The sequence below is a fragment of the Meriones unguiculatus genome, assembly GCF_030254825.1.
Source record: "Meriones unguiculatus strain TT.TT164.6M chromosome 13 unlocalized genomic scaffold, Bangor_MerUng_6.1 Chr13, whole genome shotgun sequence".
Taxonomy (NCBI): Eukaryota; Metazoa; Chordata; class Mammalia; order Rodentia; family Muridae; genus Meriones; species Meriones unguiculatus.
The window spans coordinates 1,746,073-1,818,161 of record NW_026843580.1 but is presented as its reverse complement, the minus strand read 5'-3'; the positions used below and the strand labels follow the sequence as shown (position 1 = coordinate 1,818,161).

Below are 72,089 nucleotides of genomic sequence, written 5' to 3'. Positions count from 1 at the left end.
ATAGACTGAATAGTCCTGTATCCCCCCCAACAAATAGAAGTAGTCATCAAAAGTCTCCCTTCCAAAAAGAGCTCAGGGTCTGATGGTTTCAGTGCAGAATTCTAGCAGACCTTCAAAGAAAAGCTAACTCCAGTTCTCTTCAAACTATCCCACAAAATAGAAAAAGAAGGAATATTACCAAACTCATTCTGTGAAGCTACAGTCACATTGATACCTAAACTACACAAAGACCCACCAAAAAAGAGAACTTCAGTCCTATCTCTTTTATGAAATTAAAAGCAAAAATACTAAATAATATACTTGCAAACTGAATCCAAGAACACATAAAAGATATCATCCAGACTCCAAGATGGCGGCGAGTACAGCACACCGTTTCAGAGAGGCAGAAGACATGAATCTCCGTAATTGGTGAGTGGAGAGTCAATCAAAGCTAGAATTTGGACTGTGGGGCTTTCTAAAGGAGAGGGGCCACCACAGAAGTGTGGAGTGCCAGTAGATTTAGATCGGGCACGGACTTCTCCGGCAAGGAAATAGGGCACTTCCCTTGTCCGGGCCTCCCGCGGGGAAACCTGCACACAGCACCAGGCAGCTGAGCACAAAACTCACATCCAGGAGATCAAGGCAGCAGAGACAGTGCTCGAGGCCCCTTACAGCAGCAGTCTGCTGTAACCACCTGTTGAACACCCGACCCTCCTAGGACATGTCCCGCTCGGGGCCTGGGGCCTTCCGGTCCTGAGGATCGTCCCCTCCCCCATTCCGCTGATGTGATCCCAGGGCTTAGAACACAGCAGGAAGTGCAGCGGAGCTCACGCCCCAAGTGGCCAGAGTGCAATAACCCTAGAAACCTCCGCACAGGAGGAGCGCAGGCCCAATCACAGAGCTCCAACCACTGAGCCCTAACCACAGAGACTCAGATCCACAATACAATTCTTTCTGGATACCAAAGCTGCAAAGCTCAGTGCCTGGGAACCAAGACGGGCGGAGGCAGGGCTCCAGACCCCGCAGCAGCAGCAGAGAGCATTAACGGCCTGCAGAATGCCACCACTCAGAGGAGAACACATCCAACCTAGAGCCCTCTCACTGAGCTCTTGGCCCCGCGGAACACACTCCCCACTATCACCTCCACCTGGCTCTGCAGGAGTGCACGCACCGCCGAAACTCCACCCCCCAGAGTGCACGCCCAATACAGTGCTAGCCACAGAGACTCAGACCCACAGTACAACCCTTCCCAGACCCCAAGCCTGCCAATGGCAGCACAGACTACACAGGGTGGCCCAGCCAGTGACTGTATGGGCCACCCAACCCCTCAGTGGCAGAAAACCAGCTGAATAGACACCAAAGACCAGCAGACCTGTAAAATCAATACGCGCACGCATTCTTCAACAGCACTTGTGATCCCTAAGTGCCTGCAACAACTTCAGTGCCTGCAAAGCACACCTCTCACACACTGAAGGCCTCTTCATTCACCAACACCCTGTCCCTTAGGACACACCCACAAGCACATGCTCAAACACACGCTATCCCGCATTTGCCCTTCTGTGCCTGCGAACTTCCCTTCTACAGGTATAGCTGAATAACCAACGCACACACTGAAACCACTAGACTTCACTAGACCTTCATTCTCCTGAAGAATTCTCCAGATACCAGAGAAAAACCAGTCTGACCTGCAGAATCCAGGAACAGACAGTGAACACGACAGATAACCAAATGGCCAGAGGCCGGCGAAAGAACACAACCAACGCAAATCAAGATATCATGGCTTCACTGGCAACTTCCAAAATTATTGGACACTCCAACTCAGCATAAACAGAAAAAGAAAATGATTTTAAAGCTATGATTATCCAGTTATTTGAGGCACATAAAGAGGAAACCAAAAAATCTCTCAGAGAAATAGTCATAGAGATTCAAACAGTTAAAGAGGATACAAAAAAATCCCTTAACGATTTGGCCTCCCAAATAGAAACAAAGACAAACGAGGTGAACGAAGAAGCTCTTAAAGAAACACATGCAAATATAGCCAAACAATTGGAGGCAGAAGCAGAGGCACTAAGAGAGGAAACAAACAAAAAAAAATAGAGTCCATCTTGGAGACACAGGAATCCACACTCAAACAGATGAAGGAAATGTTGCAAGACATGAAAACAGAATTAGAATCAATAAAGAAAACACAAACTGAGAAAACCCTGGAACTGAAGAACTTAGAGAAAAGAGAAGGAATCTCAAAGGTAAGCATCACTAATAGAATTCAAGAGATGGAAGAGAGAATCTCAGGTGCTGAAGATACACTCACAGAAATTGATACATCTCTCAAAGCAAAAATAAAATCAGAAAAATCCCAAACACAAACCATCCAAGAAATCAAAGATGCCATGAAAAGGCAAAATATAAGAATAATAGGAATTGAAGAAGAAGAGGAGTCCAGGTTACAAGGTCCAGAAAATATTTTCAAGAAAATCATAGAAGAAAATTTTCCCAACCTAAAGAAAGAGATGTCCACAAACATACAAGAGGCCTACAGAACACCAAATAGACTAGACCAGAGAAGAAACTCCTCACGCCACATCATAGTCAAAACACTTAATCTACAGAACAAAGAAAAGATACTAAAAGCGGCAAGGGAAAAAGGCCAAGTAACATATAAAGGCAAACCTATCAGAATCACACCGGACTTCTCATCAGAAACTATGAAAGCCAGAAGAGCCTGGGGAGAGATCATGTGGGCCCTAAGGGACCACAGGTGTCAACCTAGACTACTTTACCCAGCAAAGCTTTCAATCAACATAGATAGAGAAAATAAAATATTCCACGACAAAACTAAATTTAAGCAATATTTGAACAGCAACCCAGCCCTACAGAAGATTCTAGAAGGAAAATTCCAATCCAATGAAAACAAATACACCCAAGAAAACATAGGTTAAAGATAATTTCCAACAAAAGTCAAAAGAAAACAAGCAATGATTCACAGTAACATCGCCAACTCCACAATAATAGGAAATAACATTCAATGGTCATTGTTATCTATCAACATCAATGGACTCAACTCTCCAATAAAAAGACACAGACTAACAGAATGGGTGCGGAAACATGAGCCAACATTCTACTGCATCCAAGAAACACACCTAAGCAACAAAGATAAACATTACCTCAGAGTAAAAGGCTGGAAAACAGTTTTTCAAGCAAATGGACCCAAAAAACAAGCAGGAGTGGCTATCCTAATATCTAATAAAATAGATTTTCAACCAAAACTAATCAAAAAAGACATAGAGGGGCACTACATTTTCATCAAAGGAAAAATTCACCAAGAAGACATCACAATTCTAAACATCTATGCCCCAAATACAAGAGCACCCACATTCATAAATGAAACATTATTAAAGCTTAAAACACATTGATGGCAATACCCTAATAGTGGGTGACTTCAACACCCCACTCTCACCAAGGGACAGATCAACTAGACAGAAACCAAATAGGGAAATAAAAACACTTAAAGAGTCCCTAAATCAAATGGACCTAATAGACGTCTACAGATCTTTCCACCCAAACTCAAAAGAGTATACATTCTTTTCAGCACCTCATGGAACCTTCTCCAAAATAGACCATATAGTTGGTCACAAAGCAAGCCTCAACAGGTATAAAAGGATTGCGATAATCCCTTGTATTCTATCGGACCACCATGGACTAAAGCTGGACATCAACAACAATGGAAACAACAAAAAGCCGACACGCACATGGAAACTGAACAACTTGTTACTCAATGACAGCTGGGTTAAGGAAGAAATAAAGAAATTAAAGACTTCTTAGAATTCAATGAAAATGAAGGCACAACATACCCAAATTTATGGGACACATTGAAAGCGGTGCTCAGAGGAAAATTTATAGCACTAAGTGCCTACAAGAAGAAATTTATAACATCACATACAAGTAACTTAATGGTCCAACTGAAAACCCTAGAAAAAAAAGAAGCAGATACACCCAAGAGGAGCAGAAGGCTGGAAATAATCAAACTCAGGGCTGAAATCAATCAATTAGAAACAAATAAAACTATTCAAAGAATCAATGAAACAAAAAGCTGGTTCTTTGAGAAAATCAACAAGATAGACAAACCCTTAGCCAAGCTAACTAAAAAGCAGAGAGAAACTATCCAAATCAACAAAATCAGAAATGAAAAGGGGGACATAACTACAGACACTGAAGAAATCCAAACAATCATTAGGTCATACTACAAAAGCTTATACGCCACAAAATTTGAAAATTTAAACGAAATGGACAATTATCTTGATAGATTCCATCTACCAACATTAAGTCAAGATCAGATAGAAAGACTGAATAGCCCTATATCCCCCAAAGAAATTGAAGAAGTCATTAACAGCCTCCCCTCCAAAAAAAGCCCTGGGCCAGATGGTTTCAGCGCAGAATTCTACCAGACCTTCAAAGAAGTGCTAATACCAATTCTCCTCAAACTATTCCACAAAATAGAAACAGAAGGAACATTACCAAACTCATTCTATGAAGCGACAGTTACCTTGATACCCAAACCACACAAAGACCCAACGAAAAAAGAGAAGTTCAGACCTATCTCTCTTATGAATATTGATGCAAAAATACTCAATAAAATACTTGCAAACCGAATCCAAGAACACATCAAAGATATCATCCACCATGACCAAGTAGGCTTCATCCCAGGCATGCAAGGGTGGTTCAACATACGGAAATCCATCAATGTAATCCACCACATAAACAAACTGAAGGAGAAAAACCACATGATCATCTCCTTGGACGCTGAAAAAGCATTTGACAAAGTCCAACACCCATTCATGTTTAAAGTATTGGAGAGATCAGGGATACAAGGCACATACTTAAACATAGTAAAGGCAATATATATCAAGCCTACAGCCAACATCAAACTCAATGGAGAGAAACTTAAATCAATCCCACTGAAATCAGGGACAAGACAAGGCTGCCCATTGTCCCCATATCTCTTCAACATAGTACTTGAAGTCTTAGCCACAGCAATAAGACAACTAAAGGAGATCAAGGGGATACAAATTGGAAAGGAAGAGGTCAAAGTGTCACTATTTGCAGATGATATGATAGTATACATGAGTGACCCCAAAAATTCAACCAGAGAACTTCTTCAGCTGATAAACACCTTCAGCAAAGTGGCTGGATACAAAATCAACTCAAAAAAATCAGAAGCCCTTCTGTATACCAAAGACAAAAGGGCCGAGAAAGAAATTAGGGAAACAACACCCTTCACAATGGCCAATAATAACATAAAGTACCTTGGGGTGACACTAACCAGGCAAGTGAAAGACCTGTTTGAGAAGAACTTCAAGTCTCTGAAGAAAGAAACTGAAGAAGATCTCAGAGGATGGAAAGATCTCCCATGCTCATGGATTGGTAAGATTAACATTGTGAAAATGGCCATCCTGCCAAAAGCAAGCTACAGATTCAATGCAATTCCCATCAAAATACCAACTCAATTCTTTTTAGACCTTGAAAAAAAGATTCTCAGCTTCATATGGAGAAACAAAAAAACCTAGAATCTCCAAAACAACCGTATACAACAACAGATCATCTGGAGGTATCTCCATTCCCGATCTCAAGCTGTACTACAGAGCAATAGTAATAAAAACTGCATGGTATTGGCATAGAAACAGAAAGGAGGATCAATGGAACCGAATTGAAGACCCAGAAATAAACCCAAGTACTTATGAATACTCAATTTTTGACAAAGCAGCCAAAACCATTCAATGGAAAAAAGATAGCATCTTCAACAGATGGTGCTGGTCTAATTGGATTTCTACATGCAGAAAAATGAAAATAGATCCACATTTATCACCCTGCACAAAACTAAAGTCCAAGTGGATCAAAGACCTCAACATAAGACCAGATATGCTAAATCTGTTAGAAGAAAAAGTAGGGAACAGCCTAGAACTCATTGGCATAGGAGACAACTTCCTGAAGAGAACTCCAACAGCACAGGCTTTAAGAGCAACAATCAACAAATGGGACCTCATGAAACTGAAAAGCTTCTGTAAAGCAAAGGACACCATCATCAAAACAAAATGACTGCCTACAGATTGGGAAAGAATCTTCACCAACCCTTTATTTGACAAAGGGCTAATATCCAGTATATATAAAGAACTAAAGAAGGTGAAAAGCAGCAAAACAAGTAATCCAATGAAAAAATGGGGAACGGAGCTAAACAGAGAATTATCTGCAGAGGAATATAGAATGGCAGAGAAACACTTAAAGAAATGCTCAACGTCATTAGACATTAGGGAAATGCGAATCAAAATGACCCTAAGATTTCACCTTACACCCATCAGAATGGCCAAGATGAAAAACACAAATGACAACACATGTTGGAGAGGTTGTGGAGAAAGGGGAACCCTCCTCCATTGCTGGTGGGAATGTAAACTGGTACAACCACTTTGGAAGTCAATCTGGTGCTTTCTCTGACAATTAGGAATAGCGCTTCCTCAAGACCCAGCTATACCACTGCTAGGCATATACCCAAAATTTGCTCAAGTACACAATAAGGACATTTGCTCAACCATGTTTGTAGCAGCTTTATTTGTAATAGCCAGAACCTGGAAACAACTCAGATGTCATTCAACGGAGGAATGGATACAGAAATTGTGGTATTTTTACACAATGGAATACTACTCAGCAATCAAAAGAGGAAATCATGAAATTTGCAGGCAAATGGTGGGATCTAGAAAAGATCATTCTGAGTGAAGTATCCCAGAAGGAGAAAGACAAACATGGAATATACTCGCTTATATAGACCTAAAAGATAGGATAAACATAATAAAATCTATACACCTAAAGAAGATAATCAAGAAAGCGGACATGGGGTATGATGATCTATCCTCATTTAGAAAGACAAATGGGATATGCATTTAACATATGACAGGAGTCTACTGCAGAAAACATCTGAAAGACTCTACCTAGCAGTGCTCCAAAATAGATACTAAGACTCACAACCAAACATTCGGCAGAGTGCAGTGAATCACATGAAAGAAGGGAAGTTTGATGTGGAAAGGATAGGAGCTCCACAAGGAACAAACGTATCTGGGCACAGGGTCTTTTCTGAGATGGACACTCAACCAAAGTCCATGAAAGGATAAAACCTAGAACCTCTGCTTGGATGTGACCCGTGATAGCTCAGTAATCAATTGGTTTCCCATAGTAAGGGGAACAAGGAGTATTTCTAACAGGAACTCAATGACTGGCTCTTTGACCTCCCCACCTCCCAAGGGAGGAACAGTACTGTTAGGCCAAAGAGGAGGACTTTGCAGCCAGTCCTGAAAATACCTGACAAAAGGGAGTCATATAAAAGGGGAGGAGGTCCTCCCCTATTAGTGGACTTGGAAAGGGGCAGGGAGGAGATGAGGGAGGGAGGGTGGGATTGGGGAGGGAATGAGGGATACAGCTGGGATACAGAATTGTAACTAATGAGAAAAATAAAATTATGAAAAAAACCCCCAAAACAAAGGATTACTGTGCCAGAGGTTAATAAAATATTCATGAATGTTGATGGAATGACTGTAAGCCATTACCATGAGTTAAAATAGAGTGTAAATTTAAGTATTTGAAAAAAAAAAGATATCATCCACTAAGACCGAGTAGGCTTCACCCCAGGTATGCAAGGGTGGTTCAAAAGAGGGAAACCCATCCATGTAATCCACCATATAAACAAAGGGAAAGAGAAAAACCACATGATCATCTAGATGCCAAAAAAGCATTTGACAAAATCCAACACCCATTCATGTTTAAAGTGTTGGAGAGATCAGAGATACAAGGCACTTACCTAAAAATAGTGAAGGCAATATAGAGCAAGCATTTAGCCAACATCAAACTAAACCCAGAGAAACTTAAATCAATCCCACTGAACTAAGGGACAAGGCAAGGCTGCCCACTCATTCCATATCTCTTCAACATAGTACTTGAGGTCCTAGCTAAAGCAATAAGACAACTAAAGGAGAGAAGAGGATACAAATAAGAAGGAAAGAAGTCAAAGTATCACTAATCACAGATTATATGATAGTACACATGAGTGACCCCAAAAATTCAACCAGAGAACTCCTTCAGCAAAGTGGCTGGATACAAAATTAAGTTAAAATAATCAGAAGCCCTCCTGTATACCAAAGACAAAAGGGCTGAGAAAGAAATTAGGGAAACAACACCCTTTACTAATGACATGAAGTACCTTGGTGTGACTCTAACCAAGCAAGTGAAAGACCTCTTTGAAAAGAAAAACAACTACAAGTTCCTGAAGAAATAAATTGAAGAAGATATCAGAAGATGGAAAGATCTTCCATGCTCATGGATGCATAGGATTAACATAGTGAAAATGGCCATCCTGCTAAAAGCAATCTACAGATTCAATGCAATTCCCTTCAAAATAGCAACATCAATCTTTGCAGACCTGCAAAGAACAATTCTCAACTACATATGGAAAAAGAAAAAAACAAATTGCCCAAACGATCCTGTACAACAACAGTTCGTCTGTAGGGATCTCCATCCCTGATCTCAAGCTATACTACACAGCCATAGTAATAAAAATTACATGGTATTGGCATAAGAACAGAATGGTAGATCAATGGAACCAAATAGAAGACTCAGAAAAAAACCCACACACCTACGGTCACTTGATTTATTACAAAGAATCCAAAAGCATACAATGTAAAAAAGACCAGCACCTTCAACAAATAACGCTGGTCTAACTGGATATCTACCTGCAGGAAAATGCAAATAGATCCATACTACTCACTCTGCACAAAACGAAAGTCCAAGTACATCAAAGATATCAACATAAAACCAGACACAGTAAATCAGTTAGAAGGAAAAGTAGTGGCAGAAAAGCCGACACAATCAGAAAAATATTTGGCAGAATATGATACATGCATCTCTCACAAGACAATAATGGAAATGAGCTTCTTAAGGGGTACTACATGGAGAGAGGAGGGAGTTTTACTGGGATAGTAATAGAAAGACAGATTGGAAGTAGGGAACTGAGGTCAAGATCAAATGAGCCAGAGAATAAAAAAGCGCCTGAAGATTGGAAAAGATGGATGGAGTTAGTTTGAGACTATACAAAGAAATTAGGTGACAGTAGAAGGCCAGATTTAATAAGGAAGCTAGGAGAGGAGTTTGAGCCAGAAAACCTGAATTGAATCAGCCATCTATGAGCTCACAAAGAACAAGATAGGGTGTGCCTATTGAACAGGAATTCTCAGAGGCCAAAAAACTCCTAGGATTAAGGTAGGTTGTTGTATGGAACCTAGAATCTGCCCTGCCCAGGCCTAGGGTAGCAGACAGAGGGGCAGTAATCTTTGGAGACCATGATTTCTAGGTTGAATAAAAGTGCTTTTTACAGTAATATCTGTTTAGCAAAATTTTCACTGTCTTCATTCATATCAAACTGCCTTGAAAACAAAATAACAGCTTACATTGAGGAACATGAAGTTTGGAGAATTTAATATTCCTTAATACTCTGGAATATTGGATTCTTTACTCTACTGCCTTCCTTTAAAACTCCTGGGACACATTGAAAATTTTTCACAGGCATATTTATATCAGCTTCCATGAGATAATTACCTTCCATATCTTCTCGAACTTTGACACTGTTCTTCAATATTATGGTCTTCCCAATTGTAGCCTAAAATATATACCAGAAAGAGTTGATATTTTACTGAAAATTAGGGAAAATTTAACTTTCTCTCTTCAGTGACCTTAGAAACATGATTGATTTATTCTACCTCATTCCAAATGAAATTACATAAGAGCAACATTGAGAAAAATCAACAATAGATGTCCACTTTAACCAAATAGTGAAAGAAAATTCAGTGTCTTACCTATGGCTGTAAGGTGCTTGTAGGTCTCTATCATCACATCTTTGTAGAGACTCTTCTGGGAAGGATCCAGCAAAGCCCACTCTTCCTGAGTGAAGTACACATTCACATCATCATAGGTGATAGAATTCTAAATTATCCCAAACATGGGTATTAGAGAAAGCAAAATAGTGGCAAGAATGTAAAAGTAAACTTCATCGACAATATATCCATATAATTCTGGATCTTCCCTGACTTATCTCCTGACAGAGAAGTTCTGATGTACTCACCTGGTCATTTTAGAAGTAAACTAAATGAGGAGGTTTATCTCATTTCTGCACCGTTTGAATAGAATTTAGCCTTCCAACAGAAATGTCAATTAACAGACATAAAGTAAGCAAGTCAAGGATTCTGATGAACAGTACAGACCACAGATCACAGAATTTGTATGCATCATTACTAACTACAATAATTATGGACAAGCAGGACGTATTGGCTCATGACTTTAATTCCAGTAGTCAGGAAGCAGAGGTATGTGTATCTCATTTAGCTGGAAGCCTGTCTGGCACCAAAACAAATTTCATGACATCCAGTTGAGGTAGAGATAAGGCCTTCATCGCTGCAAAAATCATTCAATTAAGAAAGAGTCAAAGAACTCCATGGTATTTCTGAAGTTCCTACAAAGAATTATATACTCAATACAGTTCTGTATTTATCTTCCAGAAACCTGAAGTGTCCCAGTTTAAACTCTAATATTAATGAGAGCTTACTAAAAGGAAATGCGTGTTCAAACAGGTAGAAATGGACAGATGAAAACATTAGTACTGGAATAGCTGGTCATAAATGAGCAACATAAGGCAGTAGAGGTGGATCAGCAATGAAAAGCTCTTGTTGGTCTTGCCAATAACTGGGCTCAATTTCCAGTGCTTACATTCAGGCTCAAAATTACCCATTACTCCAAATTCTGAAGTTCTGAGGCCATTGACTCACTATTGTGAGGACCAGGTACACAAGAGGTGCATAGTCAAACATACAGGAAAAATACTACTCATGTTACCTCATTTAAAAACTCAAAACAAACACAAGAGGTAGGAAGAATGTTACACACTTGCAATTCAATGACACAGAAGTCTCAGGCAGTATTAATGTCATGAGTACATGACATCTCGAGGCAAAGAATATACTCTCTGGCAAATATTAAAACATAAGGGTGGATTTGGATCAGCACAATAGCATATGCTTGCATGGAGTCTAAGGTGGTATACTGGGAATCTTCCCCAATATGTTTGTTAATTGAAACCCAATTCTCAGGATCTTCCCTAGTGCTCTAACTAAACACATGTGGCTCCTTTCCCTCCATACCATCCTGAAAACATAACACCATGAATACACTAGCCAAGCAGGCCATTAAATAGCAACACTCATCCAACACACTTTCTGAAACTTCAGAGTGCTAACAGAACCCCAAGAATAAAACTCCCACACATCATTTCAGCACTTAGTCCTATAATTGCCCCAAACCCAGATGCCTAGATACCAGTTTAGGAATAGATTCAAGAAGAGTCAGGCAATATGTCAACACCTGAGCTCAGCTATATTACCACAGCTGGGACTAACTATCTGAAAATTACAAAACTTTTTACAGAAACATAAAGGAATATATCTTTTCATCATTTCATGAAACATCCTCTATAATTGACCACATACTCAGACACAATGTAAGTCCTAAGAGCAAATTGAAACAACATCCTGTATCCTATCAGATCACCATGGCTTAAAGCTGGATGTATATATAGCATCAGAAAGAACACAAAGCTTACAAACTCATGGAAAGTGAATAACCTTCAACCAAGTGAAAAAATGGTTTCAAACAGAAAAAAAAATATTTAAAGAGTATAAAATTCAATGAAAACGAATACATATCACATGAAAACTCATGGAATATAATGAGGAATAAAAAATGATGCTAAGAGGAAACTTCATAGCACAAAGTGCCTACATAAAGATATTAAAGAGGATTCATACCATCAAGGTAACAGCAGACGTGAAAAGACTAGAACAAAAATATGTAATCACATAAAAGGAGTAGACATCAAGAAATTATAAAATTTAGGTAAAAAATAAAAAAAAGAGAAAGAATCCATGAAATAAAGTTTTGGATTTTTGAGAAAAATCAACAAGACGGACAAACTTTAGTCAAAACTAACTAAAAGAGAGAGAGAATATATCAAATCACAAAATCAGAAACTGTATTAAGAATTTTTGTTTCTTTAAAATCCCACTCATGTTATGTGAATGTGTTTTTCTATTATCCCCAGGTGTGGAGCATGAGGCTGCTTCAGTTTGTCCACAGCTCTTACTTATGATTGTCTCTAGGAGGCTTGCAGTTGTGCCACCTGCACATAGTTTAATTCTGAGTCTTCTGGAGAAGGTACATATGCAGAGCCATGAGAGGGCCTGGGGTCTTTGAAGAAAAAAGAAGCTGCTGCTCTTCCTGATGCTATTCACCCACACTGCTTCTCTGTTTATCACTGCTGATTTGTTGGACTGCTGGATATCCTGGTGACTAACAGATATTGCCCCAAAGAACCAGGCCCCCCTAAACCTCACAGAGCAACTTAAAGAGACCTATAACTCTTTCCCTTCTAGCTTTTGTTCTCTTTTACCTAGCTGGGGTGTTAGAAGGAATAAGGTTTGGAAGGGAGGTAGTTTTAGAAATGAATAAATGAAACAGTTTTAATATAATAGTTCCATTTGCAGTTTGAGTGGACTTCTAGAATCCAGATGACAGAGACTGGTAATGCCCTAAAGAAGTGTATGACCCTAACCAGAATTTAGTAGCTGTAGAGATACAAGCTCCTTGTTTGTACTAACCTGTTTCTCTCCTGTCTAGGGCAGTTGGGTGGAAGGGAGGTAGAAGCATTTAAGAACCATAAATAAAGTAGGTTTTTGAAACAGGAAAGCCTACAGTTTTGGTCTCAGCAATATGAAATATAAATCCTTGTTGAAAAAAAAAAATAACCTCATGTCACATTTTGTGTTTTCTTGCCATAGCTTAAATTGTGGCCTCCCTGCTCATTTCATTCCAAAGCAACACTTTTGCTTCTACTGGGGGAGGATGAGAGATCAGGGGACTCAGAAAGCACAAACCATCTCAGCGCTGCCCTTCCATTCTATGAACAGACAGAGCCTGGTAAAGAAGTAGTTTAGTAAAATGTTCCACTCTCCATGGGTACATGTTTATTTTACAAGTCACAGAGTCCTGCATGTATACATTTCATTACCCTATCACTGTCCAATGCAGCCATTTTTACCTCATAGCTGATAATTCTTGCTGCAAGCCTCAGTCAAACGCAAACAGTAACAACAACTGAAGCCTAAAGGAGCTATGAATTTGAAAGAAAGGAGTGGCAAATGGGAGGGGAATGAAAAAATAAAAATTAAGTAACATGACTCTTCCTAGGTATGGTGGGGAGAAAGTTTATTATAGATAGAAAGGCACACACACAGGCCGGAACATCCGGGAAAGCCCAAGGTGAACACAACCTTGAGCCATGAGAGGACAGGGAGGAGAGGAGAGGGGCACGCCAAACCATGAGACTATCACAAGGCAGCTGGGTTAAGGGCCCGAATCCTGGGCTAGAGGGCAGTGTATGCCAGCCATGTCCTATAAACAGGTAGGGACTGGGGGATGCTGCGAAAACCTGGTAGCTAATTCTGCTCTGAACTGTTCCATAGGCCCCTCAGCCATTTGTCCCAGGATTTCAGTCTTAACAGTGCCCAGGTCGCCACATCCAGTCTGGTCACAGTCCATCCCACTTCTCACAAGTGGGACTCAGATAGCTCAGCAATACTAAGGCTAGGACAAAGGACCTCACAAGCAGCTGATGGCTGCGGGTTCCTGCCCAGGCCCCGAAGGACCAACCACACCAGCTCCTCCTGTTAAGCCTCCTGTTCTACCACATTCGGAGCGGCGGCCACACACTCACCATGTTGCCTCTTTGGAAGTCGCCTGAAATCCGTTCACAGAACCCAGCAGTTGAGCTCAGACCACAGCACATAGACCATTCCAGACAGCTTGGCTTCCAAACCAAACCTCGAACTTGGCACCCGGAAGAACCTTCCTCTTCCTCTGAGTACAGGATTCGTCTGGAAGTCCTGATTGGCCAGTGAGTCTTGAGCGACATGAGCACCTCCCCTAGGGTCACAGTGTACTGAAGAGACAAAGCATAGTGCTTCCTGGCCCAGGAGGAATGAATGTATGTTTGCTAATTACAAAGAGCAGTTAGGGCCTGGCTTAGGGAGGGAGCTCAGTAGAATCCTATGCTCTGGGCAGGGACTTTGGATCTATGATTTGACCTTTGGGTGCATATGTGGAGAATCAGGACCACACGTTTCCCAAATTGGCAGAGATTTTTAAGTAGATTTGTTCCTATTGTCTAATAACCTACCCTTCCATCTTTCAGCTCTCTGTAAGCTCTTCCTCCTCCTGGAATCAAGATGAATAGCTTGAAAAGCCAGTTATTCAACTTGCAGCGGAGTGAACAATCTGTCCACAGGCAGAAGGCTATCACGAATATTAACAAAGAGCGATTTTAGGAAACAAAATGGGATTGTTTTTCTGTGACTTCACACTGGTTCAGGTTAAGTGAGGCTACTTTTCACCTGGCAGGTATGAGATAACCTTGGGGGAAAAGCAGGAAACAGATGATACAGAATTTGGAGCATGTGTATCTTCCTCATGATAAGGTTAGTTCTTTGTTCTCACTCCTGATTTGGTCCTCTATAGGCCACACAGGACATTTATTGATCATGTACAACTGATTACCTCACTTCATATTGTTACTGTCAACTACTGTCACAGCAAGAAAGCTCTCTCCCTCTTTCTTGCCCATTCCCTTCGGTGCTGTGACTTTAAAAGCTCCAATACTGGTCAGTTATCTCACTTCGTACACAGTTCCTCCTTTATTTGTAAGGCACCAATAAAAGCCAGAGAGGTTGGAAAAACTCCAGTGCCTTATAGGTCCTAAAAGACCACTGAACCCCTTCTTATCTCCACTCTAAACCTGCCCTTCTACCCCATTCTTTCCCACAGATGAGATTCTCCCTATGAGAACTCAGCCTTTCTGCTGATAAAGCCCTGGTACTAGGCAAGGTGGTTCCTAGTTTTAGCTGGGCTAAGCCCCTGACCTGCAGTCCTATTTGGTTGATGAACCACTAGCCACATGGTCCAGTTCAATTCCCCTTTCTCATGCACAGGAATGGCTTCTTCATATTCTCTTCTCTTTGGGAAACATCTAGTTTCTCCACTGATATTTGCTCTACTCAAATGTCTCATACCAAGGAACACTAAGAGTGATCAGAAAGTAAAAGCGATTCCCTGTATTTCTTTTCTCAAAGTCCTGTCTCTTTCTCTCTTCCTACTATCCCACTAAATAAAAATACTCTCTGGTTTCTTTTTATACTCTCAAAAGAAATGTGAAGATTAAACTGTAAACCTTAAGGGTACCACATGGTATGAACAATTTTAATCATAATTAATTCTCTGTTTATTTTATCTCCTTTTAGATAAAGACAGGAACAACTCTCATTTTAAATTGGAATGGAACTTCATGAAAATTCCAACTTATAATTTACAACATGCTATGTAATATGCTTCAACCCTGGTTCAACATAATTTTTATAAGATGCTAAAATTTCAAGATTATAAAAGTCTATTCAAATTAAGATAATTTAAAATGCCTGTCTAACTGCCTGTGACTTTATCTATTCCTAAATTAATAAATAAATGCCTTTTTTCCTGCCATGAGCTGCCTGTGATCCAGATTTACCACTAGGTTTTCTGGCTAATGCATTTGGTAAAATAAATTCACATGTAATTTTAAAGTTGCTTTATAAAAAAATTGCTTTATACTATTCTACTATATTGTTGTTTATTCTATATCTCACAGCTTGAGAGTTAGTAAGTAAAAGTTTTGACCTAAATACCCTAAAACTATATGATATAATGCCAAGAATATAATAAATTAAGATCTGTTAATTTTAGACTCATTTATTTATTCATGTTAAAACTTGGTCATTATGCTATATCTTCACTATCAAGGTTAAAATATTCTTTTTCTTATTTTCTAAATATAAAAACATTATTGATCTACAATACAGCCTTAGCCTTTTATAAGTTACAGACTATGTTTATGACTTTTAAGGCTGTACCTTGACAGGGACAAAACCTAAAGCCACAATATTTGATGGTTAATAAATGCAAGTTGACAGTCAGTCATCTCACACACGATCAAGTCTTCAAACATGTCCAAAATTATATTTATAGTCCTACAGATGCAAACATGGTCTCACTACTATCTTAATTAAACATGTAAGGATGGTCCCTGAGTCACCACATAGGATCTGGTAAAAAGAATTAGAGACGTGCCTTCCCAACAGGCTCATCTATGGCTTAAACTATGCTCTAGAACTTGGATGCTGCTCTGAGACTGTTGGCATTCCCACACAGAAAACCAGAGGTCTTCAGTGCCCCATCCAGTGGGGGTATAGCCAAAAGTCAATTTGACCAGGTGACTGCTTGAAATGCAGCCAAAGGGGACACTGGTCCCATGGCTGCCTCAACAAGCCATGACTACCTGCTGTCAGACTGGCTTCTGGAAGTCAAAATGCTCCCATGCAGGCTTTTGCTCTATGCACAGCCATGGTGGCTCAACCAGTACAAGAGCCACAGATGCTTTCAGCCTTCCTGCTCATTGTCCTGGTAGAGAACAAATGGCTCCTAGATTCAGCAACCTCCAACACCATCACTCAGCCCAGGGTAGCAGGTTTGTTTTGCGGATTTGTTTTGGCTTCAAACTAGGGTCTCTTGGTCATATTGTCAATTTCTGTGTTGGGAGACTTCAGATGCCTTCTCAGTTCTCTTCATATGCAGGAGACCAGGCCTTAAGCCTCACTGGTAGAGTTGTAAGGCCTAGGTGGTCTAGTTTGCTTCAGACTGAAAAAAACAAGCCTTAGTTGTAACCTTTTGTCATCCCTTTGGCTAAAGAACAATAAATGTTCACAGCAGTCTCACATATATCTCATGGTATGTAACTAGATATAAAGGTCTAAGGAGAAGAAGTTTAAGTTATAAAGATTCTACAAAATGTTTAAGGGTCTAAGAAAGTGTTTTAAGTTTGGTAAATGCAAACGTAAAAATTGGTTAAGCCTCTTTTCCATAAGGTATAATCATAGGAAAAGTTAAGACCAAGTGAGCTTTTGTCCATTCTACTTCATGAAAGGCTTCTGCCTTTCCACAGTTCACCTTCGAGAATGTTGATGCTGTTAACACAAAGGTGTATGTCTACCACCTTTTCTACAATGTGTATTTCAATACATGTTATAATGGTGTTGCTGCCATCTCTAAAAGTTTATATCCTTTATAAAACTTAAAAGTGATCCTTGTAAGCTGCAGAAAAGCCACCTGAACCCACCTCAGATCAATTAGGCTCCAGATAATGTACTGCACCTGTTGTTTATCTCAAAAGGGGGGATTCTTCCCTCTCCCTTCCCTGGTTTTGGAACTCCTCTTTCTTGGCCACACAGTTGCTATATCCACACATGCAACACCAGTTGACTGATGCTTTCCTTTCCATGTTCCGCATAAATGTTTCCCTTCGCCTGAGAGACTGATGGGTATCTTTCTATTTCCCTGCGTAAAGGAAGTTTCCTCCCTTTTGGCCGACCCACACACAGATGCCTCCCTTGGTTGAATCTTCTTTTTCTTTTTATCAAGAAGATTTTTGGCTTTCCTTTCCTCTCCTGTGTAGGGTGTTTCCTCTGAAAATCTTAGTACTAGTTGAGCCATGACTCCCGGCAATCATCCCTGTGGCACCTGTGTTGTAAGTGGTGATTAATATTTACTATTGGTTTATCTTTTATTAAAGCTTGCTGTTAATCCTAAACAGCTGTATAACCAAATCACCACACAGAGAGCTGTTTTATTTAGGTAACCTAGAACACAATGCTGGACAATAGTTACAGTCTGCTAAACCTCCAAACCCTCATAGTTTCTTAACATTTAGATTTTACCCATTATACTTGCTTTTTTTTTTTTTTTGAAATCTTAGGTCTGGTTCATTTTCTCCATGCTGTTCCTAGATCTCTCCTCCAGGTCTCCTCATAGCTCTCCTCCAGCCTTGCTCTCCCAGCTCTCTTCCCATCTTCCTGTCCTCTGGCTCCTCCCTCTCTTCGTGCTTCCTTTCCCTGCTCAACATTGTGCCTAGTTACTTTATTTTGGATGTTTGCACAAAGTTGAGATAGGTGATGTTTAGAATAAGTATCACAATGCAATGTCTGGATTGAAACCAGAGAGTGGGGGAGAGAAATCAGCATTTGAATGAACAAGGGTAAAGTGTATACATTTCAGAAGAACATTATACCAACGTTTCCCACTTTAAGTCCAATAAAAGGCTCCTTTTCCTTCAATAAAATAATAATTTTGACATTATGAAAACTGTTAGGTAAAATCTACATGTGCAATGTCCAGTGCATGTGTATTTAGCAACTTAGGAGAAAGTATCTGATCATTCTATTTACCTTGACAAGTTTAAAGTTCTATACTTAAATTAACTTTTATCCCTATTGATATTACCTATAGGAAAGCATTTCTTAACTTCTAAACAACGTAAGCTTAATTGTGGCACTATAACTCTTTGGTCTTCAACCCTATCAGAGACTTGAGAAGGAATAAAATTAAGTATTAGATTAACATGTCAGCAACTTTCAAAAATTAAAAATTGACAGATACAGTTTGCTGCCTGAACAGTCATCTATAACTTTCTGTAAGGTTGGAGCATCATCTTCAGCCTTCTGGCTCAGAATATTTGACAGACATATATGTGAACCAGGAACTATTTAGGGCTTGCTTACCCTGTCTTGGCAGAGTTCAGCAGTTGACTTGTCCTGCATTATCTTGCCCATTTTTGGCAGAATTTGTCTTTCATGAAGGAAGGCTATTTATCTGAGTGGCTTGTTTGCCACATTTGGAGGCATGGAGGTTCTTCGATGCTCATTATCTTCTTTCATGTAGGTGGGGTGCTGCCAGGAGATGACCTGTCTCATTGTCAAAGAATCTTTAAAATAATAAAGACATTTCAAAAGGCCATAATCTGTAGGTCTCTGAAGTTTTTGAAGACTACCTATCTTTATATCATCAATCTGTCTACAAAATCATATTTATCTGTTAAAACTCAGATGCATGCTCATTGAATAAATTAGACTACTGTCTGACATGACTATGAGTTAAATAACTAGCAATTAGCTTGCATTACCTAATATAATAACCAGGTTTAATAGCAGTATAAAAGTATTGGAAGTAACTTTGAATTTGTATCAATATACTAAAGCTTATACCAATGTATGAAAAATACTTATTTTTGTATCAGTATGCAAATTCCTATACCAGAGTTAAAATTACTGTACTTGAGAATAACAAATAAAACCCTAAGCTGAATAGATTCAATAATCTACCTTTTGTCTTATTCCTATAAGTAGTCTCTGTATACTATTTTCTTTTTAACCCCTTTTCTCCTTATCTAAGAAATAAAAAGGAAAAGAGAGAAATCCCTGAGTATAACCTTGTTTCACTCTGAATATGACCATTAATAATTATAAACAGCTCTCAATTACAATAAAATTTTGTAGCCATAGCAAACAACCAAAAACACACCCAACACCCTTTAATGAAAATTGAATGTTGTTCTCATGAATTTCTTCTAGCTGACATTTTGGACATGTAGAAATCCTGTAGTGAGTACAAGTAAAATTGGGAAAATGGTTAATTAAGCAAGCAATAACATTTGTGGTCCAGTCTTTGAATGTTGAGAAATTTTAGGCTTAATAAAAGTCCTCTTTGGAACAGTCTACAATGCTGGACCAATGACGATTAGTAGCTTTCTTCAAAGTTGTTTTGGGAGCATGCTTAGATGAGATACAGCAATTGAAGCAGTTGAGTCAGGAACAAGCAGAATGCTGGAACATGCAAGATGCTGGAACAGATGTGTCAATGTCTCAGCATGCTGAAGAATGATTCTGTTTAGGTTTGATCCGGCATCTCTGGTGTCCAGTTCTTTTGTTCGGCAAACACATAGTTTCTCACAAGCATTACAGAGTTCTAAAATTATAAATGTATGAGATGTGCAGGATGAAATTAAACTGTGAGCAAATTCTATCTATGCAAATTAAAAGATTAGCATAATATATTTTGAGGACATTATAGCCAAGGATTTATTGGCCGAGTATTGTTGAAGTTCTGCCTAGAGATATTTTTTTTTATTCTCTCAGTTAGTTTTAGAGTTGTTCCCATGTAAAGGGATCAGTGCAATATAAATTACCATTATTATTGAACATACAGTCATTATCCTATTGAAATCAAAACAAGGTTGGATAAGTTAAAATAGCTTTTGGGGCTCTTGCGTGCCTGTTGTATTGGACCAAGTTGCTACCTATTTCCCTAGAAAAGCCTCCCATTAGAGAGATAAGCTGGTTGTCTTGATCAATAGAAAATGCATGTTTTAAGTAAAGTTTATATAAACTCCTTTCTAATTTTGAATATAAGCATACTGTAAGTATCTTGTACCTGTTTAGAGGATTAGCCCTAGATTTTTATATATAGCTATGTAAAGCATTTTTTATATTTAGCTATGTGTCCTATCCTTTTTTTTATATAGAATGGGTAGTTATGCCTTTATAGTCAAACTTTATATAAACTCCCTCTTACATTTAGCATTTAAGCATACCCTAGGCATCTTGTACCTGGGCTTTACATTGATCATGGCTATTTTTGGCTTGCCCCTTTTTTATACAGAATGGACAGTTAAGCCTTTAGAGCCACACTTTATATAAACTTTCTTAGCATTAAGCATATAAACTCTCTTACCCATAGCATTTAAGTATATCCCAAGCATCTTGTACCTGGGTTTTGACATTGGTTTGGGCTATTCTTTGGCTTGCCCTTTTTTGATATGGGATGGACAGTTTTGTTTTTTTAACATATGAATATAATTTTTGAGTGTTTCTGACTAAATTAAGATGGCATGTATTTTGCCATCTTTAAGCCTCTTGTGTCTTTTTTACATAGGCATGGCCAGCATTTTCCCCTGTGAAAATGTTTCACATTTAAAAGGATAAGGCAGTTTCTAGAACAGTGTGACATTATCTCTCTTTACATAAACCTAAAATATATGTGAATCCAACCTTTAGAGCAGTAAGGACATAACATCTATTATTTAGACAAAAAGAATTTACATGGCAACCTTAAAGAAAATTTTGTCATTTTGAATCTTAGAGTATCTCTGAAAGTGGCTAAACAGCTGGAGTTGCCATCTTGGCTTTTATTATGTAAATTAGCTTGATCCAGAACTCAGAGACTTTTCTTTTTCTTTTTACTTTGTGTTGGGAGGAAAGGCATGTTCCTTCACTAGCTTGTTAAAATACATATATATATATATATGTATTTGAACATCTATATCTATATCTATCTATCTATATCTATATCTATATCTATATCTATATCTATATCTATATCTATATATTCCTTTGTTATCTTTTGCTCCTCGGCGGATTTAAGAGTCTTTCTTAAAGAGTCAGTAATTGACCTGGGAGTTTTTAGGTTTTAAGTTTGGGTTTTATCACTGGGAGCGTATTACCCCCACAAAGTTATGATAAAGTATGATTTAAAGAATTTGGATACTTAGATTAGTTGGGCGTCATTTCTTGTAAGTTGCTGTTAAAATTTACTATTAATTATCTTTTAGTAATGCTTGCTGTTAATCTTAAACAGCTGTACAACCAAATCACCACACAGACACAGGGATTTCTTTAGTTAACCTAGAACACAGTGCTGGGCAATAGTTACTCCATCCTAAACCTCCAAGCCCTCACAGTTTCCTAACATTTAGATTTCCCAATTATTCTTGCTTTCAGTGATAGCTTTGGTCCAGTCCATCGCTCCACATAGTTCCAAGATCTCTCCTCCAGCTCTCTCCTCCCTTAGCTCTCCTCTCACCCTTTCTCCTCCCACTCATTTCCTGTCCTCTAGCTCATCCCCTCTTTTCTGCCCAATGGCTCCTCCCATTGCTCAACATTGTGTCTAGTTGCTTTATTTTGGCCTGTTTACACAAAGTTGAGACAGGATTCTTAGAGTAAGTATCACATTGCAATATCTGAATTGAAGCCACAGAGTGGCGAGGGGAGAAGAGAAATCAGCATTTGAATGAACAAGGGTAAGGTGTACACATTTCAAAGGAACATTAAAAAAGAGAACACACTAGCACTCCATGTGACTGGGTCTGTGTCCAGCCCTAGGATGATGTATGTGTTAAGGGTATGTAAGTGACCCCAGTCTGAGTGTATGTACAACTAAGATGAATGGGGAGGGTTGGTCTATGGGGGACGGGATTCAGCGTCAACTTTTGGGAAGTCCTGAGTGTTCATTTCTTCAGGAAGCTGGGATCTGGAAGGATCAAGATCAGCAACAGTGTATGATCCCCTCAGAAGACTGTAAGTGATGTGTTTGGTGGTGCCCTTGACCAGAAGTCAAGGTGTCAAGGAGCAGGTTGGGTTGATGTCTGTGGATTCAGTTGGTAATTTTCACACTGACGAGGCAAGGCACTAGTTTCTGGAGAAGGATAGAGTACAAGGCTCTGTCTTGGTAACCTTGGAGAGAGTTGAAGGTACAGGGTAGACACAGAGGACAGGAGATTAAGTGAGGGGTTTAGGGAGATAATTACAAGGGATTTTGTGCCAGACTTTGTGTCTCTGTCACTCAGACTCGTTTGGGCTGGGCCATCCTGGAACCATGAACCAGGTGCTTCCACTGTTTGTGTGGTCTGGGTGACCAGTGAACTGTGGCTTCAGTGTTGGGAACTCATCCCCAGGAACCCCAATACTGCTTTCAGGGGACCAGGAGGGATCCAATGTCTGGGTGCTGTAGAGGAAAGTCCCTGGACTTGGTGATCTCCATTCACTGGCATATCTGTCAAGTGCTGGGGGTCCAGGTTTCCTGACTGTCAGACCAGGGAAACAGCTGTAGGGGTACCAGATCTATTGACTCCCAAATGTCCCAAGAATCCTGAAGGTGCCTGAAGGGGAGCAGGAGGTATCATATATGTGGCTGCAAGAATGGAGGTTCCCTAGGCCTGGGGGTCCACAGTCACTGGCATAAGCCTAAAGTTTAGGGCCCCCATGGTTCATTACTCTCAGACCTGGGAGACAGCCATGGAGGGGCCTGGATGCAATTGATCATAACTCTCCCAGAAATACTAAAGCTCCCTTGAGGGGAGCATGGACCATCTGATGTCTGGTTGCTGGAGTGGAGGTTCCTGGACCTGGGGCTCCTCACTGGCTGGATGTGCAGAAAGTGCAGGAGCTCCAATGTTTGTGCCTTTCAAACTAAGGAGATGGCCCTGGAGGCCTGGGTCCAATTTGCCTCAATCAAATGCTATGCCCCTCTAATACAGTGCAGATTGGTCACCACCATCTTGGAATCCCCCCCCACAGACCACACTTAGAACAATTTCAGTAGAAATTGAAGACTGCAATTCTAGCTCCAAAAGCAGGTGGAGATATACTGAAGGCAAAACTACCTTTAAGTTCATCATGTATGATATAAACAGTACATTAACAAGATTCATCAAAGCCACAGTTCTCTCACATACCAAGGGGAGAGATCACAAATACAGAAATCAGGGTAATGACACCTATCACCACTGTTTGCAATTCTTAGATGGACAGCTATGCAGAGCTAGTCTAACCTCGGAATAAGGCTGCTTTGCCTGTAGGTAGATTGACTCAATAAAGGAAAAGGAGTTCATTGCAGCTACCCAAGTCTGCTTTCTTTCTCAGAACTGTGACATCAATATAGAAAATTCCCTTTCGAAACTTTGTTTTTATTTCATGTGCATTGATGTATTGTGATAGTGATGGACCCTGGAGTTCTAGGCAGCTGTAAGATGCCATGTGGTTTTTGGGATAAAACCCAGGTCATCTGGAAGACCAGTCACTGCTTCAAACCACTGAGCACTCTGACCCTGAAAAAGCCCCTTTGTTAAGCTTTAAATGTCTTTCAGATATACGGATGATTTGTGTTCATGTGTCTATGTACCCTACTTGAAATGGCCAAAGTGGGCACCAGATTCCATGGAAACGCATTTACAGGATACTTGCTGGCTAGCAAGTGATATCTGAAATGGAACTTGTCTTCTCTAACATCACCCAGTGCTGTTAACTTCCATGCTATCTCCAGCCACCATTTATTTAAAACTTTTTCTACAGATGTTAATTAAAATATATTACACCATTTCCCCTTTCCTTCTCTTTTCTCCATGCCTTTCTGAATTCTCTCCTTCCAATGTCTTAAAAAAGAATGTGTGAATAAGTGTAGACCTGCATATCTTACTAATTCTATTCCTATTGGTTGTGAGAATAAGGTATAAGGTTTCTGTGCTGAACCCTTTGTGTAGGATATATAATTATGGAGTGTATCCCTGCTAATCCCACAACTTGGATGGAGTTCTAGTCTCCAATGCCCACAGGAGTCTAACCCTGAATTGAGGTAAGCTGTCTTGGACAGGAAACATTAGAAAGCACAGGGTGACAAATTCCTTAGATAACACATGGTGCTGGAATGGCACTGATGTCCTGGAGCTGTGTGGAGGACTATGGACTCTGATCTTAGCTAATCAGTCCCCTTTGTTCTGTGGACCTCCCATTATACCATTGACCTGGGATATTTCTGTCGATTACTTTGTCATCTTGAACTTTCTGCATTCTCTTTCTGAACACCATAACTACAGGACTGTGTTACCATGCCTGGATTGGATGGTTTTAACCTCAGTGATTTGCTAGATGGTGGGGCAAGTGTAATGAGCTGTTACACTTAACTATATTGAGAATCTCCTTATGTCTGTGAGGCTACTTTTCACTATCTGTTGAATTAAGAACAGAACTCCAATCTACTTTGATGTGTCATAAAATCTCAATGTTAAAAAAAACAATAATTTTCTTTATACTTAGAGGATTTTAAGCCAAACAACTGCAACTGATCAATGCTTTTTTCCATTACTGGACTTAGGAACAAAGTCTGTGTCCTGCCTACCATGACCATTTGGATTCAGCAATTTACTCTCAATAAGCCCACAAAAAAAAACTGAATTATTGAGGTAGACCATGCCCAACTATCCTGCAGGTACTAGGGAGGCAAGGTAAGCAGATCTATTATGTACACTAAGTTCAAGGTCAGCCTAGAATTTATAGTGAGATTATTATTTCAAATAAAAAAGAGAGAAAACAATGTTTGAAAATGAAAATACATTTAATTAAGCTATTTATTACAGTTTATTTTCTTTTTATCAGGGCTGTATCCACTTACAATTCTGACCATTTCTAGCCAGCCTCCCAATCTCCCCCTTGCACCTTCCCTAGTCTACATATAGGGGACGAGGGAAAAATCAAAAACAATGGTTAAAACACAAATTATTAATAAAAACTGGAAACATATTCACATATTTATTCAGTGTGACAAATTTTGACCAGTGATGATTATATGTTATGCTGTTTCTTTCTTCCCACAAGTAATATTTGCTAATTGAAGACATGGTAAATATTTACTTGCAAGCTTATGCAAACAGTTCTCAGAGGGTTCCCAGTTCCCAAGGAATAAGGCCATGGAAGTTACCGTGGAGGAATCCTCAATGTGGGCAAAGAGAAGGGTGGGGAGAGAGAGAGAGAGAGAGAGAGAGAGAGAGAGAGAGAGAGAGAGAGAGAGAGAGAGAGAGAACAAACAGAAACCAGAGAAAGAGAAGAAAAGCATATAGAAGAAAATAAAATATCTGGGTACTTCTGGGAGAGGGCAGACCCATTCTACTGGACTGAAAATTTAAGGGTGGAGGTGGGGAACAACAATCTTACCCTTTAGAAGGTAGGGACTGAAGGATCCTGGGAGAACCGGGAAGCCAGAAAACCTTCTGTCAAAAAGGCACCTCAGCAGCGTGTCTTATGTGTGAAGTACAACATATGGTTAAATGTTCATCCTTTAGATTTAATAGGTTTAGAGAGCAGAGATACACAACTAAGTAATGTCTCCAAGCCTTACGTTAAAATCTTCCTACCTATAAGTTGCTCCCTCATTCTCAGCTTATTTCTCTCCTGCAAGGTATTCAAAGAATGACATAATGCTATTGAGCAGAAAATATCTCATCTAGGGGAATAGGTGTTTTCATCAATGACAGTCCAGACCAGATTAGAATTTCAAGGAGTCCATTGATTTATTAGATGTTCACCTAAGGGAGGTATAGGAATGTTTATCCAGAATATCCCTATTCCTGCCACGCAGAGAGGTTGCAGTGATGACAGATGGGGGAAAGAGATTTAAAATCAATTTGAGACCACCAACTGGCAGCCTATATGGTATTCTGACTGACATACATATACATTATCTGAGAAGACAAGGAAAGAGTGAAAGAACTGGAAAGTTGACCCACCATAGCTGAGTAGATACAGAGACTACAGTAGGAGGCAGCTTGTGCTCAGGTACAGACCTAGAATTAATAGCTCTCTGGGAATTTTATCCTTTCTTTAACATCCAAATCTACTTCCCTTTCTTTAACACCCAAATGTCCTTCTCCATGTCTCTTAGGTCTCTGTAAATGCCTGAATTCTCCAGCCTTCTATGGACATCTGTTTGAATCTCAGGCTCCCCTGACAACAACCTTCACAGCACCTGCAGGCTTCAGCACTCAGGGCTCCTAACAGAATGTTTGTGTGCATCAGGGAAGCAGAATACAATCCACTTCAGAAAAGTTGGTCTTCATGCCTTCAAATTCTTCTTCACTTTTTACACTAGGTATCATCTCAAGCAGGTGTCCTTGTGGGCTCTCATTGCTGCCTATTTACGACGTATGGGATAAACTCAGTCTGGTAGTTTTGGTCAAGTGGTCATGCAATTTTTAAACACTTGTAGTCTCAGTTTCTATCCTGATAATTTTGTATACTTCCATATTTTTGTGAAGATATTGGATTAAAAACTTCTTTGAGCACCAAGCCTAAGCTACTTTTTATGCTCTCAATTTTCTCTTTCTTCTGGGTCATCAGGGATGAGTTAAAGATGAAGTTAGGATTAACCTTTCACACCTCAAAAGGCTATTCATGACACGTTTATGGGGCCAAATACATGGCTCAGCACCTAGGAGAACTGGCTGCACACTATCATTTTCAAACAAATTTTATCCTTCAAATTGACCTGAATCCCTCAATTATTACATGACAGTATGTTTACAATGTAAAAAGAAGACAGTATTTTATTGATGTAATATCTCAACTAATCTAATTTGAGCATCAGGGAAACAGAGCTGTAGGAAAGTCTTTTGGTGTCCAAAGCTGGCAATCAGTCCTCAATCATCATATTAAGAAGGCCAAAGGAGTTCCAACAAACTTGTCTCCCACTCTGTACATATCAGTCATGGCCTAAAACCCCATAATGACCTTACACACACACCAGAAATGTTTCTTTTTAAGTAAATATTCTTGCTGTTACTTTATCTATAAACTTTATATTACATATTTCCTATAGAATGCAGTACTTTAAGATGAAATGACATATGGATAATTCGGAAGAACATATGGATTCACAGAATCCAATCTTATGTATATATTGATATCACATCAAGCTATGTAGTGAGATGCAGTTGATGGATGATTAGACCACTTCATTACATCTCCAGGATAGTTCAAAACACAAAGCTTTGAGTTAACAAAATGGACACATTCTTACAGTTTCTCTTCAGTATGTTTCATTCATGAAAGTGAAGCCTATAGAAATTTACAAAGGCTTCATCACAGTGAATATACTCATAAGGATTTCTCTTGAGTATGATTTCTTTTATGGCTTTGAAAATTTGTGACATGCAATGGCTTTACTAGTTATAGTCATACTGTTTATTTCTAGTATGAAATCTTTCATGCTTTCGGATATCATATCAATGTGCAGAGGCTTTACCACACTGATTACATTCTTAGGGGTTCTCTCCAGTATGTGTTCTTTTATGTGCTTGAAGACTACTGAATTGTGAAAAGGCTTTACCACCTTGATTACATTGAAAATGTTTCTCTCCAGTATGAATCCTTTCATGCCTCTGGAGGTAGCAGCAAAATGGAAAGACTTTACCTCATTGATTACCTTCATAGGTTTTCTCCTCAGTAGGTGTTCTTTTATGCTTTTTGAGATTTCTGTGTTGTGAAAAGGCTTTCTCACACTGATTACATTCGTAGAGTTTGGCTCCAGTATGAATACTTTCATGTCTCTGGAGGTTGCACCAACCTGAAAAGGCTTTATCACATTGATTATATTCATAGGATTGCACCCCAGGATGTATTCTTTTATACTTCTTGAGATTTCCGTGTTGTAAAAAAGCTTTCTCACACTGATTACATTCGTAGGGTTTGGCTCCAGTATGAATTCTTTCATGTTTGTAAAGGTTGCACCCTTGTGCCAAGCCTTTACCACATAGATTACATTCATGGGGTTTCTCTCAAGGATGTATTCTTTTATGACTTTGGAGATGTCCGTGTTGTGAAAAGTCTTTCCCACACTGATTACATTTGTAGGGTTTCACTCTAGTATGTATTCTTTTATGCACTTGGAGATTTCCTTTTTGTGAAAAGGCTTTTCCACACTGATTACATTCGTAGGGTTTCTCTCCAGTATGTGTTCTTTTATGCCCCTGGAGATGTCCGTGTCGTGAAAAGGCTTTCCCACACTGATTACATTTGTAGGGTTTCTCTCCAGTATGTGTTCTTTTATGTACTTGGAGATGTCCGTGTTGTGAAAAGGCTTTCCCACACTGATTACATTCATATGGTTTCTCTCCAGTATGTGTTCTTTTATGCTTTTGGAGATATATGGGTTGTGAAAAGGCTTTCCCACACTGATTACATTTGTAGGGTTTCACTCTAGTATGTATTATTTTATGTACTTGGAGATGTCCTTTTTGTGAAAAGGCTTTTCCACACTGATTACATTCGTAGGGTTTCTCTCCAGTATGTGTTCTTTTATGCCTCTGGAGATTTCCGCGTCGTGAAAAAGTTTTCCCGCACTGATTACATTTGTAGGGTTTCTCTCCAGTATGTTTTCTTTTATGCATTTGGAGATGAATGGATCGGGAAAAGGTTTTACCACACTGTTTACATTCATAGGTTTTCTCATAAATATGTATTCTTTTCTTTCTGCAAAGATAATTCAGATATGTGTAAGCTTTACCATATTCTTTACACCATTGAATCTTTTTTTAAAGATTTATTTACTTAATATTTATACTGTGTTCTGACTGAATGCTAGATGAGGACACCAGATCTTAGTATAGAGGGTTACAAGCCACCATGTGGTTGGCTGGAAAATGAATTCAGGACCTTTGGAATAACAGCCAGTGCTCTTAACCTCTGAGCCATCTCTCCAGCCAATGATGAATCTTTATGTCAGTGTAAACTATGTTTGCAATTTGGTTTAATCATAAACTGAAGTTACATCTTAACCTCTTATCACTTTTTTTACATTCATAGTTTTCCCCTTGATTGTGGGTTTCTGTACCTTACAAGATACCTTTGATGGTAAGAAACTTCATTACATGGCTCACTAACAGCATCATGTTTCTATGAGTGGTTTTTCATATTTAAAAAGAATTAGAAGGAGTCAGCTTTAATACAGGGACTGCATTCATAAATTTTCCTATAGTTGTAATCACACTGCATTCATAAAGGGAATCAAAATAAACACAACAATTTCCACAGGGCTACTAATCATAGGGATTTTTGTAATGTGATTTCTTTGGCTATATTTTCATTGAGCTTGGAAATCTAATTAAGTCTATTAGTTTAATTTTTAACAGTCCTCTCTTTTGAGCAGACATTCCGAAGGTGATAGGAGTTCATAATTCATTCGTTATTAATCATGAATGGATGAATGAACACATGAACAAATATAAATTTATAGTGTTGTCACTATCATGCTTTCTACTGTACACATGTACAGGATAATTTAGAATGCAATAGTCTATGATGATGTGCATCTGGAAAAACCCAACCAGGAAAAGTGGGCATTGCTGGATCCTTCCCAAAAGCATCTCTACACAGAGATAATGATGGAGATCTACAAGATCATCACTTCTATTGAGGAGACAATAAATATTCTTTAACAATTCTCTGCAGAGTGGAGGGAATTTTATGAATGAAGGGGAAGATAGCAAGGGGAGGACAGGAGCTCCACAAGGAGAACAACTGAATCAATATATTTAGGCACAGGGGTCTTTTCTAAGACTAATACTCCAACCAAGAATAATTCATAAATATAACCTAGAACCCCTGCTCAGATATAGCCCATGGCAGCTCAGTGTCCAAGTGAAATTCCCTAGTAATAGGAACAGGAACTGTCTCTGATATGAACTCAGTCACTAGCTCTTTGACTAACCCTTGCTGCAGGCGCAACAGCCTTGGCAGGCCACAAAGGAGGACTATGTAGCCTGTCCTGATGAAACCTGGGAAGCTAGGGTCAGACTGAAGAGGAGGAGGGACTCAAATATCAGTGAACTTGAGGAGGGGATTGAGAGGATATGAGGAAGGGAGGGAGAATTTGGAGGTAATGGGGTACAGCTGGGATACAATGTGAATAAACTGTAATTAATATTAAAATATAAATAAAAACGGAAGAACAACAAATGAAACATTTCCACATACACACAATTTTGCTTTTTGTTCTTCAAAGACATGGTTATTATGGTTCCTCCACAACAGCATTCTTGACCCTCATAATTTCCATCTAATTAAACTTCACAACTTTGCTTCAGGTATTTGAGTAACATAACCTTTGTTATGGAATATTTGCTCATCAGTAGGTTTTGTACACAAAATTATCACCTATTTTATGAGTATGCTGTTTACAATATGAGTGGCGTGAGAGGATCAACAGATAGGGATTTCTACAGAGTATCTCAACATGGATATGATTAATGATTTATCATTTACACAGGAATTTTAATTTAGAACATGGCTGCTTTGTCAAAAGACCCCATGCAAATACCTTCTATGTCAATGTGATCTGGCTAGAATACAAACACGACTTTAATCCAGGAGACAGAGGCAAGCAGATCTGACTTCAATGCGAACCTGGTATAGAGCAATGTCCAGTAAAGAAAAGCTTGGATTCAGGCATGGTGGTACATGCTTTTAATCCCAAACTGTGGGTGTAAAAATAGCAGGTAGAAGGAAGCACCCATATTTGAAAATGCTGTCTCATTCAGTTTCAGGAAAGGTGACAAATTCAGAGAAATAATTGACTGCATAAGATACATGTATCTCTCATGAGAAGAGAGAGGAAATTAGTCTCCCAAATGTGGTGCTAGCAGGATTGAGAAGTAAGTTTTACTGTGCAGTAATAGGCAGGTTGGAGAGAGAAAACTAAGGTGAAGATCAAGTGAAGCAGAGAATAAAAAAGAGCTGAAGATTAGAAAAGACTGATGGAGTTAGTTTGAGACTAAACAAAGCAATTTACAATTCAGGACAAAAGCCAGATTGAGCAGTAATTCTCAAGGACAGAAAATCTTCTAGGCCAAAGAAAGAGTGTATGGAACCTAGAAGCTGCCCTGCCCAGGCCTAGGGTAGCAGAAAGAGTGGCAGTAATTTTCAGAGATCATAATTTCTAGATTGAGTAAATGTCATTTGTACAGCAATATCTATTTAGCAAGGATTTCACTGTCTTCCTTTGCATTGAAATTCCTGGCAAACATAAATAATATAATATACCTAACAGTTAGGAACATGGGTTTGGGAGAATTTAATGTTACTACTACTCTTAATTTGGTGTTTGTTTTTCCACTGTTGCTTTTCTTTAAAATTTCTGGGACACATTAAAATTTTTTCACAGAGCTGGCGAGATGCTTCAGAGGTTAAGAGCACTGGCTGTTCCTACAGAGGTCCTGAATTCAATTCCCTGAAACAACATGGTGGCTCACAAGCATCTATAATGAGATCCCATGCCCTCTTCTGGTGGGAAGGCACATGTGCAGGCAGAATAATATATAAATAATGAATAAATAAATCGTCTTTAAACATTTCTTCATAGGCATATTTATATAAGCTTCCGTGATTAATTACCTTCCATATTTAGTACATAATCGATAATGTTCTTCAGTATTGTGCTCTTCCGGATTGTAGCCTGAAATATGGACCAAAAAGTGAATGAGAGAGGATTAAAAATTAGGCAAAATTTAAGTTTCTATATTCAGTGAACCTTAGAAACATGCCTGATTTTTTCTTCCTCATTCCAAGTGAACTTATATAAGAACATCAATAAGAAAAGTCAACAGTAACAACAGTTGTCCCATTTACCTGAATAGAGAAAGAAAATTCACTGTCTTACTTATAGCTGTAAGGTGCTTGAAGGTCTCCAGCATCACATCTTTGTAGAGATTCTTCTGGGAAGGATTCAGTAAGGCCCACTCTTCCCGAGTGAAGTTTACATCCACATCAGCATAGGTAATTGAATTCTAAATGATTCCATACATGAGTAGAACAGAAAGCACAATGGTGACAACAGTGTAAATGTATACTTCATTGACAATGTATTCATATAATTCTGGTTCTTCCCTGACATCTACTGACACAGAAATTTCGATGTACTCACCAAATCATTTCAGAAGGAAACTAAATGAGGAGGTTCACCTCATTTCAGCAACTTTTGAATAGAATTCAGCCTTTCAAGAGAAATGAAAATTAACAGAAGTAAAGAAAGCTAGACATGCAAATAGATGAAAAGTACGGAACACAGATCACAGACATTGTATGCAAAATTACTACCTAAAAACAGGGGCAAACAGGAAGTACTGGTTCATAACTTTAATTCCAGCATTCAAGAGGCAGAGGTATGAGTATCTCATTGAGTCAAAGGCCAGCCTAGTCTCTGAAACAAGTTTCATGACATGCAGAGGTACATTTAAGACCTGAATCCACCACAAAAATCATTCAAATAAAAAAAATACTGCAAACTCGGTGATATATCTGAAGTTCCTACAAAGAATTATATATTCAATATATTTCTGTATCTATCTTCCAGAAACCTGAAGTGTCCCAGGTTAAACTGTAATATTAATGAGAGCTTACTAAAAGGGAATGCTTGTTCAAACAGGTATAAATGGACGGATGAAAACATTAGTCCTGGAATAGTTGGTCATAAATGAGCAACATAAGGCAGTTGAGGTGGATCAGCAATGAAAAGCTCTTGTTGGTATTGCCAACAACTGGGCTCAATTGCCAGTGCTTATATGGAGGCTCACAACTACCCATTATTCCAAATTCTGAAGTTCTGAGGCCAGCTGCTGACTATGGTTAGGATCACGTACATATGAGGTGCATAGTAACACATACAGACAAAATACTACTCATATTCACTCAGTTAAAACAAAGCAAACACATGAGACAGGAAGAATGAGACACACCTGCAATCCACTGACTCACAAATCTCAGTCAGTATTAATGTTATGAATACAAGACATCCTGAGAAACAGAATGTACTCTCTGCCAAATATAAGACTTCAGTGGACTCAGAAGGGGGCAGGGAAGAGATGAGGGAGGGAGGGGAGGATTGGGAGGGAAAGAGGTAGTGGGATGCAGCTGGGATACAAGTGAATGTATAAAATTATTTAAAAATAAAAAATATTAATAAAAAACTAAATAAATAAAATAAAAATAAAAATAAAGAATTCAAGAGTGGATATGGATGAAGATCAATCAGGATGGTAGCATATGCTTGACATGTACAAAAAGCTACATACCACATCAGCCAACATATCAAAAGAAAAACTGCCAGGCATATTTGGCCACATTGAATCCTAGCCCTCTGGAGCCAATATGAGGTGGACTTCTAAGTTTGAGGCTGGGATAGATTGCATTCCTACATCTAGTACAGCTAAATCAACACAAAAACTTGGTCTTCAAAAACAATAAAATTAAAAATGTAAAACCCTCAGGATACCAAAATAGATTAGCAATGAATAGCAATTTCTTTGACTCTTTCTTGTGATTTAGAGATAGACTGGATAACAATGAAGACCATGTGAGCACTGAAGGAAACAGAATGATCAGTTTCAATCATAAGACAGTAGACAGAAACAAAAGGAAATGGTTTGAGATCATAGACACTCAAATCTAATCCCCAGTAAGGAATCTAGACAATTTCCTCCTAGAAAACCTTTTATACCTTCCTCCAAAGAAGCACACAAAGAAAAAATAAATGTTCAATGGTATTCTCCTACTTGATTCTGTGGACCTTTTCCACTCTCTGTTACTGAAGACTCAATTCTCAATGCCCCTAGCACTCCAAAAGAACAGCAGTGGCAGCTCCCCTTTCCTGTGTCCAAGTCTCCCGTGGATTACACACTTCCACTCTGTTCTGCTTCCGGGATTCCACTCCCAAGTCTTCAGGTAAACCATAGGCCATGCTTGCATAGAGACCAAGGCAGTGTACCAGGGATCTTCTCCACTACCTTTGTTACATCACTCTCAATTCTCAGGATCTTCCCGAGTGTTCCAACAGAACACATATGGCACCATCCACTCCATACCATCGCAGCAAGCCTAACACCGTGAATACACTAGCCAAGCAGATCATTAAAAAAGTAACACTCCGCCAACACACTTTCTGAAATTTGAGATAACTAACAGAAAACTAAGAACAAAATCCCCACACAAGAAAAGAGCACTTGCACCTATAATCAATAAAGTAGAAGGAGAAGATGAAGAAACAATGAAACAAAGGGTTGGTTCTTTGCGAAAAACAAACAAGATAAAACCTTACCTAAACTAAATAAAAGACAGAGAGGAAATATCCAAATTAATAGCATCAGCAATTGTATTAAATATTTTTGTTTCTTTAAAATCCCACTCATGTTATGTGAATTTTTTTTCTATTATCCCCAGGTGTGGAGCAAGAAGCTGCTTCAGTTTGTCCACAGCTGTTACTTATGATTGTCTCGTGCTCTAGCAGGGCTGTGGTTGTGCCACCTGCACATAGTTTAGTTCTGAGTCTTCTGGAGAGGGTACACATGCAGAGCCATGAGAGGACACTGGGTCTTTGAAGAAGAAAGAAGCTGCTGCTCTTCCTGATGCTGTTCACCCACACTGCTACTCTTTTTGCCATTGCTGGTTTGTGGGCTGCTGGATATCCTGGTGACCAAGAGGTATTGCCCCAAAGATCCTGACCACCCTAATCCACAGGAAGTAGTTAAAGAGACCTCTGTTTCTTTCCCCTCTAGCATTCTCTCTCCTTTACCAATTGGGGGTTTTGGAAGGAATAAGGGTTGTAAGGGGGGTATAGGTTTAAGAATCCAAATAAAGGGCTGAAGAGATAGCTTAGTTTAGGAGCACTGGCTGCTCTTCCAAAAAACCCAAATCAATGAGATTTAAACAAACAGTGCCATTTGTTGTTTGCTGTTTCAGTGGGGTTCTGGAATCCACACAAGTAAGACAGTTATTGCACTAAAGAACCCAATGAACCCTAATCAGCATTAAGTAGCTGGAAATCTGCATTCCTTGTCTGTACTAACTGTTTTCTCTCCTAACAAGGGGTGGTGAGTGAAAGGGAGGTAGAGGTATTTAAGAACCAAGAATAAAGTAGGTATTTGAAAAAGTAAAGCTTACAGTTTTGCTCTCAGTAATATCAAATATAATTCCTAGTTGAAAAAAAAAAAACCTCATGTCACATTTTGTGTTCTTTCCATTGCTTAAATTGTGGCATTCCTGTTCATTTCATTCCAAAGCAATACTTTTGCTACCAAAAAAAATCCCATGCCTCAACCTTCAGGTCACCTGTGTCTATGCCCTTACATCGAAATACCCACTACTGTGAGGATACATCTGAAAGCCAGAACGCATTTGGGTTCCCCTGGACATATTTCATCAGATGTAAGACTGTTCCAAAGTCTGGAGATGAACTACTGGAGGCATCTCCATACCTGACTTCAAGATATACTAGGAGTAATAGGAATAAAAACTGCATGGTACTGGCATAGAAGTATGCTGGGTGATCAATGAAAAGAAATCAAAGACCCTGAAATAAACCCACACACCTATGCATAATTGCTTTTGGACAAAGGTGCCAAAACCATACAATGGAAAAAGAAAGCATCTTCAACAAATAGTGCTACTCAAAATACATGTCCACAAGTTGAAAAATGCAAACAGATCCATATTTCTACCCTGCACAAAACTCAATTCCAAGTGGAACAAAAACTTAAACATAAAGTCAGAATCACGAAAAATGCCAGAGGAGAAATTGTGTAACTCCCTTGAACTCACTGGTCTACGAGACAACTTCCTGAATAGAACACCTGCAGCTCAGGCTCTAAAAGATACAATTAAAAAATGGAACAAAAGCTTTTGTAAAGCAGTTGACACTATGAACAAAATGAAATGGCCATCTACAGATTGAGAAAAGGTCTTCACCACCCTTTATCTGACAAAGAGCTAAAATCCAGAATTATATTAAAGAAATCAAGAAATTAAACATCAACAGACAAAATAATCCAATTAAAAATGGGACACAGGCATAAAGAATTCTCAACAGTGCAGAAACACTTAAAAAAGGGCTCAACATCCTTACTCATCAAGGAAACGCAAATCAAAACTGTCTGTGAGACTCCATCTTACATTTGTCAGAATGACTATGGCCAGAACCTCAAGTAGCAACACATGCTGGCAAGGATGTACAGAAAGGGGAACACTCCTCCATTGCTGGTGGGGGAGCAAATTTATATAACCACTTTGGAAATCAATCTGGCACTTTCTCAGAAACCTGGGAAAAGACACACCTAAAGACCCAGCTATACCACTCCTGGGCACACACCTGAAAGTTGCTTCACCATCCAACAAGGACATTCCCTCAACCATGCTCATAGCAGCATCATTTCTACTAACCAGAAACTGGAAACAATCTCTATGCCTCTCAACCGAAGAATGGGTAAAGAAACTGATATTTACACAATAGAATACTACCCAGCCATTAAAAACAAGGAAATCATGAAATTTTCAGGCAAAAGGATGCAACTAGAAAAGATCTTCCTAAGTGACATGACATAGACCCAGAAAGACACACAGAAAAGACAGTAGTAAGCCTCAAGGACAACATACACAGGACAATGAGATTCCCTTTTAGAGGACAGAGCTGTAGATTCTCCTCCTCACCAGGGAATCCACACTCAGAAAAGCTGACAGGGCAAGGGCCTCTTCCCAGGGCACCACATACATACTGGCTCACAATCCATCCCACTTCTAACACGTGGAACTCTCCTAGCTCAGCAGACCAGCTTTTCTGGGACTGGCATCAATGAACCCCATGGTCTCCATGGCATAGCTTGTGGTCCTGGATATTGATCACTTTAGAAGCACCAGAGAAGAATCTTGGAAAGACTTTGCAAGGTACTTTGTACCGGTCCTCCTTCCTGGTTGTATAGCTTCCCCAGAGTCCATCATCATTTGCTTAAACCAAGCATTTGGGCCTCAGGGCTCTGGCAGATCCTCTACTGGAGGATTAGAGATAAGGGGACTCAGACAGCACAAACCATCTCAGCTCTGCCCTAGGGGAGACAGAGCCTCAGCCTAGTAAATTAGTAGTTGAATAAATGTTTCCACTCTCCCAGGGTACATATTTATTTTACAAGTCACAGGGTGCTGCATGTATACATTTCATTACCCTCTCACTGTCCAAAGCAGCCATCTCTACCTCACAGCTGAGAATTCCTGCACCATCCCTCAGTCAAATGCAAACAGTAACAAAAACTGAAGCCTAAAGGAGCCTTGAATTTGAAAGAAAAGAGTAGCAAATAAGGGATGAATGAAAAACTAAAAATTAAATGACATGATTCTTCCTAGGTATGGTGGGGAGGAAATTTATTATCCCTAGAAAGGCACACACACCGGCAAGTACTTCTGGGAGAGCCCAAGGTGAACACATTCCTGAGCCATGGGAGGACAGGGAGGAGAGGAGAGGGGCATGCCAAACCATGAGACTATGACAGTAAATAATAGATGAAATAGAGCAGGTAACCAAATTGGGTAGATAACAGAAAGAAGGGCAGCTGGGTTGAGGGCCTGAGCCCTGGGCTAGAGGATAGTATATGCCAGCCATACCCTGTAAACAGGAAGGGACTCAGCGATGCTGGGAAACCTGGTAGCTAATTCTGCTCTGAACTGTTAAATAGGCACCTCAGCCATTTGTCCCAGGATTTGAGTCTTAACAGTGCCCAGGTCGCCACATCCAGTCTGGTCACAGTCCATCCCACTTCTAACATGTGGGACTCAGATAGCTCAGCATTCCTAAAGGGAGGACAAAGGACCTCACAAGCAGCTGATGCCAGTTTCCATCCAGCCCAGGAAGGACAAACCACACCAGCTCCGGCTCTTCAGCCTCCTACTCCACCACCACGTTGGAGGTGGCGGCCACACACTCACCATGTCGCCTCTTTGGAAGTCGCCTGAAACCCATCACAGGACACAGTAGCTGAGCTCAGACCACTGCAGGCCAAACACTCCACACAGCTCAGCTTCCTAACTGAACCTACAACAAACCGCCAGGTAAAACCCTCCCTTCCTCTGATTACAGGCCTCGCCTGGAAGTCCTGTTTGGTCTAGAGCGACATAAGCACCTCCCCTAGGCCACAGTGTGCTGAAGAGACAAAGCATAGTGCTTCCTGGCTCAGGAGGAATGAATGTATGTTTGTTAATTACAAAAGCAATGATGGCCTGGCTTAGGGAGGAAGCTATGCTCAGAGCAGGGACTTTGGATCCATAACTTGAACTTTGGGTCTATATGGGGAGAATCAGGGCCACACCTTTTCCAGATCTGCGGAGATTTCTTTGTCAGTAGACTTGTGCTTGATGTCTAATAGCCTACCTTTCTGTCTTCCAGCACTCAGCAGGCTCTTCCCCTCCTCCTCCTTGAATCAAGTGGGATAGCTTGAACAGCCCATTATTCAACTTTCATTGGAGTACACAATCTGTCCACAGGAGGAAGGCTACCGAAAATACTAACAATTTAGAAAGATTTTAGGAAACCAAATGACATTGTTATTGTGTGACTTCACAGTGGGGTCAGTGAAACTGCAGCTACTTTTCACCTGGTAGGTATCAGACAACCCTGGGAGAAAAGCAAAAACAAACAAACAAACATACATAGAAAAAAAAATAAATCAAACAAACAAAAAACTCAGGTGATATGAAATTTAGAAGAGGCATGTATTCCTCTTGAGAAGGTTAGTTCTTTATTCCTATTAGTTAATGCCTGTGCTCGAGAACACACAAATGTCCAATCAGGACATTTTTTGATCATCTATAACTGACTACCTCACTTCATATTGTTAATGTCAACTACTGTAAAAGCATGAAAGCTTCCTTCTTCTTCTTGCTCATCCTTTTCAGTGCTGTGACTACAAAAGCACTGGATGTTTTTATGTGGGCTTATAATGTAGGCAAGCAACCAACAGTGTAACACAGCTGTACCTTTAAACTACAGCAGTGATTACCATAGCAAGATATCCCTATGGTTTCCATAGCGGCATTCATATCTTGATGGTAACTAAAACCTGTTCAGTTGAACTGAAGGCCCAAAAAAGAAAATGGAAAACATATCTGGTATAAGAAACCTAGCCAAGTACTCCAGGACAGTGAAGTCATAGATCTTAGAAAAAGAACCTACAGAATTCAACTTAATAAACCACAATTATTGACCTAATTCTAATTTATAGACTTCTATCTACTTGTCGGTATCCATTGCCTTCCTCATAGAAAATCATTGAAACATGAAAATTAGTTGAAATGCCATAACAACATATTGCACGATAACCAGGCTCTCTCTTTCTCTGTGTGTGTGTGTATATACACACAAAGACGAGCATAAATATAGCATTATTTATGAATATGTCATATGTAACTATAAAACGTAAAATTCTATACCATGGAAGACATAAAAATCAACTCTAATGTTAGGATCAAGAACCATGAATAATATGACAATGTTTTAAAGAGATTGTCATTAAAGTAGAATTCAATGCAATATAATTGGGATAATGGTGAATATTAAGTGTATGTGTAAAAAGCAATCTGTAATAACAGGCAAAACTATTTAAAAAGTATTCATCACTTGGTGAACAAACTAGCTGTTTAACAGTGTATGAACTGAGTAAAATAATAATTATTCCCTGCATTGTATATGAAAATATAAAAAGAGTTATGTGAAGCTCACAGATTTCTTACCAATGTTTTCGGTAGGGATAAGGTTATTGTGTAATTCAAACGCTGATTTCTCTATCCTCTTTTGTGGTTGGAAGCCTTGTTCTGAGAATCTCCTGTCTTATTGTAGTATAAACTTTGCTCCCCAGTGATCCACTGATACATCAATAAAGCAGCTATAACTAGATGCTGAGCAGGATAGAGAATAGGGCTGGATTGCATACCAACAACCAGGAAAGCCAAATCTATACAGAAACCTTGATCTTCAAAAACAACAAAATTAAAAATGTAAAAACCTCAGGATACCAAAATAGCTTAGGAATGAATAGCAATTTCTTTCACTCTTTCTTGTGATTTAGAGATAGACTGGATAAGGATGAAGCCCACGTGAGCATGAAAAGTAAACAGAATGATCAGTTTCAATCACAACACAGATAGAAACAAAAGGAAATGGTTTTAGATCATAGATACTCAAATCCAATCCCCAGTAAGGAATCTAGACAGGTTCCTCCTACAAAAGCTTTTATACCTGCCTCCAAAGAAGCACACAAAGAAGAAATAAATGTTCAATGATATTCTCCTACTTGATTCTGTGGACCTATTCCACTCTCTTTAACTGAAGACCCAATTCTCATGGTTGCCCCTAGCACTCCAAAAGAACAGCAGTGGCAGCTCCCCTTTCCTGTGTCCAAGTCTCCCGTGGATTACACATTCCCACTCTCTGTTCTGCTTCCGGGATCCCACTCCCAAGTCCTCAGCTCAACCATAGGCCATGCTTGCATAGAGACCAAGGCAGTGTACCAGCGATCTTCTCCACTATCTTTTTTAGAGCACACCCAATTCTCAGGATCTTTCCTAGTGTTCCAACAGAACACATATGACACCACAGACTCCATACCATCCCAGCAAGCCTAACACAATGAACACACTAGCCAAGCAGGTCATTAAAAAAGTAACACTCCGCCAACACACTTTCTGAAACTTGAGAGCCCTAACAGAGCCCCAAGAACAAAACTCCCACACAACAAAGAGCACTTGCACCTATAAAAAATAAAATAGAAAGAGAAGATAAAAAACGATGAAACAAAGGGTTGGTTTTTTGCGAAAAACCAAACATGATAGATAAACCCTTACCTAAACTAAATAAAAGACAGAGAGCAAATATCCAAAATAATAGAATCAGCAATTGTATTAAAATTTTTGTTTCTTTAAAATCCCACTCATGTTATGTGAATGTGTTTTTCTTTAACACCAGGTGTGGAGAATGAGGCTGCTTCAGTTCGTCTACAGCTGTTACTTATGATTGTCTCGAGCTCTAGCAGGTCTGCGGTTTTGTCACCTGCACATAGTTTCATTCTGAGTCTTCTGGAGAGGGTACACATGCAGAGCCATGAGAAGGCCCTGGGTCTTTGAAGAAGAAAGAAGCTGCTGCTCTTCCTGATGCTGTTCACCCACATTGCTACTATGTATGTCATTGCTGCTTTGTTGGGCTGCTGGATATCCTGGTGACTAACAGGTATTGCCCCAAAGTTCCTGACCACCCAAATCCACAGGATGCAGTTAAAGAGACCTATATTTCTTTCCCCTCTAGCATTCTCTCTCCTTTACCAATTGGGGGTTTTGGAAGGAATAAAGGTTGTAAGGAAGGTATAGGTTTATGAATCCAAATAAAGTGCTGAAGCGGTGACTCAGGATAGGAGCACTGGCTGCTCTTTCAATAAACCCAAATCAAAGAGATTTAAACAAACAGTGCCATTTGTTGTTTGCTGTTTCAGAGGGATTCTGGAATCCACACAACTTAGACAGTTATTGCACTAAAGAACCCAATGACCCTAATCAGCATTAAGTACCTGGAGATCTGCATTCCTTCTCTGTACTAACTGTTTTCTCTCCAAACTAGGGCTAGTCGAAGGGATGTATAGGTATTTATGAACCAAGAATAGAGTAGGTATTTGAAAAAGGCAAGTTTACAGTTTTGCTGTCAGCAATAAGAAATATAATTCCTAGTTGAAAAAAAAAAAAGAAAAACCTCATGTCACATTTTGTGTTCTTTCCATAGCTTAAATTGTGGCATTCTTGCTTATTTCATTCCAAAGTAATACTTTTGCTACCAAAAAAAAATATCCCATGCCTCAACCTTCAGGTCACCTGTGCCTGTGCTCTTACATCAAAATACCCACTACTGTGAGGATACATCTGAAAGCTAGAACCCATTTGGGTTCTCCTGGACATATTTCATCAGACATAAGACTGTTCCAAAGTCTGGAGATGAACTACTGGAGGTATCTCCATACATGATTTCAAGATATACTAAGAGTAATAGTAATAAAAACTGCATGGTACTGGCATAGAAGTAGGCTGGGTAATCAATGGAAACAAATCAAAGACCCAGAAATAAACCCACACACCTATGCACAATTGCTTTTGGACAAAGGAACCAAAACCATACAATGGAAAAAGACAGCATCTTCAGCAAATTGTGCTGCTTCAAATACATGTCCACATGTAGAAAAATGCAAACAGATGCATATTCCTCACCCTGCACAAAACTCAGGACCAAGTGGATCAACAACTTAAACATAAAGCCAGTTTCCCCAAATCTGCCAGAGGAGAAAGTGGGTAACACCCTTGAACTTACTGGTCCAAGAGACAACTTCCTGAACAGAACAACTGCTGTGCAGGGTCTAAGATCTACAAGTAATAAATGGAACATCTTGAATCTCAAAAGCTTTTGTAAAGCAATGGGCACTATTATTACCAGGAGATGGCCATCTACAGATTGAGAAAAGGTCTTCACCAATCCTCCGTCTGACAAAGGGCTAATTTCCAGAATCATATTAAAGATTTCAAGAAATTAAACACCAACAAAACAAATAATCCTATTAATAATGGGACACAGGGATAGAGAACTCTCAGCAGAGAATTCGTGAATGGTGCATAAGCACTTAAAGAAATGCTTAACATCCTTACTCATCAGGGAACTGCAAATCAAAATTAACTTTGAGACTCCATCTAACACCTGTCAGAATAACCAAGATCAAAACCTGAAGTGACAACACATGCTGGCAAGGATGTACAGGAAGGTGAACACTCCTCCACTGCTGGTGGGGGAGCAAACTTGTACAACCACTTTGGAAATCATTCTGGCATTTTCTCAGAAACTGGGAAAAGACATAGGTAAAGACCCAGCTATACCACTCCAGGGGATACACATGAAAGATGCTCCACCATCCAACAAGGACATTTCCTCAGCCACGGTCATAGCAGCTTTATTTCTAGTAACCAGAAACTGGAAACAACCTATATGCCTCTCAACCGAAGAATGGGTAATGAAACTGATAATATTTACACAATAGAACACTACCCAGCTATTAAAAACAAGGAAATCATGAAATCTGCATGCAAATGGATGCAACAAGAAAAGGTCTTCCTGAGTGACAAACACAGACCCAGAAAGACACACAGAAGACAGTACTAAACCTCAAGGACAACTATAAGAGGAGAAGGAAAGTCCCCTTTACAGAACAGAGCTGTATAGTCTCCTCCTCTCCAGGGAATCCACACTCAAAAAGGCTGACAGGGCAAGGGCCTCTACCTAGGTCACGACATACATACTAGCTCACAGTCCATCCTACTTCTAACACATGGGACTCTCTAGCTCAGCAAACCAGGACTGGCAACAATGAATCCCATGGTCTCCATGGCATAGCTTGTGGTCCTGGATATATGATCACAATAGAAGAACCAGAGAAGAATCTTGGAAAGACTCTGCAAGGTACTTTGTACTGTTCCTCCTTCCAGGATGTGAACTTTTCCCAGAGTCCATCATAATATGCTTACACCAAGCATTTGGTCCTCAGGACTCTGGCAGATCCTCTACTGGAGGATGAGAGATCAGGTGTCTCAGACAGCACAAACTATCTCAGCTCTGCCCTTCCATTCCAGGGGCAGACAGAGCCTTAGCCTGGTAAATGAGTAGTTTAATAAATGTTTCCACTCTCCCAGGGTACATATTTATTTTACAAGTCACAGGGTCCTGCATGTATACATTTCATTACCCTCTCACTGTCCAATTCAGCCATCTCTACCTCACAGCTGAGAATTTTTGCAGCAACCCTCTGTCAAATGCAAACAGTAACAACAACTAAAGCCTAAAGAGCTATGAATTTGAAAGAAAGGAGTGACAAATGGGAGGTGAATGAAAACATAAAAAGTAAGTGACATGACTCTTCCTAGGTATGGTGGGGAGAAAATTTATCATCCCTAGGAAGGCACACACACAGGCCGAGACATCTGGGAGAGCCCAAGTTGAACACAACCCTGAGCCTTGGGAGGAGAGGGGCACGCCAAACCAAGGGACTATGACAGTAAATAATAGATAAAATAGAGCAGGTAACCAAAATGCGTAGATGAGAGGAAGAAGGGCAGCCGTATCCCTGGGCTAGAGGGCCGTGTATGCCTGCCATGTCCTGTAAACAAATAGGGACTCGGCGATGCTTGGCAAACCTGGTAGCTAATTCTGCTCTGAACTGTTAAATAGGCACCTCAGCCATTTGTCCCCGGATTTCAGTCTTAACAGTGCCCAGGTCACCACATCCAGTCTGGTAACAATCCATCCCACTTCTAAAAAATGGGACTCAGATAGCTCAGCATTCCTAACGCCAGGACAAAGGACCTCACATGCAGCTGATGGCTGCCGGATTCCATCCAGCCGGGGAAGGACCAACACACCAGCTCCTGCTGCTCAGCCCTCAGCTTCCTACTCCACCACCATGTTGGGGGCAGCGGCCACACACTCACCATGGCGCCGTTTTGGAAGTCGCCTGAAACCCCTCACAGGACCCAGCAGCTGAGCTCAGACCACTGGATGCCAAACACTCCTGAGAGCTCAGCTTCCAAATGGAACCTGAAACTTGGCACCCGGAAGATCCTTCCTCTTCCTCTGAGTACAGGATTCGTCTGGAAGTCCTGATTGGCCAGTGAGTCTTGAATGACATGAGCACCTCCCATAGGGTCACAGTGTACTGAAGAGACAAAGCATAGTGCTTCCTGGCCCAGGAGGAATGAATGTGTGTTCGCTAATTACAAAGAGCAAATAGGGCCTGGCTTAGGAAGGAACGTATGCTCACTGCAGGGACCTTTGTTCCATGAATTGAACTTTGGGTCCATATGTGGAGAATCAGGGCCACACCATTTCCAGATCTGCGGAGATTTCTTTGTCAGTAGACTTGGCTTGATGTCTAATAGCCTACCCTTCTGTCTTCTAGCACTCAGCAGGCACTTCCCTCCTCCTACTGGAATCAAGTGGGATAGCTTGAACAGCCCATTACTCAACTTGCAGTGGAGTGAACCATCTGTCCACAGGAGGAAGGCTGCCAAAAATGTTGACAATTAAAGAGAGATTTTAGGAAAGCAAATGACATTGTTATCGTGTGCCTTTACAGTGGGGTCACTGAAACTGCAGCTACTTTTCACCTGGTAGGTATCAGACAACCCCGGGAGAAAAGCAAAAACAAACAAACAAACAAACAAAAAAAAAACCAAAACGACAACAACAACAAATCCCCATGTGATATACAATTTAGAGCAGTCATGTCTTCCTTTTGAGAAGGTTAGTTCTTTATTCTGATTCTTGAATACCTGTGCTCTAGAGCACACAAATGTCCAATCAGGACATTTATTGATCATCTATAATTGACTACCTCACTTCATATTGTTAATGTCAACTACTGTCAAAGCATGAAAGCTTCCTCCCTCTTCTTGCCCATCCTTTTCAGTGCTGTGACTATAAAAGCTCCAATACTGGTCAGTTATCTCACTTTTTACACAGTTACTTCTTCATTTGTAAACCTCCAATAAAGGCCAGAGAGGTTGGAAGACTCATTCACTGGCCTAATTTATCTTCTCATTGACCAGTAAGGCCCAGCCTGCAAGGAGTTTCAGGACTGTCTTCTCAGCACTAGGAGGCAGAGACAGGTCTTGGTATTCAAGACAATTTGTAATTACATAGCATGAGGGAAGCCTTGGCTATAGGAGACAATATTCTATACCGAAGTAAATAATACAGAGCACTTGAGAAAATAAAAAATAACATTGTAATTACTAAGAAACACTAGGGACTAAATAATAATAAGAGATTAGAGCTATGATGCATTTAAAGAAAATGCAATTTAAAAAGAGAAACCAAGAGTTGCCTTTTTGAAAAGATGAATAAAGCTGAAAAATGCATAGCTATAGTGACCTTGAGAAAGTTCAGGCCATTCCCTGGTAGAAAGAATTTCATTAATAAGACATCTCTAAGACATGTGTATGTGTCTATATAAACATACATATAGTTTGTAAAAAAGTTATGACACATGCTCCCCACAGAGGACATAGACTACTATGTAATAAAAGCACCAGTGCCATGCATGGAAAAAATTCTCTTTCACATGAAAAGTGTCCAACGCACGTGTAAAACCCTTAGGTTGCTGCTGTTACCTTTGGTTCTATTCCAGAGTTTGAAGGCAAGCCCCCACTTCTTGAAGCCAACATGAACTTCAGAAACAGGCCTCAGAGAATTCATCTTGGATTTGACCTGAAAGCCTCCTGCATGCACACTAGCTTTCACAACACTGGATGTTTTTATGTGGGCTTATGATGTCGGCAAGCAACCAACAGTGTTACACAGCTGTACCTATAAACGACAGCAGTGATTATCATGGCAAGATATCCCTATGGTTTCCATAGCGGCACTCATAGTTTGGTGGTAACTAACATCTGTTCAATGGAACTTAAAACTCAACCAAGAAAATGGAAAATATGTCTGGTATTAGAAACCTAGCCAAGTACTCCAGGAGAGTGAAGTCATGGACTTTAGAAAAAGAACCTAACGTGTTCAACTTAATAAGCCACCATAATTATTGACTGCATTCTGATTTCTACATTTTTACAAAATTTGTATATGTTCCCTTCCTCATAGAAGACCGATGAAACATGACAATTAGTTAAAATGCAGTAACAACTTATTACAAAATAACCAGGCACTCTCTCTCTCTCTCTCTGTCTCTCTCTCTCTATATATGTATATATATATATATACATGTATATATATATATTACATATATATCATATATAATTTTAAAAGATAAAATTATATACCATGGAAGAAATAAAATTTAACTCTAATGTTAGGATCAAGGACCTTGAATATCATGATGTGTTTCAAAGAGATTGTCATTAAAGCAGATTTCAAAACAATTTAATTGGTATAATCTTGAAAATTAAGTGTATGTTTAGAAAGCATTCTATAATACTATCCAGAACTATTTTAAAAGTATTAAAACCTTGGTGAACAAACTAACTGTTTAACAGTGTATGAACTGAGTAAAGTAATTATTATCTGCAGTATACATGAAAATATAAAAAGAGTTATATGAAGCTCACAGGTTTCTTATCTATGTTCTTCATAGGCATAGTGTTATTGTGTAATTCAAGTGCTGATTTCTGTATTACATCTATATGGTTGCAAACCTAGTTCTGATCATCTTTCTGAATGTTTTATAATCTTGAGGTTTAGATCCAGGATACAGAGGACTCCCAGAATAAAGATCTGTGCTAGGGCTAGGTGAACCACACTATAATCATAGGTTTACAATTAACAGAAAGTTCTCAGATTAAAAGTGTGTATTATGGCTCAACCAATAGTAAACAGGGTTTTACAATTCTCAATTTTGGGATTCTCAAGGGGATTAAATACCCTGAAAAAAAAAAAAAACAGACTCATAGACTTTGGTGAAATAGAATCAATAAAAGATCTTCTGGAGCTATCTCCATCCCTGTTTTTGAGTTGTACTATAGAGCAACAGCAATAAAAAAAGGCTTGGTACTGACATAGAAACATACTGCTGGATCTGTGGACTCGAGAAGAACACCCAGAAATAAACCCATATGCCTACAGATTCTTGATTTTTGACAAAGAGAACACCACCATACAATGGAAAAATGATAGCATCTTCAAGAATTGGTGCTGGTCTAGATGGATGTCTACATGTAGAAGAATGCAAATACATCTGTAGTTTTCACCCTACACAAAACTATAGTCCACCTGGATGAAAGAACTCAACATAAAACTAGACACACTAAGTCAATAAATGGGACATCAGGAAACTGAATATCTCATGTAAAGCAAAGGATACTGTCATCAGAACAAAACAACAAGCTAAAGACAAGGAAAGGATATTCACCAACCTATATTTGATAGAGGGCTAATATCCAGAATATATAAAGAACTCAAGAAGTTAAACAACAGCAAAGCAGTTTTTAAAATGGGGTACAGAGCTACTCAGAGAATTCTACCAGAGTACTATCAAATGGCAGAGAAGCACTTAAAGAAATGCTCAACATTCTTAGTCATCAAGGAAATGCAAAAAAACAATCCTGAGATTCCACCTTACACCCATCAGAATGACTAAGTTTAAAAACTCAAGTGAGAACATATGCTAAAGAGGTTGTGGAGAAAGGAGAACTCTCTTACAAAGCTGGTAGGAATGTAAACATGTACAACCTCTTTGGACATCATTCTGGCATTTTCCCAGAAAATTAGCAATAGTGCTACCTCAAGATCCATCTAGAGCATTCCTGGGTACATATTTGAAAGATGCTCAACCATACAACAAGGACATTTTGTTCAACTATATTCATTACAGCTTTATTCATAATAGCAAGTTTCTTGAAATACCCTGGTTGTCCATCAACAGAGGAATGGAAGAAGAAATGGTGGTACATTTCCACAGTGGAATATTACTCAGCCATTAAAAATGAGAAAATCATGAAATTTTCAGGCAAATGGAGAGCACACACACAAAAAGATGATCCTAAATCAGGTAACCCAGAAGCAGAAAGACACCATGGTATATACTTACTTATAAGTGGATATTAGACATATGAGATAGGATAAACATAGTAAAACACAGATTCCTAAAGAAAGTAAACAACAACAAGGACCCTAAGGAAGGGGCTTGATCCTCATTCAGAAGAGCAAACAGGACAGACATAGGAAATAGGAGAAGACAAGGAACAGAACAGGAGCCCTCCCTAGGGTCCTCTGAAAGACTCTAGTCAGCAGGGTATCAAAGCAGATGCTGACGCTAATTGCCAAATTTTGGGCAGAGTGCAGGGAATCTTATGAAACAAGGCAGAGAGAGAAAGACCTGGAGGTGTCAGGAGATCCACAAGGAGATCAACAGAGCCAAAAATCATGGGCCGGGGGCCTGCAGAAACTGATAAATCAACCATGGACTCTGCATGGAGAGGACCTAGACCCCAGGTATAAATTTTGTGGGTATTTAGTATTGCCTTTTCTGTTGCTGTGAAGAAACACAGTGTCTAAGGCAACTTTTACAATAAAGTTTCCCTTGGCTTATGGCTCCAGAGGGATATGGGATCACTATGAAAGTGATGTGATAGCAAGTTTCAGATCTGGCAGCTAAAGAACTCACATCATCATCTTGAGGCATGAAGCAGAGAAGGAAACTGGAAATGCTGTGGGAATGTAAACTCTCAAAGCCCACCTCATATTACTTCAGCAGGACAGCATTTCTGAATTCTTCCCAAATGGCACCACCAACTGAGAAGGATTACTCTCTCTGACATCAAGCCTACATGCCTATTTCCTGTTACACCAGCCAATTCATGAGGAAGAAAAACTCTTTAAGTCAACCTTTAGAGGCATCAGAATCTGGGTTACAGAAAGGAATGCATAGGCAGTATCCTAGCAACTGAATCTCTAGTGGGCAGGAAAAGAATGTAGTGAAGCTCTTTCTTTTCCCCACGTCGCCGGACTTGTCTGCACCTGGCTGGCTTTCCTTCAGGCTGTGCATTAACTTTAAACCAATGCCCAAAATTCTTTGGTCTCTCAAGGTCACATGTTTAGTAAAAATCAGGTGATACCCAGAGAGCTCATTGACAGCAGGAAGTTTATGGATGCCTCCATTTTCTTCTATGCAACAATAACCAAGAAGTCACATGGCATTTACCTTTTTATGAAATCCTTAGTAAAGAACATGGCAAATTCATGGTTGCCTCCATGGTGGTAAGGTTACTAGCCAAAAGATGATCAAACCACATGATTCCATTGTGCTCAAGGTCAATGCGGTGGTTTGAAAAAGAATGGCCCACACATGTTCATGTATTTGAATGTTTGACAAATTGGCAGTGGCAAGGTTGAGTAGTGGGGCCTTGTTGCAGGGGGTATGGCCTTTTTGGAGGAAGTGTGTCACTGGGAAAGTGGGATTTGACTTCTCATATGCTCAAGCAGGCTTAGGGTGACTCTGCAGCTGGCTGATCAAGATCTAGAACTGTCACCTCCTTCTCCAGCCCCATCTCTGCCTGCCCACTGCCATGTTTCCCTCCATGGTAATCATGGACTAAACCTCTGCAAATGTCAGCCAGCTCCTATTCAATCTTTTTCCTTTCTATGTGCATCCAAGGTCACCGCATGTTTTCATAGCAACAAAATCATAAGAAGAGTTAGCTCACCTTCAATGGATGGTGAGCTCAACACTCATTAGTCACATGGCCCTGTGGGATACATGGTTTAGATGAGTCCAGTCAGACTCCCTTTTCTTTATAAAACCATGTTAGTTTGTCCTGGATACAGGAGGAGAAGATTTCTATGGCTGGGGTAATTAGGCATGGAACAAAGGAAAGAATTCTGTTGTCTCAATCAGAAACTGTGGAGTCCACATATTTTAGCACAGGTACTGCAACTGTGGAAGCAAAGCCTTGTCATTCAGGGGTTTTACCTCTTCAGTCCCCAGGTACAAGAGGTTTCTAGACCCCACTGTATTGTGGTTGACTGTGACGGGGCTGAGCTCAGATGGTTCTGGGACCTTTTATATGATCTGGAATTTAATACTTTGGGAAACACGCTTTCTGAAATAGTTTATCATAAGTAAAATATTGGTAGTGTGTGTGTGTGTGTGTGTGTGTGTCACTTTTGCTCAGAAAAGCATTGACTTATGGCATTGAAGACAGTCAAAATTAACCACCCCAAGAGACTGCCATTAACTGCAGAGCTGACCTAAATGTTGCCATCTTTTTCTGTGAGGGCTGGTAGGGAGGGAAATTACAGATAATGATACACACAAAGAGGATAGAGACTTGAACTAAAGTATGAAGCCTGGATAAAAACCTACGTTGGAAAACTTGCAGTTTTCAATCTCTCCCTAGTCAGCGTAGGTCAGGGGAGATGAAGGAAGCCTGTCACAGAGCAGGAGGAGTTGGCTCCCCTGTGCCAACAAGAAATGATTTCTCTCTTCAGTTTGTTTCTACTTTCTTTTTCTCTAGAGCTATCGCTACCTTGGTGGCTCACCCATGTTGGTTTACATTTTGCTGAATGTCTTTTTATAAGATTTCTTGCACCCAAATTTCATATGAAGCACATGTCTCAACCCTGAGATGACCCAATTACCAAAACAGGACTTTTTGGTTCCCCACAGCATTTCTTAATTTTGGTGTATGCACAGATGGTTCTTGCGGCCCTGCTAATTTCCTTGGACCACAGTCACTGTAATGTCTAGAGACCTGCACCCCAGAAGTTCCTTTACTCAGATGGAGAATTCTCAAGGTACAAGGCCATTACAGAAGCTGGTGGGAGGCATTTATCTTCAGAGGATGATTCAGGTGTTTCCTTAACTGACTTACCTTCTCACACTAAAATATGAATTGCTACAAATAATTGCCTGGACAAGACTACCTTTTCACTTCATCAGGAGGATGTGCTTGTTAAAAGGGAACATACCTATTTGGGAGAAGAACAGTTCCTCAATAGCAAATGCACTTTGTTTTATCCTAAGGAATGTGATGGTGACTGAATTTTTTTCTTCAAAATTTGTGGTCAGACCTCATAATCTCCTTTACAATGTGAGTACGAAAGGAACTGGTGCATATGGAAAGAAGGAGGAAGGGGAAGGAAGACACTGCTCCAGGAAAAGAAAGGTCACTGATCCTGGTCATCAAACAACTAGAATTCAGACATGTTCCTGGGAAGGAAGAATATTATGGTGGATGGAGGACATGTTGAGATTTGAATTCCATATGTTAAATACAAGTTTTACACTCTTTGAGAGAAAAGACTTATGGTTGATATTTCTTTTTATATTTATTTTTAATTTTTGTATTCATTTTACATCCCAATCACAGTCCTCTCCCTCCTCTCCTTCCTGTGGCTCCTTCTCACCCTATTTGTCCTTCCCCTTGTCCTCAAAAAAGGGAGCCTCTTTCCAGCACTGACACATCAATTCCTATCAAGACTGAACTCCTCCTCATCCTCAGGCCAGGCAAAGCAGCCTGGTAAAGATGAAGCAGTGAAAATCAGGCAACACATTTATGTCACTTATTTCTTACAAGCATCTGTGTGGCTGCATCTGTAGAAACCAGAGATTAACAGGAGAAGCATAGAAGGCTATTCTGATCTGCCCCATGTCTGGAGAAAACTCTAGAGATGAATGCCTCTCTATCTGGGAAAAAAAAATCTCAGTTCCTAAAAAGTCAGTAACCCATTTCTTGGCATATCTGTGTTTTTCAATTGTTGCTGTATTAGCTTGTGGTTTTCCTACTAAGATGATTGAGATGGCTAATACATTGGTTTTAAATTGTTAAAAATTCTTATACCTTGTCTGTGTGTGCTCGTTGGCTTTAGCTGTCAATGTTACATAGCTTAGCATGATCTGAGGTAGTACCAACTGGGGGTTCCCCACATGACAATCACTTGTGGCTATGTTTGTGGGTGAATACAGTGGTTGTGAATTCAGTGGCAAACCCCAGGCACTGATGGTCGAAATTTATCTCAACACGTGGCCTGGGCTGGTTAAGAAAATTTACATAGAAGTAGACAGTGACCTTGTAAAAGAACATAGCAACAAAAGTGTTCCACCATAATCCATGCCTTCATTTGATAGCCTGAGTTTCTTTCCTGAACTCCCTCAATGTTTGGGGCCTGCCAGCATCAGCCAAAGAAGCCAACTTATCACCTGAGTCATTTTCCATTAGTGGAGTTAATGACAGCAACAGAGAAGAAAGGAAGAACAAAATTTGTACCCTCAAAATATGCTTGTCATTGTCAGAAAATCCAAGTATTGTTGTTTTTACCAATACACAATATATAAGAAATCTAGATATCAAAAGCCACTTTATGTTTAACATGGAGCTTAATGTTTTATTCCAGGAAGTACTGAAAGAAGGGAGTGGCGAGAGAAATACAGGTCATGGAGGTCAAGGTAAGGAAGATTCAGTGGAAAATAGACTCAATGAAAAGTTGGCTAGAGGTTACATGATGATTTGAATGATGATGGCCCAATATGCTTATGTAATTGAAAGCTTGGTACTCAGCTAATGGAACTGACTGAGGAAAATTAAGAGATAATGGAATCATTGGATGGGGTGTGTCACTCTCTGGAGTCTAAGTATAGCTCCATTTCAAAAAGAATATGGTGAGAAGGACAACCTGGTGAAAGAGCTGTCACCACACAATCTTCTATTTTCTGAGTTATGGGGCCATGTGAGGGCACTATGCTGGTGGAGTTCATGGAGATATGTGCATGTTTGAATGTGTATGTATGTGTGTGAGAGACAGAGAGAGAACAATCACCCAAAGGGTCTGGGACTGTGTTGAGCCCCTTGGAAGATGTATATGTTACAGGTATCTAAGGGCCCCAGTCTGTGTGTGAATCTCTCAGTCAGAAGAACAGGGAGGCTGTATCCATGGAAGATAGGATTCAGCCTTATCTTTTGTGAAGTCCTGAGTGAGTTTTCCTAAATACAGAGCCATCTCATCAGCCCTTAGAAAGCAACATTTTAAAGCTTTGTATGTGTTTCTTTTATTTGGATGTTTTGCATTCACCTGTCTGTGTGTCTTAACTGCAAAGGCCAAAGAGGACATCAGCTCCCTTGGGGATGCATTTACAGCTTATGCTTAGCTAGCTTCTGATTCCTGAAATGGAACCTGTCTTCTATAACAACACCCAGAGCTATTAACTCCTATGCCCTCTATAACCAATTTTTATTTGAATTTAATTTTACAGATTTTAATTAAAATATATTACATCATTTCCCTTATTTTTGTCCTTTCTCCAAAACATTTCAAATTCTTTCCTTCCAATGTCTTAAAAAAGAATGTGTGAATAAGTATGGATCGATGTATATAAACAAAACTTAGTCCATTCATATGGCATGTGTGGGTAAGGGTTTTTGTGCTTAACCCTTTCCATAGGGTATATAAATAAGGAACTCACCACTTCCTGAGGCTAATTCTCCCACTTCCAAGAGTATTCTAATCTTCAATGCCCAAAATAAGTCTAACTCTGAAGTGACCTGACCTGTCTTGGAAAGGAAACATTAGCAAGCAAGGGGTGGCAAATTCCTTAGGTAACACATGGTGCTGGCATGGCCTGGATGTTATGGGGCTGTAGGAAGGACTATGGACATTGGTCTTATCCAATCAGTCTCCGTTTCCATTATGGACCTCCCATTATATCATTGACCTTGGATATTTGCTAGGATGACATTGAAATCTTCAAGTTCCTGCCTCCTCTTTCTAAACACCATGACTATAGGCCTGTGTTACCAAGCCTGGCTTAGGTGGTTTCAACCTCAGTGATTTAGTAGAATGTTGGGATGAGTGTAATGAGTGTTGACACATAGGTATACATACTTATGTCTGTGAGGCAACTGTTCACTATATGTTGACTAAGGACAGAACTCCGATTTACTATGATGAGTGATAAAAACTCAATGTTAAAGAAAAAAATATTTTTCTTTATAATTGTAGGAGAGGATTTTAAGCCAAACAACTGTAACTGAAGAAAGATTTTTTTTTCTCTTACTGGAGTTAAGACCAGAGCCTGTGTCCTGCCTACCATGACCATTTGAACTCAGCGATTCATTCTCTATAAGCCCATTGAAAGAACTCAGTTACTGAGGAAGACCGTACCCAACTATACTGCAGGCACTAAGAAGGCAAGGTAAGCAGATCTAGTATGTATACTAAGTTCCATGTAGGCCTGAGATTCATGTTGAGACTATTCTTTTAAATGAAAAAAAATCAATGATTGAAAATGAAATCATCTTTAATTACTTATTTATTACAATTTATTCATTTTGTGTACTGCCTGTATCCCCTTCCAAACCACCCATTCTCACCCACTTTCCATCTTCCCATATGCACTTTCCCTACTTCACTGATAAGGAGCTAGAGAAAAAAGAAAAAACAAACAAACAAACAATGGTTAAAACACAAATTATTAATGAAAACTGGAAACATATTAACATATTTCTTCATTGTGACTAATTTTGACCAGTGATGAATATATAAGGTTTCACTTTATCTTTCTTCCCACAGGTGAAATTTGCTAATTGAAGACATGATGAAGCATTTAAACACAGGCTTATTGCAAACAGTTCTCAGAGGCTTCGCAGTTCCAAAGGAACTGCAGGGAAGCTCCCATGCAGAAAACATAAATGTGGCCAGAGAAGTATGTGTAGAGAGAAAGAGAGACAGAGGGAGCAAAAGAAATAGAGAGAGAACACACAGAGAGTAAACAGAAAGCAGAGAAGAAACAAAGAAAGGAAGAGTGAGAGAAGAAAAGCATATAGAAGAAAACAAAATATCTAGCTATATGGGGAAGAGCCTCTGGGAGAGCTGAAGCCTATTCTACAGGACTGGAAAGTTAACGGTAGTGGTTGAGTATGGCAATCATGCCTTTTAGAAGGTAGGGACTGAGGGATGCTGGGAGAACCTGGAAGCCAGATCCCCTTCTGTCAAAAAGGCACCTCAGCAGCTTTTCTCAGGTGTGAAGTACAACATATGGTACCTAATTCACCCTTTAGGTTTAATATGTTTAGACAGCAGGTAAGAGATACACAACTCAGTAATATAACCACGCCATGTATTAAAAACTTCCCATCTGTAAATTTCTCCTCCATGCTCAGCTTATGTCTCTCCTGCAAGGTATTCAAAGAATGACATAATGTTATTGAGCAGAAAATACCTCATCTACAGGAATAGGTCTTTTGAACAATGACATTTCAGAGGAGATCAGAATTTCATGGAGTTCATTGATTGACTAGATATTCCCCCAAGGGAGATATAGAAATGTTTATTCAGAATATCCTTATTCCTGCTAGGCAGAGAGATTACAGGGATGACAGAGTGGGGACTGAGGAGATTTAAACTCCTATTTGAGACCACAAAGTGGTGGCCTGCTTGGTATTCTGACTAACAAGTACACATGTCTGAGAAGACAAAAGAAGAGGGGAAGAACTGGAGAATCCACCATAGCAGAGTAGATACAGAGAATACAGTAGGAGGTAGCTTGCCCTCAGGTTGTCTAAAGCAGGTAACCAGACCTCAATCATCATATTTAGATGGCCAAAGGAGATGAAACAAAGTTGTGTCCCACTCTGTACATATCTGCCATGGCCTCAAACCCCATGAACCTTACACACAACCTTACACACACACACACACACACCAGAAGTGTTTCTTTTTTAGTAATTATCCTTGCTGTTACATTATCTAGAACCTTTTATATATTTCCTATAGAACATAGTACGTCAAGATGAAATGACAAACGGATAATTAGCAGAAACATACAGAATCATGGAACATCAAATTATAAATACATATTCATATCACATCATGCTATGTAGTGAGATGCAGTCAATTGCTAATTATACCACATTCATCAGCTTTCTTTTCAGTATCAATCATTCATGAAAGTGAAGCCTATAGAAAAGAACAAAGATTTTATCATACTAAATACATTCATAAGGTTTTCTCTCTAGTAGGATTTTTTTCCTGGCTTTGAAAAAAAAATGTGACATGCAAAGGCTTTACTGGTAATATTCAGAGAGTTTCACTCCAGTATGAAATCTTTCAAGCTTTTGGAGATCACAGCAATATTCAAATGCTTTACCACATTGAGTACATTCCTAGGGTTTCTCTGAAGTATGAATTCTTTTATGCCTCTGGAGACCACTACAACTTGCAAAGGCTATATCACATTGATTACATTCGTAGGGTTTCTCTCCAGTATGTGTTCTTTTATGCACCTGAAGATTACTGTAGTGTGAAAAGGCTTTCCCACACTGATTACATCCATAGGGTTTCTCTCCAGTATGTGTTCTTTTATGCACATGGAGAGTACTGGGGTGTGAAAAGGCTTTACCACACTCATTACATTTGTAAGGTTTCTCTCCAGTATGTGTTCTTTTATGCCTTTGGAGACTACTGGGTTGTGAAAAAGCTTTCCCACACTGATTACATTTGTAGGGTTTTTCTCCAGTATGTGTTCTTTTATGCTTTTTGAGACTACTGGGTTGTGAAAAGACTTTCCCACACTGATTACATTTGTAGGGTTTCTCTCCAGTATGTGTTCTTTTATGCACATGGAAACCACTAGGTTGAGAAAAGGCTTTACCACACTGATTATATTTGTAGGGTTTCTCTCCAATATGTGTTCTTTTATGCACATGGAGACCACTAGGTTGTGAAAAGGCTTTACCACACTGATTACATCCATAGGGTTTCTCTCCAGTATGTGTTCCTTTGTGCACCTGGAGAATACTAGTGTTTGAAAAGGCTTTCCCGCACTGAATGCATTTGTAGGGTTTCTCTCCAGTATGTGTTCTTTTATGCACCTGGAGATTACTGTGGTGTGAAAAGGCTTTACCACACTGATTACATTTGTAGGGTTTCTCTCCAGTATGTGTTCTTTTATGCTTTTTGAGACTACTGGGTTGTGAAAAGACTTTCCCACACTGATTACATTTGTAGGGTTTCTCTCCAGTATGTGTTCTTTTATGCTTTTTGAGACTACTGGGTTGTGAAAAGACTTTCCCACACTGATTACATTTGTAGGGTTTCTCTCCAGTATGTGTTCTTTTATGCACATGGAGACCACTAGGTTGTGAAAAAGCTTTACCACACTGATTACATCCATAGGGTTTCTCTCCAGTATGTGTTCTTTTATGCCTTTGGAGACTACTGGGGCATGAAAAGGCATTACTACTTTGATTACATTCATAAAGTTTCTCTCTAGTATGTGTTCTTTCATGCATTTGGAGACTACCCTGTTGTGAAAAGGCTTGACAACAATGATTATAGTCACAGGACTGCTTTCCAGTATGAGTTCTTTCAGGCTTTCGGAGATCACTGCAACATACAAAGGCTTTATCACTTTGATTACATTGGTATGGTTTCTCTCCAGTTTGTGTTCTTTTATGCATTTGGAGATTTCCATGTTGGGAAAAGATTTTCTCACCCTCTTTCCATTCATAGGGTTTCTCTCCAGCATGTGTTTTTCTATGTAGGTGGAGTTTACTGTGTTGCAAAAAGCCTTTACCACATTGATTATATTTGCATGGTTTCTCTCCACTCTGATTCCTTTTATGCCTTTGAAGATCAGTGTGATGTGTGAAGGCTTTACCACACTGGTTACTTTCATAGGGTTTCCCATAAACATGTGTTCTTTCATTCCTGCAAAGATAATTAGGATATGTGTAAGCTTTACCATAATCATTACAATGATGATCTATTTGTCAGTGTAAATTAAGGTTGCAATTTGGCATAACTGTAAAATAAAGGTTCATATTTACATTTTATCCTTTTGTTTACATTCATAGTTTCCCTCCTTGATTGTGGGTGTTTTGTACCCTACAAGATACCATTGATCGCGAGAAACTTTATTACATGCCTCACTTATAGCATCATTTTTCCATAAGTGGTTCATCACATATTTAAAAAGACCTAGAAGAACTCAGCTTTATCACAGTGAATGCATTCATTTAGTTTTAGTCATACTGATTTTGTAAAGTGAACCATCATAAACACAACAATTTCCAGAGGGCCTGTAATCATAGTGATTTTTTGTAGTGTGATTTATTTGACTTTATTTTCAATGAGTTTGGAAAACTAATTAAGTAATTAGTTTAATTATTAAAAATCCCCTGCTCAGACTAGACTTTATGAATGTGATACAAGTTCATGATTTATTTGTTATTAATAATGAATGTATGAAAACATGAACAAATATTAATTTATACTGTGGTCACTATCATGTGTTCTATTGTACACAGTTATAGTGAAGTTTAGAATGCAATAACTTATGATAATATACATCAGGAAAAAGCCCACTCAGGAAAAGTGAGCTTTGGTGAATACTTCCCAAAAGTACCTCTACACAGATGTAATGATGGAGACCTACAAGATCATCACTGCTACTGGGGAGACAATGAATGCTCTTTAACATTTCATTAATAATTCATTTATGAATGATGATTAATAAATTAAATATAAATTTGCACCACATTCAGAAAGTTTGCACAAAATAAGGACTACTACACATCTTCTACTTGTTCTGGGAAAGAGAGGTATGTTTCTATTTTCCATATCCGTATGCTCACGTGAGTTGTATCACACTTGACAAAAAATAGTTATTTAAAAAAGAACAATAGGGGATCCAAGATGGTGGCAACCAGCGTACATCATATCTGTGAGGCCGAGGATCTGAAACTCTGAAATTGGTGAGTGGAGAGGCAGCTAAAGCCAGAACATCTACATTGCGGCTTCCTTGGCAAGAGGGGACAACACATGAGCTGAGACCATTTAGATCCATGTCATCCAAGGACTCCTCTGGGGACTGAGAGTGGTGAGCATTTGATCCCTGTGCATTTTCCCTTATCAGGTCTCCCTTCTCCTTAGCCGAGGCAGCCCACAGTACCCCGCAGCTCCTAGCAGAACACTCCCTGCTTCCTGACTAAGTCAGCAGGGGAAGGCCTCCTAAGTCCTCAGTGGCAGCTGCTGGCTATACCAGCCTTCCATGTCCCAGGTCCACAACCAACTGTATTGGCCCTTCAGGGCCTCCCAGCTAGTGACTGTACCAGCTTCCCAGACCCTAACTGGAGGGCAGCTGGCTGTACAGGCCACCCAGGACTGCAGACTGCTGCAGGGTCTCCACAACGCTTCCCATAAGACATCTGTACCTGCCTCCCACTTCTGCAGCTGTGGCTGGACTCCCCCAGTGGACTGTTTTACCAGCTTCCAAGTTTTGCAGCTGCAGCACCACTGAGCTGATAGAGCTCCTACATCCAGATTTGCCCAAGCAGGGACACATCTGGGAGTAGAAAACAGGGGGAAAACCTGTGTTCTCTAATTAGACCAAAGAGCTCTGAGCATGCCTTCATATGAGTGCCTGCAGAGTCCCAGATCCAGGGTCCCTCTACTCTATCAGCCAGACATCAGATCCCTCCCACCCACATACCCACTGTGGACAACATTGGTATTCTTGGGGCAGTGTTCTCAACATGGAAGCCCCGGTTCTACAAATAAACCAGTGGACTCCAGGCAAACAACTCCTGGAGCCCATGCAGAGCTGAATACCAATGGCATGTAGACTACTGAGATATTCGGGGAATCTGCACATGTGCATTGTGTCTGCCAACTCTGGCAGCGTAAACAATCACTCTTGTGCCTGCACTATCCCGGGCACCATATTCCAGGCATTTACACTATCTAGCACACTCTCCTTCAAGGCACCCTTCCTTGTACACACTTGTTCAAACACATTTGTGCTTCTGTGCTGGTGGATATTCCAACACACACACTCACACCTGTGGACCTCTCCCATCTTCCTGATGAATACTCCATATACCAGAGAAAGATGAAACCAGTCTGAACAAAAAGTGAAGATTACGGATAAGCAGGTGGCCAGAGGTCTGCGCAGGAACATATCCAATAAAAAAAATCAGGACATCATGGCTTCAGCAGCAACCCCACAAATCAGTGGATACTTTAATTCATCAGAAACACAGGAAAATGATTTTGAAGCTATACTTATCCAGTTATTAGTGACACACAAAGGAATGAACAAATCTCTCAAAGTATAGCCACAGAAATGGAGGCAAATAAAGAGGAAATGACCAAAGCTCCTAAAGAAATACAGGCAAACATAGCCAAATGAAGAGGCACAAGTAGAGGCACAATTAGTGCCATATAGAGAGGAAACCATCAAAAACTAGAGACCATTGCAGAAAGAGAAGAATCCATGTTCAAACAGCAGAAAGGAAATGGTGCAAGGTGTGAAAACAGAATTAGAACCAATAACAAAAACACAAACAGAGAAACACCTGCAGCTGGAGAACATCTAGAAAACATCAGGAACCACAAAAGTAAGCATCACCAATAGAATACAAGAGATGGAAGGGAGAATCTCAGGTACTTAAGATATGCTTGCAGCAACTTAAACTTCTCTCAAAGAAAAAGTAATATTAGAAATATTCAAAACACAATCATTCCAAGAAATCAAGGATACTCTGAGAAAACAAAATCTATATAAAGAAATAAGGAAGTTAAACAGCAAAAAATCAAGCAATCCAATTAAAATTGGAGTACAGAGCTAAACAGAGTATTCTCAATAGAGGAATATCGAATGGCAGAGCAACACTTAAAGAAATGCTCAACCTCATCAGTCATCAGAGAAATGCATATCAAAACGACCCTAATATTTTACCCTACACATATCAGAGTGGCTAGAATAAAAAACTCAAGAGACAATACTTGCTGGAGAGGTTGTGGAGAAAGGGGAACCCGCCTCCACAGTTGGTGGGAATGTAAACTTGTACAACCACTCTGGTGAGCAATCTGGCACTTTCTCAGACAACTAGGAATAGCGCTTCCTCAAGATCCAGACATACCACTCCTAGGCACATATTCAAAACAGGCTCAAGTATACAATAAGGACATTTGCTAAACAATGTTGGTAGCAGCCTTATTTGTAATAGCCAGAAGCTGGAAACAGCCCCGATGCCCCTCAGTGGAGGAATGGAAGCACAAATGGAGGTAATATAAAATAGACTATTACTCAGCAATAAGAAACAAGGAAAATGTTGCACCCGGTATATACTCACTCATACAGACATATAATATAGGATAAACCTACTAAAATCTATACACCTACAGAAAATAATCAAGAGGGAAGATTCTTCCTAAACTACTCAATTCCTATCCATAAAGACAAAGAGGATGGACATCAGAAGAAGGAGAAAAGAGAGAACAAGTCAGGAGCCTGACACAGAGGACCTCTGAAAGACTGCCCTGCAGACTATCAATGCAGATGCTGAGACTAATGGGCAACCTTTGGGCACAGTGCAAGGAATCTTAGGAAAGAAGTGAGAAACAGTAAGATATGGAGAGGACAGGAACTCTACAAGGAGAGCAAAAGAACCAAAAAATCTGAGCACAGGGGTCTTTCCTGAGACTGATAATCCAACCAAGGACTGTGCATGGAAATAACCTAAGACCCCTGCACAGATGTACCCCATGGTAGTTAAGTATCCATGTGGGTTCCATTGTAATAGGAAGAGGGATGTCTCTGACATGAACTGATTGGCCTGCTCTTTAATTACCTCCTCCAAAGGCGGAAGCATCATTACCAGGCCACAGAAGATGACAATGCAGCCACTCCTTATGAGACCTAATTGACTAGGATCAGAAGGAAGGAAAAGAAGACCTCCCCTATCAGTGGACTTGGGGAGGAGCATGCATGCAGAGGGTGGAGCAAGGGAGGGATTGGGACAGGAGGAGGGAGGGAACCACAGGGGAATACAAAAGGGAAAAAGTTTAATTAATAAAGAATAAAAAAAGAAAAAATCTAAGAATAATAGGAATAGATGGAAAAGAAGATTCCAGGCTCCGAGGTCCTGAAAATGTTTTCCAGAAAATCATGGAAGAAAATGTTCCCAACTTAAAGAAAGAGTTGTCCATTACCACAAAAGAGGCCTACTGGACACCAATAGACAGGGCCAGGATAGAAACTCACATCACATCATAGTCAAAATGTAATCTACATATAAACAAAATGAAGGAGAAAAACCACCTGATCATATCCTTAGATGCTAAAAAAGTATTTGACAAAAATCCAACACCCATTCAAATTTAAACTGTTGGAGAGATCAGGGATACAGGCCCGTATGTAAACATAGGGAAGGCAATATACAGCAGGCCTATAGCCAACATCAAACTAAAGGCAGAGAAACTTCAATCAATCCTACTGAAAACAGGGAGAAGGCAAGGCTGCCCACTCTCTCCATATCTCTTCAACACATTACTTGAAGTCCTAGCTACAGAAATAAGACAACTAAAGGAGAGAAGGGGATACAAATAAGAAAGGAAGAGGTCAAAGTATCACTAATCACAGATGATATGATAGTATACATGAGTGACCCCAAAAATTCAACCAGAGAACTCCTTCAGCTGATAAACTCCTTCAACAAAGTGGCTGGATACAAAATAAATGCAAAATAATCAGAAGCCCTCCTGTATACCAAAGACAAAAGGGTTGAGAAAGAAATTAGTGAAACAACACCCTTTACAATAGCCACAAATAACAAAGTACCTTGGTGTGACTTTAAACAAGCAAGTGAAAGACCTCTTTGAAAAAACTTCAAGTTCCTGAAGAAAAAAATTGAAGAAGATATCACAAGATGGAAAGATCTCTCGTGCTCATGAATCCATAGGATTAACATAGTGAAAATGGCCATCCTGCCAAAAGCAATCTACAGATTCAATGCAATTTCCTTCAAAATAGCACCGTAAATCTTGCAGACCTGCAAAGAACAATTCTCAACTACATATGGAAAAAGAAAAAAACCCAAATTGCCCAAACGATCCTGTACAACAACTGTTTGTCTGTAGGTATATCTATCCCTGTTCTCAAGCTATACTACACAGCCATAGTAATAAAAACTACATGATATTGGCATAAGAACAGAATGGTGGATCAATGGAACTGAATAGAAGACTCAGAAAAAAATCCACACGACTACAGTCACTTGATTTTTGACAAAAAAATCCAAAAGCATACAATGTAAAAAAGCAAGCACCTTCAACAAATGGTGCTGGTCTAACTGGATATCTACCTGCAGGAAAATGCAAATAGATCCATACTACCCACTCTGTACAAAACTAAAGTCCAATTATATCAAAGACCTCAACGTAAAACCAGACACACTAAATTAGTTAGAAGAAAAAGTAGTGGCAGAAAAGCCGACAGAATCAGAAAAATATTTGGCAGAATATGATACATGCATCTCTCACGAGACAAAAATGGAAATGAGCTTCTTAAGGGGTACTACATGAAGATGGAGGGGGTTTTACTGGGACAGGAATAGAAAGACAGGTTGGAAGGAGAGAACTGAGGTCAAGATCAAATGAGCCAGAGAATAAAAAAGACCTGAAGATTGGAAAAGACAGATGGAGTTAGTTTGAGACTATACAAAGCAATTAGGTGACAGCAGAAAAGCCAGATTTAATAAGGAAGCTAGGAGAGGAGTTTGAGCCAGAAAAGCTGAAATGAAACAGCCATCTATGAGCTCAGAAAGAACAAGATAGGGTGTGTCTATTGAGCAGTAATTCTCAGAAGCCAAAAAACTGCTAGGCCTAAGGTAGGTTGTATGAAACCTAGAATCTGCCCTGCCCAGGCCTAGGGTAGCAGACAGAGGGGCAGTAATCTTTGGAGACCATGATTTATGGGTTGAATAAAAGTCCTTTTTACAGTAATATCTGTTTAGCAAAGGTTTCACTGTCTTCATTCATATCAAAATGCCTTGAAAACATAAGGAAGATAGCTTACATTGAGGAACATGAGTTTGGGAGAATTTAATATTCCTTAATACTCTAGAATATTGGATTCTTTACACTATTGCTTTCCTTTAAAACTCCTGTGACACATTGAAAATTTTTCACAGGCATATTTATATCAGCTTCCATGAGATAATTACCTTCCATATCTTCTAGAACGTTGACACTGTTCTTCAATATTATGGTCTTCCCAATTGTAGCCTAAAATATATACCAGAAAGAGTTGATATTTTATTGAAAATTAGGGAAAATTTAACTTTCTTTCTTCAGTGACCTTAGAAACATGATTGATTTACTCTTCCTCATTCAAATTGAAATTACATAAGAGCATGATTGAGAAAAATCAACAACAGATGTCCACTTTAACCAAATAGTGAAAGAAAATTCACTGTCTTACCTATGGCTGTAAGGTGCTGGTAGGTCTCTATCATCACATCTTTGTAGAGATTCTTCTGGGAAGGATCCAGCAAAGCCCACTCTTCCCGAGTGAAGTACACATTCACATCATCAATGGTGATAGAATTCTAAATTATCCCAAACATGGGTATAAGAGAAAGCACAATAGTGGCAACAATGTAAAAGTATACTTCATCGACAATATATTCATATAATTCTGGATCTTCCCTGAGTTACCTCCTGACAGAAAATTTCTGATGTACTCACCTGGTCATTTTAGAAGTAAACTAAATGAGGATGTTCATCTCATTTCTGCACCTTTTGAATAGAATATAGCCTTCCAAGAGAAATGTCAATTAACAGACATAAAGTAAGCAAGTCAAGGATGTTGATGAACAGTACAGACCGCAGATCACAAAATTGTATGCACAATTACTACTACAATAATTATGGACAAGCAGGATGTATTGGCTCATGACTTTAATTTCAGTTGTCAGGAAGCAGAGGTATGTGTATCTCATTTAGCTGGAAGCCTGTCTCGCACCAAAACAAATTTCATGATATCCAGTTGAGGTAGAGTTAAGGCCTTTATCGCTGCAAAAACCATTTAATTAAGAAAGATTCAAAGAACTCCATGGTATTTCTGAAGATCCTACAAAGAATTATTTACTCAATACAGTTCTGTATCTATCTTCCAGAAACCTGACGTGTCCCAGTTTAAACTCTAATATGAATGAGAACTTACTAAAAGGGAATGAGTGTTCAAACAGGTACAAATGCACAGGTGAAAACATTAGTACTGGAATAGTTGTTCATTAATGAGCAACATAAGGCAGTTGAGGTGGATCAGCAATGAAAAGCTCTTGTTGGTCTGGATATAACTGGGCTCAATTGCCAGTGCTTACATGGAGGCTCACAACTACACATTCCACCAAATTCTGAAGTTCGGAGGCCATCTTCTGACTATTGTGAGGACCAGGTACACAAGAGTTTCATAGTCACACATACAGGCAAAATACTACTGATATTACCTCATTTAAATATTCAAAAGAAACACAAGAGGTAGGAAGAATGTCACACACCTGCAATCCAATGACACAGAATTCTCAGGCAGTATTAATGTCATGAATACATGACATCCTGAGAATAAGAATATACTCTCTGGCAAATATTAAAACATACGTGTGGATTTGGATCAGTACAATAGCATATGCTAGGCCATGTTTGCATGGAGACTAAAGCAGTATACTGGGGATCTTCCCCAATATCGTTGTTACTACAAACCCAATTCTAAGAATCTTCCCTAGTGCTCCAACTGAACACATGTGGCTCTTTTCCCTCCATACCATCCAGCAAACATAACACCATGAATACACTAGCCAAGCAGGTCATTAAAATAGCAACACTCATCCAACACACTTTGTGAAACTTCAGAGTGCTAACAGTACCCCAAGAACAAAACTCCCACACATCAAATCAGCACTTGGTCCTATAATTGCCCCAAACCCAGATGCCTCGACACCAGTTTAGGAATAGATTCAAGAAGAGTCAGGCAATATGTCACCACCTGAGCTCAGCTATATTATCACAGCTGGGACTAACTATCTGAAAATTACAAAACTTTTTACAGAAACATAAAGGAACATATCTTCTCATCATTACATGAAACATCCTCTATAATTGACCACATACTCAGACACAATGCAAGTCCTAAGAGCAAATTGAAATAACATCCTATATCCTATCAAACCACCATGGCTTAAAGCTGGATGTATATATAGCATCAGAAAGTACACAAAGCTTACAAACTCATGGAAAGTGAATAACCTTCAACTAAGTGAAAAAAATGGTTTCAAACAAAAAAAAATATTTAAAGAATATAAAATTCAATGAAAACGAATATATATCACATGAAAACTCATAGAATATAATGAGGAATGAAAAATGATGCTAAGAGGAAACTTCATAGCACAAAGTGTCTACATAAAGATATTAAAGAGGATTCATACCATCAAGGTAAGTGCAGACGTGAAAAGACTAGAACAAAAATATGTAATCACACAAAAGGTGTAGACATCAAGAAATTATCAATTTTAGGTAAAAAATAAAAAGAAGAGAAAGAATCCTTGAAATAAAGTTTTGGGTTTTTGAGAAAAATCAACAAGACAGACAAACTCTAGTCAAAACTAACTGAAAGAGAGAGAGAATATATCAAATCACAAAATCATAAACTGTATTAAGAATAAATCCCACTCATGTTATGTGAATGTGTTTTTCTTTTAACCCCAGGTGTGGAGCACGAGGCTGCTTCAGTTTGCCCACAGCTGTTACTTATGATTGTCTCTAGGAGGCCTGAGGTTTTGCCACCTGCACATAGTTTAATTCTGAGTCTTCTGAAGAGGGTACACATGCCAGAGGCATGAGGGTGCCTGGGGTCTTTGAAGAAGGAAGAAGCTGCTGCTCTTCCTGATGCTGTTCACCCACACTGCTACTCTGTTTGTCACTGCTGGTTTGTTGGACTGCTGGATATACTGGTGACTAACAGGCATTGCCCCAAAGATCCTGGCCTCCCTAAACCTCACAGAGCAGCTTAAAGAGACCTATAACTCTTTCCCTTCTCGATTTTGTTCTCTTTTACCTAGCTGGGGTGTTAGAAGGAATAAGGTTTGGAAGAGAGGTAGAGTTTTAGAAATGAATAAATAAAACAGTTTTAATAAAATAGTTCCATTTGCTCTTTGAGTGGACTTCTGGAATCCAGATGACAGAGACTGGTAATGCCCTAAAGAAGTCAATGACGCTAACCAGCATTAAGTAGCTGTAGAGATACAAGCTCCTTGTTTGTACTAACCTGTTTTTCTCCTGTCTAGAGCAGTGGGGTGGAAGGGAGGTAGAGGCATTTAAGAACCGTAAATAAAGTAAGTTTTTGAAAGAGGAAAGCCTACAGTTTTGCTCTCAGCAATATGAAATATAAATCCTTATTGAAAAAACATAAACTCATGTCACATTTTGTGTTTTCTTTTCATAGCTTAAATTGTGGCATCCCTGCTCATTTCATTCCAAAGCAACACTTTTGCTTCTACTGGTGGAGGATGAGAGATCAGGGGACTCAGACAGCACCATCCATCTCAGCGCTGCCCTTCCATTCTAGGAACAGACAGAGCCTGATAAAAAAGTAGTTTAGTAAAATGTTCCACTCTCCATGGGTACATGTTTATTTTACAAGTCACAGAGACCTGCATGTATACATTTCATTACCCTATCACTGTCCAATGCAGCCATTTTTACATCACAGCTGATAATTCTTGCTGCAAGCCTCAGTCAAACGCAAACAGTAACAACAACTGAAGCTAAAAGGGGCTATGAATTTGAAAGAAAGTAGTGGCAAATGGGAGGGGAATGAAAAAATAAAAATTAAGTAACATGACTCTTCCTAGGTATGGTGGGGAGAAAGTTTATTATAGATAGAAAGGCACACCCACAGGCCGGAACATCCAGGAGAGCCCAAGGTGAACACAACCCTAAGACATGGGAGGACAGGGAGGAGAGGAGAGGGGCACGCCAAACCATGAGACTAAGACAGTAAATAGATGAAACAGATCAGGTAACCAAATTGGGTAGATAACAGAAAGAAAGGCAGCTGGCTAACGGGCCTGAGCCCTGGGCTAGAGGGCAGTGTATGCCTGCCATAGCCTATAAACAGGGAGGGACTCAGCGATGCTGGGAAACCTGGTAGCTAATTCTGCTCTGGACTGTTAAATAGGCACCTCAGCCATTTGTCCAAGGATTTCAGTCTTAACAGTGCCAGGTCACCGTATCCAGTCTGGTCACAGTCCATCCCACTTATAACACGTGGGACTCAGAGTGCTCAGCATTCCTAAGGGTAGGACAAAGGACCTCACAAGCACCTCCTGCTGCTCAGCCTCCTGCTCCACCACCACGTTGCCTGCCTCGGCCACACACTCACCATGTCGTCTCTTTGGAAGTCGCCTGAAATCCCCTCACAGGAACCAGCAGCTGAGCTCAGACTACAGAAGGCAGAACATTCCAGACAGCTCAGCTTCCAAACGGAACCTGAAACCTTGCACCCGGAAGATCCTTCCTCTTCCTCTGAGTACAGGATTCGTCTGGAAGTCCTGATTGGCCAGTGAGTCTTGAGCGACATGAGCACATCCCATAGGGTCACAGTGTACTGAAGAGACAAAGCATAGTACTTCCTGGCCCAGGAGGAATGAATTCATATTTGCTAATTACAAAGAGCAATGAGACCCTGGCTTAGGGAGGAACCTGACCTTGGAAAAATCTATGCTCCAGGCAGGGATCTTGGATCCATGACTTGAACTTTGCATCCATATGTGGAGAATCAAGGCCACATCTTTTCCAGATCTGCAGAGATTTCGTTGTCAGTTGAATTTTGCCTGTTGTCTAATAGCCTACCCTTCTGTCTTCAGGCAATCAGGAATCATTTTCCCTTCTCCTCCTCCTGAAATCAAGGTGGATAGCTTGAACAATCCATTACTCAACTTGCAGTGGAGTAAACAGTCTATCCACATGAGGAAGGCTACCCAAAATACTAACAATTTAGAAAGATTTTAGGAAGCAAAATGAGATTGTTCTGTGACTTCACACTGAGGTCCGCTAAACTGAAGCTACTTTTCCCCTGGTAGGAGAAAAGCAGCAAACAGATGATACACAATTTGGATCAAGCATGTCTTCCTCTGTGAGACTGTGAAAACAAACAAACAAGAAACTGGAAAAACACTGTGGTATCAGCAACGGATGTGTAAGTGAACAGAACAGATAGACTGAATCTCTCTATGGATGTAGAAACTGGATCTATAAGAATTACCCACAGTTTCTGGTCCACCTAATCCAACAATCCCTGTCTGCAAATGGAAATTTGAAAAATTCAGTAGCCACTTAGACCATGTAGCTGGATGTCTCAGCTGGTCTTTAGTAGATCCCAGAATTCCAAAAAGTAGGCTCTACTCCCAGTTCCAAAAAATATGACCTTGATAGCCAGAGTTTGAGCAAGCAGAAAACAAGAAAGAGCTATCATCTTCAATGGAGTTTATATGTGTACACTGCTATCAGAAATGTGGTTTACATGAAAAAGATATCTTTTCACTTCAAATAATCCAGATTAATCGCCAGGCAGTAATGGTGCATGCCTTTAACTCCAGCAATCCAGAGATAGAGGCAGGCATATATCTGTGACTGAAAGGCCCACCAGGTGTACAGAGGGTGTTTGAAGGCATACATGGTTACACAGAGAAATCCTGCCTTGAAAAAGCAAAATAAAAAAAAATAAATATAAATAAAAACAAAATCAAGATTAAAGAAGGGGTTTTCTACTTCACAATACCCAACTGCTAGGGATTTAGTTCACAGAACTAGCATAAATAGTGGCCACTACCATGACCTTGGATGGTCTCAAGAAACCTCTACCCAAATTTCACCTGGGAAAATCTGACCCTCTTTGGGACTTGATGATCAGTAACAATCTGGTTTTAAAAGACTCAAGATTGTATCAGACTGGATCCTGTTGGCTATGCAATTCACACCCCCTAATTATGAAGGGATTGGTTTAATTGAAAATTGTACCATTGAAGATGTTTCCAGCAGTTTCGAGGGCAGTGTGCTGGGACATAACTGACTCTTCAATCAGTGTCAGAACAAGGAGTTTGTTAGGGACAGGTACTATCGTCCAATTGGGATCTCTGTAACATTACCCTGAGTGTTCCATCCTGTCAGACCAACACATACTTGAGTCCACCCAGCCAGGGATGGCGGGCTTGTGACACTGGGCTCACTCCTCACCTTTATTGCAGCATTCTGAACAATGCCCCAGGTTTGTGTATTCTAGTTCAACTGGTTCCATAGATTATACATCATTCAGAAGATAAAATAACTAATGTCCTTTTGGGAATGCCAGGAACACTGAACTGACTCGGTTCAAATGAGAACCTATGTCCTTTACTCTGGCTCTTATCCTAAGTGCAGGCTTGGCTGGGGCAAGAACAGGAATTGCAGTTTTAGCAGTTCAGAGTAAAAATTGTAATGCTTTAAAGGCTGATATAGACCAAGATATTCAATGCCTAGAAAATTCAATCTCCCAACATGAAAGAAGTGTTGACTCTTTGGCTGAAGGGGTTCTAAAAATAGAAGAGTGTTAGGCCTTCTATTTTTACAACAAGGAGGCTTATGTGTGGCCTTAGAAGAAGAATGTTGTTTTTATGTCAACCACTCCGGAGTTATCAGAGAAACTTTAACTAAGATCAGAGAAAGTCTAGAACAAAGGTAAAGAGAAAGAGAGGAATCTAAAGGATGGTTTGAGTCTTGGTTTGATGCACCCCCCTGGCTGACGACTCTAATAACTACTCTCCTGGATCCTCTTTTTATTCTTGTAGTACTTTTTGCCTTTGGTCCTTGCACCTTAAAGAAGCTTCTACAGTATGAAGCAGAGATTGGGAACAATACAGTTAATGGTTATAAGATCCAACTACCACTAATTGCATGAAGGATCCCATGATTATTCATGAGAAGTTTCTAGTAGAGGGGCAAATGAGAGAAAAAGAGCTGAACTAAGTCTTTCTTTTTTTCAGATTCCATTTTGAATGGCCCTGTCCTTTAAGTGACCCAAGTTCTCCCACCAGGAACCCTTGTGTGTTTGCATCAGACTTGTGTTATTGGTGGTCTCTTGGGGAGGGTCTCAAGATAAAGTATAACACCAGCACACAATTACCTGTAATAAAGAAACCTCTAAGTCTGTACAACTTGTGCAGGCAGATACATTTGATGATGTAACAGATACATTTGATGATGTAACAGAGTCAACCACGTGTTGTTGATTGTGAAGTAATGAAAGGCTC

The 72,089-nt window shown here is 39.7% G+C and overlaps 1 protein-coding gene across 1 annotated transcript; it reads right to left on the bottom strand.

Annotated features, from left to right (window-relative positions):
* Positions 1–57,119: 57,119 nt before the first annotated feature.
* LOC132650500 (zinc finger protein OZF-like) lies at positions 57,120–65,255 on the bottom strand. Its single transcript, XM_060375831.1, has 3 exons — positions 65,222–65,255; positions 64,965–65,025; positions 57,120–58,581 (listed from the first exon to the last, which is right to left on the bottom strand). Exons 1-3 carry the CDS (start codon positions 65,253–65,255, stop codon positions 57,120–57,122), a joined length of 1,557 nt encoding a protein of 518 aa, XP_060231814.1.
* Between the last annotated feature and the right edge of the window lie 6,834 nt (positions 65,256–72,089).

Coding starts and splice junctions, on each gene's coding strand:
- LOC132650500 (XM_060375831.1), bottom strand. CDS start 65,255: ATGATAGAGACCTACCAGCACCTTACAGCCATAG. Junction 65,026..65,221: donor CCAGCACCTTACAGCCATAG/GTAAGACAGTGA, acceptor TATATATTTTAG/GCTACAATTGGGAAGACCAT. Junction 58,582..64,964: donor CGTTCTAGAAGATATGGAAG/GTAATTATCTCA, acceptor TGATCTTCAAAG/GCATAAAAGGAATCAGAGTG.